At 45.3% G+C, this 68,391-nt stretch overlaps 4 protein-coding genes and 1 long non-coding RNA gene across 7 annotated transcripts in view; 1 reads left to right on the top strand and 4 right to left on the bottom strand.

Moving 5' to 3' along the window:
- Positions 1 to 7,651: 7,651 nt before the first annotated feature.
- On the bottom strand, positions 7,652 to 8,712 carry RPRML (reprimo like). The gene has a single exon (XM_041726312.1). It carries the CDS (start codon positions 8,458 to 8,460, stop codon positions 8,095 to 8,097), a length of 366 nt encoding a protein of 121 aa, XP_041582246.1. The 5' UTR covers positions 8,461 to 8,712; the 3' UTR covers positions 7,652 to 8,094.
- A 21,905-nt stretch (positions 8,713 to 30,617) lies between these two features.
- Positions 30,618 to 34,847, top strand: LYZL6 (lysozyme like 6). Of its 2 annotated transcripts, XM_041726226.1 has the most exons (4): positions 30,618 to 30,756; positions 31,733 to 31,891; positions 32,801 to 32,879; positions 34,500 to 34,847. In XM_041726226.1, the coding sequence occupies exons 1-4, from the start codon at positions 30,618 to 30,620 to the stop codon at positions 34,567 to 34,569; spliced, it is 447 nt and encodes a 148-aa protein (XP_041582160.1). In that variant the 3' UTR covers positions 34,570 to 34,847. The 2 variants fall into 2 exon arrangements, 1 of the variants encoding a protein (XP_041582160.1); XR_005983189.1 differs by lacking the exon at positions 30,618 to 30,756 and having other exon boundaries at positions 31,833 to 32,866.
- Positions 34,848 to 50,621: 15,774 nt separating this feature from the next.
- LOC121473665 lies at positions 50,622 to 54,991 on the bottom strand. Of its 2 annotated transcripts, XR_005983193.1 has the most exons (3): positions 54,253 to 54,986; positions 52,226 to 52,384; positions 50,622 to 50,785 (listed from the first exon to the last, which is right to left on the bottom strand). It is a non-coding gene; the product is annotated as an uncharacterized LOC121473665 (long non-coding RNA). The 2 variants fall into 2 exon arrangements; XR_005983192.1 differs by lacking the exon at positions 50,622 to 50,785 and having other exon boundaries at positions 52,225 to 52,384; positions 54,253 to 54,991.
- Positions 54,992 to 57,520: 2,529 nt separating this feature from the next.
- Positions 57,521 to 65,758, bottom strand: LOC121473661 (leucine-rich repeat-containing protein 37A2-like). Its single transcript, XM_041726225.1, has 5 exons — positions 65,233 to 65,758; positions 62,441 to 62,512; positions 58,079 to 58,133; positions 57,857 to 57,998; positions 57,521 to 57,751 (listed from the first exon to the last, which is right to left on the bottom strand). The coding sequence occupies exons 1-5, from the start codon at positions 65,682 to 65,684 to the stop codon at positions 57,552 to 57,554; spliced, it is 921 nt and encodes a 306-aa protein (XP_041582159.1). The 5' UTR covers positions 65,685 to 65,758; the 3' UTR covers positions 57,521 to 57,551.
- Positions 65,759 to 68,295: 2,537 nt separating this feature from the next.
- LOC121474004 (leucine-rich repeat-containing protein 37A-like) overlaps positions 68,296 to 68,391 on the bottom strand; it is a gene marked incomplete at its 5' end in the record, with an annotated part of 2,177 nt that continues 2,081 nt past the window's right edge. The window contains one exon of the mRNA XM_041726836.1: positions 68,296 to 68,315. Within this exon, the coding sequence (XP_041582770.1) occupies positions 68,296 to 68,315 (20 nt within the window). The remainder of the gene's footprint in view (positions 68,316 to 68,391) is intronic.

The following is a 68,391-nucleotide window of genomic DNA, read 5'->3' as shown; positions in this document are numbered from 1 at the left end:
CATCTTCATCACCAGTAGTAGTACACTTCATGATGGAGGAGTCACTGTCACATCTGCAACAGAGAAAAGTGAGAAATGCTCACAAAAATATTCCTCCCACATCCCAAACAATGAAACAGAAAAAAAATCAAGGCATGGTTTCATTTCAAAATTTCAATTAAAATTATGAACTGTACCAGGTATTTACCCTCCAAATATCTTTTGAATTCAGATAGACTTGAATTTGAACTCTGATTCTACCAATGATTTGCTGTGATCTTAGATGAGTGACCTAAGCAATTTGAGCCTTGCCTTCTTGAGCAAAGACGACAACAATATTTGCCTTGCAGGGATGATTAGAGATGAGTTATAGAAAAATCAGAAAGGATTATGAGATAAAATAGGAAAAATGCTTCACACCATTCCTGGCTTGTGAAAGATCTTCTCTAAATGGCAAGTATGCTTATTAGCACCTAAAGAGGGACTCATTCCCACGAAATCTTATTTGCATCTTACTGAAGTGAATACCCTCCTCCTCATGTTTGATTTGATTACATATTTTTGGTCCCTATGATGAGTAGGGCCCCTTGCAAAAAGGGGTTGTGTCCTTAACAAAGGTTTGTGATATTTCTAAGCTGAATAAAGCATCGGGCTGGGTGCTGTAGAAAGTACACACACAGGGAAGATAGTTCTGGTCCTCAGGGACAAACACAATGAAGGAGAGAGACACCAACGACAGGAACCATAACTGAGGCAGAGCAAGGCACATGCCATGCACCTTGGCAGTGTGCCTGATAGTTCAGAGTGTGAGCTCAGGAAACCAGTCCACCTAGGTTTGGATCCCAGCTCTACTTACTTGCTGTACAACCTCAGATGAGTTTCTTAACCTGGCTGGACCTCAGTGTCCCCAAGAGTAAAATAAGGATGTTAATAGAAGCCACCTCTTAGGAGAGTTAATATATGAATAGAACCTAACACATATGAGGGCTTAATAAACATTAGCTGTTGTGTAGAAGTACAAAGCTATGGGATAGAAGTGATTGCAATTCTGTTTCATGGATGAGATTGCACTTGAGCTTGACCTTGGAGAATGAGTAGTTATCAAGAGACAAAGGAGGAGGAGAAAAAGCATTTGAGGGAAGCAGAGCAGCAGAAGCCAAGGCATGGAGTGTGAACTCTGCAGTATTTTCAGAGTGGAGCTTGGGGGCTGTGGGGGTAATCAGCTGCCGAGCTTATCTGAGAACTGAATCTCGTTACCCCCAGCACACTGGGGATACGTGAGGTCCTGAGCCGGCACACTGACTCTCGACCACATTGTTCTCCAGATATAGCTCCTCCGCTCCCCCTCCTTGAGTTAATAGCCTCCTTACACGTCATGTGGCGTGATTGCAAAGTATTGTGCAGGACAATTCTTTTACCCTTTGAAGTTAACATGTTTTTCTCTGTTTCCCAAAGTTAATCATTCCTATAGCTAATCTGCTAGCTCTCTTAATAAAAGCTGGATGAGATAAAGCCCCGGGGTCTGAGTCTGGGTGTTCTCAGTCCCCCTGCCCCGCAGATTGAAATTCAATGAGACTCTGAGTCTTTGTATAGTTGCCTTGAACTATCCTGGCTCCGTGGCAGGGCTGGATCATCAGAGCAGAGAGAGAAGTGCCGGGAAAGGGGCTGGTGCAGAGGCTTAAAGCAGACTCTACAAGGTCAACCGGCATCATCATGACACCACAACCAGTTATCCAACACCTACTGTGGGCAGAGCCCTGTGCCAAGCTCAGCCATCATTATCACATGGAGTCTTCTCAACTAACACAGGAATCGGGCTTTATGATCCCCATTTGTCAGATGAGTAGACTGTGGCTCAGAGCACTTAATTGACTTGCTGCTGCACACGCAGCTGCTTCTGTAAAGTCTGAACTCATTCTATTCCCTTCTCCTCTTCCCAGACACCGGTGCCCCTACACAGATGGTCACAAGGGTCTTGAGGACACAGGTGGCAAGCCGGCACTACATAAGCCTGAAATGCCAGAGGCATCTCTCTAGTGATCAGCACCACCTGACAGTACTGAACAGGGAAGGGTCTTCTAATTCTGAAGCCTGCTTCCACCCACAGAGATTCTGCTGTAATTGGTCTGGGGTGCAACGTGGGTGGCAGGACTTTTAAAGCTCAGCCAGGTAATTCTCATGAGCCGTCAAGTTTGGAAATCATGGGTCCAAGGGGAGGCCTTGCGCTGAAATCATTACCACTGATGCCTGGCCCTTGTGTGGCTACCCCAGACCTGCTCCGGTACCTCAGGACTGCGCCTTTCTTGCAGCAGGGAGCTGGGCCATGGTGGAAGCCTCCGTGGCTGGGCCTCCCTCCAGGCCTCCACTGCTCTGGGTCCCTCTTCCTGCCCTAAGTCTTTCCTCTTCCTCTCCCTTCCCAGGTCTCCAGAGGCTTCTTATGGCCCAAATTTCCCCATCCCCATGAGGGGCCAGTCCGGCTGCCCTCCTGGAAAGGACTCAAGACCCCAAGTTGATTCCATTTGCCTCCTTGATCCCAGCCAGAGCACCACTCTCATGTTCCCCTCTGTGAGGCCCGCACACAGCAAAGCAGGGAGATTGGCTGGATTTGGCAGGATGGGGTGATGGTACAGCCCTCCTTCCCTCTCCCTCCCCACACTGAGGATGAAGCTTTGGGAAGTAGAGAGAGGGGCAGAGCCCAGGGCCTGGCTTTGAGGAAAGATCACCCTTCTGGGGAGGCCTGGGCCTAGAGTGGTGGGCAGGGGGCAGAGTTCACATGGGGAGGAGGGAAGCCCCCTCAAGGCAGGTAACTGCTTTTTATTTGAAGCCTAGCCATAATCACCCTCAGTGTTGCTATGGGGACAGGACCCGAAATAGGAAAGAAACCCCAGGAAGAAGGTAAGGGTCATAGGTAGGGTCCCTGGAGCCCTTGCTGACCTTCACCTTTGGAGCAGAGACCTGTCAGCCAGGCCCAGCTCAGCAGGCAACCAGCAGTTTGTGTGGCATGACCAACGGTGATGGAGGCTGGCCTCTGCCCGGCTGGCTGTGTCATCATCAGCGTCCTGGTCCCCTGTCCTGGGCTTTCTGTCCAAGCATTCTGCTGCAGACAGGCCCCACGAGAAACCCACGTTCACAGCTAGCCTGCAGGCACCCACCAGAACCCCACACCCTACTGGCTGGTACTGGCTACCTGCCCCCCAATAGTGGAGGCACAGAGGAGGACCCCACTGAGTCCCCGTGTGATTGGTTGTTCCATAATCGAGTTACCGGCATCTTGAAGGCAGAGTTGCCCTCAGCTTAGTAACGTCCTCAGCAGCAGCATCAGGAGAGCTATCTAGGACACACTTGGGCCCTACTGGAACCAGCTGGCATGCTCCTGAGACCCAGGTTTACATGTCACCTGTGCCACGGTTTAGGTACGGGTGTGACCCTGAACCCACTACCTAAACTCTTTGGGCCTCAGATTCATCATCAGTAAAAGGTAAAGTGGGGATAATGCTGATATTTGCCTAAAAGGATTGTTATGGGGATGAATTTAGATAATGTCCTTAAAGTGAGTAGCAGAGCAACCATATAAAAAAAGATAGTCTAGCACTGTTGTAATCTGGTTTGTGGAATACAGCACAAGGAAGCGTGCAAATAACGATTCAAGTCCTCTTGTGTCCGAAGGTGTGTCTGTGTCAGGAGATGTCCACTGGCCTGCCCACCTGGGTCAGCCTACGTGTGGATGGCTCCATGTTACGTGTGGGTACCTCCCAGGGCTGCCAGTACCCACTGATGGCTCCTCTAAGACGGTGGGACACACAGAAAGCCAGATGACAATCTTAAAAGAGCTAGTTTTCTGACTTGGTTGGCCTCTTTTTTTTTTTCTCCTGAAAATTCTAGAGTGTTCCCCATGGATTAAACTCTCCTTATCTATGGACTGGAGTTATAGATGCCTGAGTGGAAAGGCATATGGCTGCAAGAGGAAGCAGGTGCTGCTTCTGGATACTCCCTCAACTGCCATCTCAGAGGCCTAGATGCTTACCTGGCCTCGGGGGCTTAGGGATCTGGACATCCCACACACCCCTTGTGACCTGGACTACCAAGAGAAAATCATGACTTGCCCTCAACAGATGCTATTCAGAAATCCTACTAAAGTCCTTTGTATAAAGCGTGTGTGTATGCGTGATTGTGCTCATGCACACATACACCTTTTCCCTGGACTGGAATGCTCTGTGTGGGCCATTTTTGTTTGTACCCACAACCATCACCCTTCACTGTTTGCCTCTAAAACCTCCCTAATGCTCAAGGCTGCTCTTGGTCTACTGCTGAATTGGGGTCTGGGGAGGGTTGAGGGCGAGGGGACTTCTAGTAGCCTGCTGAGCATGGCCGTGTGAAGTGGACTCCAACGGACAAGTGGGAAATTGGGTGGATGTTGTGTTGGAAGCCCTCCCTATGTCCTCCATTCCAGGGGCTGTCTTCCTAGTGAGGGCACCTGACCCCAGAGACTGCATCCCTGACTCAGAGGGAGGGAAGCAGAGGGAAGACTATCCCTAGTCCTTGATATCAGGGCAACCAGCCCTCCAGCCCCTGAGAAGTGATGTGAGTATCTGGGGCTTCAAGGGCTGCAGGTTGAGCCGGACTCTAGCTCCACCATCCCCTTGCTCACACCAGTCCTGGCACGATACCCGGTCCACAGCGGATTCGCAATAGACACTGCGTGAATGAATGAACCTGGGCAAGTCTCCTCCAAGCATGCACACGGGAGAATGCCTATCCTTGCTCACTAACCTGGTGTGGAGAGCAAGCGGGCCCACATAGAGTTGAGTCTGAGGTCACAGGGTTGAATCCTAGCTCTGCCCATTCTTAGCTCTGTGACATCAGGCCACCTCTTTGAGCCTTAGTTTCTTCATCTGTAAAATGGGAGTAATAACAAAACCCTCCTTACAAGGGTGGGAGCTCAGTCTTTGGCACATTGTCTAATACATTATTAACATGATACATGATGTTTGTCCTGCCTATGAAAGTGCTTTGGAGACTACAAAATGCAAATATGAATGACTATTTTTCTGTCCAGGGATCCCATTTCAGAGAACCAAACACATCCGGCTGAGGCAAAAGTTCACGCAATAAACCAAAATAGCAATAATCACAACAATCATCTTTATTATCTATTACATGTCCGGCACTGTGTTGGCTACTTTACACACATCATTTCCTGGGAGCTCTCGGGTCAGTTGCTTCCCATTTTATAAATGAGGAAACCTAGGCACAGAGAGGTTGAATTACTTCTCCAGTCACAGAGCTAGGAAGCTTGGCAGCTAAGATTTCAAAGACCAGGATCCCAGGTCATCTTTTGTGGTTTGGGGAAGATTTGGGCCCAGCATCCTGGGCAGGGCTTGTAGGAGCTCTCCTTGTTCAAGAGTTGGGGGGGGGGGGAGGGCTTTGGAGAAGGAGGGCCCTCCTCCATCCTCCAAGATCCAGGCTCAGGATTCTGATCTAGCCTCACCTTTCCCCGCTGCGCCCCACCCCAACAGCACCGGACCTCCAGCGCTCTTATGTAACTGGGCGTTTCTCCCCCCCCACACACACACACACTTTTTTTTTTTTTTTTTTTTAAGATTTTACTTATTTATTCATTAGAGACACAGAGAGAGGCAGAGACACAAGCAGAGGGAGAAGCAGGCTCCTCTTGAATACCGGGAGCCCGATGCGGGACTGGATCACGCCCTGGGCTGAAGGCGGTGCTAAACCGCTGAGTCCGGGGGCTGCCCCACCCCCACACTTTAAATGAGACAGCTCAGCAAACACTGGGGGACATCAGGGCCTGGAAAGAATGAAGCCTGACTGATCTAGCCTTCCACCCCTTCCCAGGACCACGCTCAAGCTCGCTGTTGTCCTCAAGGCTTGAGCCTGTCTTGGAGTGGGCCTGCATGTGAGAGCATACACTCATGCACATGCACCGTGTGTATTTGCACATGCAAGGGTACTAGTCATGGAATGGAGAGCACCGATATGCATGTTGGCACACAGATATGTCTTCACTAGCCTTTTTTCCCCCCCTTACAGAGAGAATAAGGCTTCCCCACTACGACTTTCCTTTTTCAGCAAATTCAGGAAACTTAACTCTTGAATGCCCTCCTCTTGCCTCGGTCACCGCACCAGATCCGTGTCATTAGAGGAAAGTTCTCACAGTGTTGAGTCTCTGTCAGCCAGAAAGTGTCTGAACCTCCAAAAACTTCCACTTGCCAGTCATTTTGGTTTTAGGGGAACCCCTGTGGCTGTCAGAGCTCTGTGCTCCAGGCAGTGGGTCAGCCTAGGCCCCAGACACTTGTACTACATGAGGCCGGATACCCAGGCTGCCCAAATCATTAAAGGCTGCTCTCCCCAGATGGCGCCGGGCTACCTGCCTGTCCAAACCATCAACAGAATGTTCTTCACATTGTAGAGAACATTTTGCCCCATGGACACTTCACTAATAGTTTACTGGCCTGACCGTCAAACTGGATGAATTCTCCTGGGTTTGAGATTGAGATGGGGAGGTGGGTGGGAAGGTAACATGTCCCAGGGATGAGGATTCTGACCACCCAGGAGGACTCAGGACCCAGGAAGATTCCAGATTCTTCATTGTCAGAGATCATCTATGGTTTTGTTGAGAAACTGTCCTCTCTCCTGGTGTGGAACTAGTGCTGAAGACAGGGGATAGTCTTCTCTTCGCTTCCTTTCCCAAAGCCAAGAAAGGCTTCAGCCATCTTCCTTATCGTTCACCTTCAGTTCCACTCATGGCCAAAGAGAGGATAGGGAGAAATCCATTAAAGCCCCCTCCCCATCCCCTAATCTTCCAAGTACCAAGGTGCCTAGAGGGGGCAGGGTAGGACTATGGGGTCTATATATAGACTACAAAGCCCAGCTTTCTTTCCTCCTGTCTGCCCTCCTCCCGGTTTCCAGCCCCCCTCCCCCCGCCCCCCAACCAGACAGCAGAGCCAACCCACTCCCCTGGGCCAGTAGTGCCTAGGTTCTTAGGCATTAACGCTGCTTTAAGTTAATTCTGCATCTGCAATAGATGGCGGGGTTCTGGGCAGCGGGAGGCATCTCATAATGGGAGGCTCCAAATTCCCTGAACTCAGCTGCATTTGGAGGCCATTTTCTGCATTTTAAACATTCCCAGGGGCTTTGCACCACAAAGCCCCCTCCCAAACTTGCATCCCCCACTTCCTGTGCCCCGAAGGCATATCTTCAGCGCCCTACTGCTACTAGTCCACACTCTATATGAAGGTGAGGTCCAGACAAGCCCTTCGATGAGACTTTTGGCCCTGTAATTTAACTAGAATTAGCTCCCCCCACCATTAAATTTTGTTCACGGTCCCGATAGATTCATTTTACTGTTTTCCCCTTTTGCACTTAAATCACTGGGACTTTTTTTTTTTTAATCTCACGTAATAGATTAAAATTTCCCAAAGATTTAAATAATCTCACCAGCGGTTTGGCCGCCCTGCAAGGCCAGCCCCGTCCCCTCCGAAGCTGCCGCCTCCTTGGCCTCCTCGGAGTGGGGTCTCAGGAGCCCCGGACCGGCCCCCACGGCTCTGCAGCCAGGCGGGCCCGCGGCCCAGGGGGTACACACGGGCCGCCCACACCTGTCCACACCTGCCCCAGCCGACGCACACCCCAACACAGACACACACCCCGCAGAGGCGCCGGGGGAAGCCGCCGGGAGCCCGACGGCTGCAGGTTTATTACGAGGTTTCTTTTCAAAAGCAAAATCAGGCCGACAAGCTCAGCGCCTCGGGGTCCTCAACCTCCTCCAGCCCGCAGCTCGTCCCGCGTCGCGCCCTCTGCAGACACGCAGAACCCCCCGCGCGCGACCTCGGCCCCGGCGGCCCCGCACGACCTCGCCCCCGCCCCCGCCCCCGCCCCCGCCGAGGCGCACACAGGACGAGCCGGGTGTGGAAGTCCCTTCCCGCGCCGCCGCCTCGAGTCCCGCGCTGTCCCGGTCCTGGGCGCCCCGAGGCCCGTCGCAGTCCCTGGCGCAGCCGGCCCGGCCCGGCGGCGGCGGCGGCGGCGGCGGCGGCACAGCCCGTGCCGGGCACGAGGGTCCGGGTCTCCCTCGTCGTCTGCCGGCGGCCGGGGGCGGGGGCCTCAGTACAGCCCCAGGATGGCGGCGCCAACGTCCTTGGAGGGCCGGCGCTCCTGCACCAGAAAGTTGATCATGCTCTCCGACTTGATGAGCAGGTTGCAGCCCAGAAAGAACACGCCGAAGACCACGGTGAGCGACAGCACGCAGAGCACGGCGATCTGCGCCACGCGCGACACCCACAGGCTGCGCTCGTCGGGCGCCAGCCCCGCGGGGACCCCGTCGCTGGCGGCCAGCGGCGCGCCCCCCGGGCAGCAGCCCAGCCACGTGCCCAGCCCGTGGCTGCGGTTCCCCAGGGCGGCCCCGCCGCCGCCGCCGCCCAGGCCGCCGGCCGCCTCCAGGCCGCTGTGGTTCAGGAAGGTCGCGTTCATCGCCGCTCGGCGCCCGCGGTCCCTCGGCGCGCGCGGCCCGGGGCGCACGGGGAGGCCGGCCGGCACCCGCGCTCACGGAGACGCCGGGGCCCGGCGGCGCGCGGGGACAGGGGCCGGCGGGAGGCCGCCCGCGCGCCGGCGCCCCTCGGGCCGCCTGCCCCTGGGCACCGCGCGGGAAGCGGCGGCCCGGAGGAACGAGCAACAGGCGGCGCGGGAGCTGGAGCGCGAGAGCCGAGCGCTCTCCTGCGCCGCCCGCCGCCCGCCGCCCGCCGCTGTGCGCGCCCGCACGCGCCCCTCCCCTAGCAACGGCCCCGCCCCCCGCGCCCCACGCCGCCTCCCCGCCCCCACCCAGGCCGCGCGGCACCGCGCCCCCACCGGCAGGCTCAGCGCCCCCCGGGCTGCCGGGGCTGGAAGCCGTGGGGGGTGCGGGCGGCCCCGCCCCGGGCTGGCGGAGGTCTCGCCCCCGGGGGCGGCGGGAGGTTCCGGGGCGGAAGACCTCCCCGAGGCGCCCGTTCTGGGATGAAGTTCTTCCTGAAGTCTGCCCTAAGTCTCTTCTCCGCTCCTCTGCTCCTAGTAAATCTTCCTCGACTTCCGAGGCGTAGCTGCGACCCCGGCCTCGGCCTCCCTGGCCTCTCCCCTCGTCCCCAGCGGTCCCGCGCGCCCCTGCCCGCGCCTCGCCGCTGTCCCGGGGCTGCAGGCTGCGGCGGCCCGGCGCGCTCTCTGCCTCCTTCCCACCTCGCCCCCACCCCACCCCACTTGATTTTTTTTTTTTTAATTTTAAAAGAAGTTATTGCGGTCCCCCCCCCCCCATTCCTTTTTACAAAAACGCATCATTGTAAACTGCTTAGAAAATATGGATTAGCAAAATGAACAAAATCTAAAACCTCATAATCCTGTAACACCCAGAGTGTAGACTTTACCACCTTGGTACAAAGTCTTCTGGGCTGGGGCGCCTGGGTGGCTCAGTGGTTGAGCATCTGCCTTTGGCTCAGGTGGTGATTCTGGGATTTGAGTCTCTGTGTCTCTCATGAATAAGTAAATGAAACCTTAAAAAAAAAATCTAGGCTTTTTTCTTTGTGTGTCTCAAAACATACGTATATTCAAATAGAGATGCACTGTTCATACCTACTGCTTTGTACCTGTTGTTTTGCAACCCTTTGTCGCCTATGTATCTTTTCTTAGTGATAAATATTCATCTACAACAATGGTTCTGAGTATCCTGGAGGACTTGTTAAAACCCAGATGGCTGAGTTTTAGAGTTTCTCTTTCTTTTCTTTTTTTAAAGATTTTATCTTTTCATGAGAGACACACAGAGAGAGGCAGACATAGGCAGAGGCTTGCTGCGAGAAGCCGGATGTGGGACTCGATCCCAGGACCCCAGAGTCAGGACCTGAGCCAAAGGCAGACTCTCAACAACCCAGGTGGACCCAGATCAGAGATTCTGAAGCGGCAGATTGGGGGTGGGGGCCCCAGGACGTGCATTTCTAACAAATTCCCAGGTGATACTCTTGCTGCAGCTTCTCTGGGTCATGCTTTGAGAACTACTCATCTGTAATACCAGTTTAAGTGAAGGAATGGTGTTTCAAGATAGAGACTACTACAATTTATTTAAGGAAGGTGTTTATTCTTGGATATTTTCGTTGTCCCCTCACTTTTTTGCATGGGAAGCAATATTATCATAAAGAGCTTGTAACGAAGTCTGTGCAGATTTTTCCATAGTCGAATTTTTTTCTTTACATTTTGAAAAAATGGACCTGCAGAATCAAAAGGTTACATCCTACCAAATTGCTCTGCAGAAATATGCCAGTTTAGAGGGCACCTGGATGGCTCAGTCCGTTGAGCATGGGACTCTTGATTTCGGCTCAGGTCATGATCTCAAGGTCCTGGGATCCAGCTCTGCTTTGGGCTTCCTACTCAGCAGAGTCTGCTTGAGGATTTTCTTCCCCCTCCCTCTGCCCCTTCTGCCCCCACCCCCATGCACGTGCGTGCTCTCTCTCTCTCAAAAAAAAAAAAATATATGTAAATCTTTTTAAAAATGTATTAGAAATATACCAGTTTATGTTCCAGCCCTGTGGGGAAGGAAGGCATTGCCCTTGATTCTGTTTATTGTCATTATTTTAAAAATCTTTGCCTGAGTTTATGGGATGTGAGATGGTTTCTCATCCTTGTGTAATTTGCATTCTTTGAGCTCTGGCGAAAGAGCGAAAGCGTTTAGGAGTCTTTTCCATAATCCAGGCAGAAAATGCTGCTGGAAGCTTGGATTCTGCTGGTGCTGATGGACGGAGAGACCCAGGGATGGAAAGGGCTTGGCAAGTGGGAGTGAGGAGACTCTGGATGCCCCCAGCATAGAGCATTTCAAAGCCACCGCTCCACCATTAGAACTGATTCACGTGTGTGCATGTGCTTGTGCATGTGTCTCCTGGGAAGCTATTACATTTCTCATTTTAGAGACAAAGAAACTAGACACACACAGACACACAGGAGAGATTGCGGGAAGAAGACCTGGCTCACCCTCCTCAGTTCGGGGCAAGCTGTCTGGCACAAGGGCACTTAGAGCCAGGATGAAACAGGGAGACAACAGGTTTCTGGCCAGATATTTTGTCCTCTGCTTTTGACCAGTTGGATTTCTTTAGAGAAATGCTTGGTTATGTCCTTTCTCCATCGTTCTCCCAAGACCAAACCCTGAGCTTTGACATACCCTGGACGTGGAGACTATGCTCTTGATTGACTCCATGCACCTGAGGTTAGGCTGCCTGCTGCACAGAAAGCAGGAGTGAGAGGAGGAACCATGGGGAACAGAGGCCTGCCTGTCCAGCAGGAGGCTGGGAGGAGAAGGATGGCTGGCCTTCCATTTATGAAGTACCTACTATATGCTCAGGGCATTAAATATGTTACCACCTCACTGAATTCTTACCCCAGCCCTTGGGTTCCATTGGATTGTCCTTTTGACATGAAAAAACAGAGGCTCAGAGTGGTTAATTGGCTCACTCAAGATCACACAGCTAGTTAGGCATCAGAGCCAGAATTTGAGCCGGGATCTGTCCTGTTCCAAAGCTACATTCTTCGTTATTCCTGCCCCACCCGCATCGGTCACCCCTGAGCTGGTTTCTGTGGCTGCCTGGGGGAAGACGAAGATGTCTTTGACCCCGGGGGTAGGGAAGGCAGAGAAAGAACATAGGCTTGTGGAAATAAAGACCACCCAAATGAGAAGATGCAAAGGCTGTGTTTCCCGAGGCTGCTACTCCAAGGGAGTCAGCCACCACCACTTGAGTTCGGCAGAGAATTGAAGGCCGGCAGGAGAATGGGAAAGCTTTATAGTGGGACAAAGGGAAGGCTTCAGGCTTAGATCAGAGGCTCGCAGCATGGGGAAGCTGTAGGTGGGCTAACTAGAAGGAGGGTCCCTATGTGATTGGTTAGGGGAGCCTATCGGACTTTTTCCAGTTTGTCGTACATCAGATGTGGGGGCAAAATTAGGGAGGCTGTCAGCTAGCGGTCCAGCTTTGGCTGTGTTTGGGCTGACTGCCTGGGCTACCTGCAGCAGAGAGGGCTTCGCCCCCCTGGCTGTTGTGGCAGGGAGTGGATCAGAGTTCTATTTTGATAGACGGCGAGGCCATTGTCTGTTGGCATATTGGGTCTCTCAGACTCCTCGCCAGACTTCTGGACGGGGGGGCCTGCCTGGCATGGACCTGGACAGAGGCTTCCTAACTCATGCTCCTTCCCTGGCTACTCCCTTCTGCCCTTTCTGGAGCCACTGGTCTCAGTAAGTCTGGTTGCTCTTTGATGTGCATCAACTCTTAATTCGTGTAACAACCCTGAAAGGTAAGCGTCTTAGTTATTACTGCTGCGTCACAGCTTATCCCCAAATGTAGCAAACATTTATGACTTCCCACGGCTTTCGGAAGGTCAGGAAGCTGGAAGCAGCTTAGCTGGGAGCTTCCAGCTCAGAGTATGTCATGAGGTTGCAGCCAGGGTGGTGGCCAGGGAGCCTGCCTGGGGGTAGAGGACTGGCTACCGAGCTGCCAAGATGACTGACGTGGCTGTTGTCTCGAGGCCTCGGTTCCAGTATATGTAGACCTTTCTATGGGGCTGACATGGCAGCTGGCTTGCCTCAGAGCCACTCTTAAAGAATGTGCTGCATAGTGAGCAACTGGTAGGAGGGAGAGGGGCATATAAGAGAGGTGGCAGTGTAAAATGTGCTCGCCGTCTTTGTTATTTAAGCTTCACAGCCACCTTACATCATTAGCCCCATTTGACAGATGAGAAAATGAGGCCCAGGAAGGAGAGAGATTTTGCCGGAGGACACAGAGCTGGACACAGCCGGGATATAAGCCCTTTGCTACCTTAAAACCCGACCCCAGCTCTTTCCAGCACCTGGCGTGTGGATAGGGGTTTGTGGATGAGCTTCATTGTTAAGGAAGGACACCTCGTCCCCAGCCCCCAGAGCTGAGGGAAAGCCTGAGGAGCCTAAGAAGTTATCTGTCAACTGGGCTGCCTCTACTCTAGAGACAAGGAAGCGGGTGCCTCTGGGCCCAGCTGCCACCCACACAGGACTATTTTTACCCTCCACCTCAGTGACAAGTCTGCATCTCCCAGCTCTGGAAAGGCCATCTGGGCAGTCTGGCTGTCCCAGGAAGAACCTCCACCCTGAGGCCACCGTTTATGCCCTGCTGTCTCCAGCAGCTGTTTCTAGATGAACCTCTAGCTTTCTGGCATGCTGTGGCCACCCAGGGTCAGTTAGATGCCTCCCTCCCCTAGATTCAGGGATTAATAAAACCTCCTTAATTAGTACCACTTAGTAGATGGACCTTTCTGAACTAAAATATTTAAATCTACAGATATTTTAAATCATTCACATTTCAAACAAGAGTAAGAAGTGCCCTATGCATGAGCCATTTTAATGATAAGAATGATTTTATTTGCATCTTCAAACTACTCTCTCTCTCTCTCTCTCCCTCTCTCACTCACTCACACACATACACACACACACACACACACACACAGGTGAAAAATGTAAATAGATGACCATTGCATAACATACTTCGGGGAAGTCGAAGAACCTTTGGACATAATTTATTTTCTGAAGTGGTCTCAAACAACGCTCTAGGATCCTGTTTACGCTCTTCATTTATTTGGCAAACTCTCCCTGGAGCGGGCAAAGGTTGCCTTCTGCCAGGTTCCTGTCCAAATGATCTCATGTTTCACACCGGCAGAGGGGAAGTTAATACTGTTTTACTGCATCTCTCACAGAATTAAAATAAATGCTGTTACCCAGTTCAGCCTTTGCCACCCCCCCACACGAAGTAGAGAGCAGGTGGTCGTGGCAGAGCGGGGTGCAGGCGGTTCAGGCCACGGGAGCTTTACCCAAAGCAGCAGGAGGGAGAGACCCCTAGGAGAGATCTGTGTAGTGTAGAAAGGAGCCGTGCCTGTGTATGTACCTTGCAGCAGATAAGAGAGACAGGTATCACAGGGATCGTGGAGCTTCACACCCCGCCTCCTGCCCCTCACCTCCCACCACCTGTCTGTTTTGTATTTTGGAGAATACCTGGATTCTGGAGATCTTGGGTCTATTTCTGCCTCTGCTCCTAATTGTGTGACCATGAGCAAGTCAGCCATCCTCCCGGTCCTCAAATCAAGGGACCTGGATCAAATCATCTTCAATAGAACTATACTTACAAAAACAGGTGTGGGTCAGATGGGCCATAGTCTGCCTTCCTCTGCTCTACATTTCCTGTGGGGTTCAGAGAACATGGAGCCCAAGATCTGTGCCTGGTCTGCACTGAAAGCCCTGCCTGGGCCTCCATGACCCCATCCATAAAATAAGAAGCATGTTAATACTTGCATTCTGCAAACTACTCAACAGAGGTGACACCGACCTAAAGAGGTCTGATCAATACAGGACTTCTCAGGGCCATTAATATGTTGATGTGCATTATGAATTTCCCAGGGAGGATGCAGGATGCAGCATTTAACTAAAACAAAGTAATATTTTTTTGCACTATGTACCACTCAGCACAGCTTGGGAAATGCCCTGTGATCTCCCTAATGTCTGTTTCCTTCCCTGTAAAACAGGGATGATGACAGCACCTGCCGCTGAAATTGTCGGGAAGGCTGAATGGGGTAATGCCTGGAAACGGGCCTGGCACTGAGTAAATGTTCAATAAATGCTGGTAGCTATTATTTATAATAAGGTTCTTCCTTTCCAGCTCTGACATTCTGAGCTTCCAACTGCAGCATGTAATTAAACTCCAAAGCATCTGGCTTCCCGAGTTGAAAGAACAAGCCCAGAGGAAGGAAAAAGGAAGAGAAAGATCCTTCTGGATTGTCCATTTGTGCACCAGCCTCACTGCCAGTTGTCACAACAGGGGAACGAAGCAAGATGCCAACCCCTAAAGACAAGGCTTGGGGGAGTCTGAGGTTCCCTGCTAGGCTCAGATGCTGTGGGGCATATTTCAGAGGCAGATTGGGGAGAAGTAAGGATCAGTGTCACTTTAGAGTCAAGCAGAAGAACCCAACAGCATCCCACATGGATCAGCCTCCCTTTCTCATGGTTCTGGGCACACTGTTCTCGGCTCCTTTCAAGTAAGTATGACATGCTGGGGGAGCAGTGACAGGGAGATCTGAGTCGGAGAATTTAGGCAGGGAAAGGCAACCCATAGAGAAACAGCATCTGCTATGGCTCAGAAGCCCACAGGAACACCGGGCCATGGTGGCAGAGCCCCAGGGATGGGTGGTAGTACAGACGATGGTCAGGAGAGGAGGCGAAAGACTGGGTGGGCACCAGAATGCTAGAGACTTTATTAAATTCATAGATATCAGTTATAATCCCCTGTATTACATGCGCACACACACGCACACACCCTCATACTCACTCTTTTCTGTATTTTTCAAAATTTTGACTATGAACATGTATAGCTTTAAAAGAAGCAAGTTCATTTATTGGAAGGAAAATAGTGCTTTTGAAAAGGAAAAGGATGACCCTCACAACCATGTGGAGGCCAGTTTGGAGGACTGCAACTGACCAGGCAAATGGTAATGATGAGCAACTCCGCTCACAGGCATATTCCCAGAAGGATGGAAAACTGGTACAAATGCATGTTCACACATGTTCATAGCAGCACCGTTCACAATAGCCACAAGGTGGAAACAGCCCAAATATCCATCAACAGATGAATGGGCAAGCCAAGTGTGATCTCTCCATACAGTGGGATCTTGCTCAAACAAAGGAATGAAGTACTGGTACCTGTTACAACATGGATGAACCTTGAAAATGTTACGTCCAAGTGCAAGAAGCCAGACACAAAAGATCACGTATTGTGCAATTCCATTTACACGAAATATCCAGAATAGGCAAGTCCATAGAGTCAGAATGTAGATTGATGGTTGCCCGGGGCTGGCAGAGGGGAAGAGGGAACCACTGCTTAACAGGTTTAAGAGAAAGTCCCAGTAAGTAGGACCCTGAGCTCTCCCACAGTTTGGTAATATAGGCCATTAAATCCCTCTTTATGACTTAAGCTTCCTCCAGCTGACTTTTGGTCACTTACACCAGGAATTTATCTTATTGCAGTGGTTTTCAAATTGTGTCCGTTGTGGAACACTAGGGTTCCGTAGAGATGTTATGCTGGTTCTGCAAAACTTTGATTTGAATGCCACAGGTGCTGAGGCTGATCAGAAAAAAAAAAAAAAAATCATTACCATCATCTACAACCCCGAACTGACTTTCTAAATATGCAACGTACATTTGCATTTGTAAAATATATTTAGCTAACAAAAATCCTTCTCTGACCTGTTGTTAACATGAGTTCTACTTAAAGTTTCATTTGAAAAAGGGTCCAACTTCTAAAAATAAACAGTATAAAAAAAATTAAAAAAAATAAAAATAAAAATAAACAGTATAAAACCACTGTCCTGAGAAAATGATCATTTCAATACTGGAAGGTTTAGCTTTAAGGAGACTCACTGCAGCTTTATGTATAAAGGAGTCAGCCAACTATGGCCCTTGGGCTACATTTAGCCACCACCTGTTTTTGTAATAAAGTTTTATTTAAAACAAACAAACAAATAAATTCCTTTATGCATGATGGCTACTTTTGCACTCCAATGGCAGAATTAAATCATTGCAACACACACCTCAGGCCCCCCCAAAATCAGAACATGTATTATCTGGCTCTTTACAGGAAACACTTGCTAACTCTGGTTCTTAATGATGAAAAATTGGAACCAATCTAAATGTTTAAGCAAAGGGGATTGGTCAAATTATAGTGCATCCCTTCAGCAAATAGAACGCAGAGCCTCTGTTGAAAAATGACGCTGCAGCTCTCAAACTTGGCTACACATTGGAACCACCTAGGGAGTCTAGAAGTCCCTCCCTAGTCCAACCCCATCCCTGACCAAATGAATCCATGTCTGGGTGGAGCACAGACATTATTTGTTAAGCTTTCCCAGGGGGTTCTAATACGGAGCTGCTGCTGTAGAGGGATATTCTCTGACGTAGAAATATGGCCACTATATATTGTTAAGGGAAAAAGAGCACATTACCTAACAGTGTACCATATGACCCCTTTTTGGTCCTTTCTACCGGAACTCACACACAGACTCACATATATGAACAATGGATGCCGAAACACTGACCGGGCTCATCTCTGTACCATGTGGCTATGAAGCACTTTAATTTATTTTCTTTTTGGTTACCTGTATTTTCTGTATGTTTTACAATGAACATTATACCTTGTAACAAGTATGAAAATAGATAGCTTAAAAATATCCTTCTTGTTTTGGAAAAAAAAAAACAACAGAGATGAGCACCTGATGAAGGGAGGTGTTCCTGGGTCACATGTGTATACAGCACACCCTCAGGGTACTGTCATTTCAGCCCGGCAGAGAGGCAGGTCCCAGGCTCATGGAGACACCAGGGCTCTGTGAGTTAGGCAGCAGGGGTTAAGCCCCTCAAATGTTAAATGGGGCGAGTGTGCCCACATCACAGAATCAAAGGAATGAATGTACAATTTCTGGCACAAGGTGTGTGCTCAACCAAGTCGGCTTCTTTCTCAGGTGCCTGGGTGGGTGGCTCAGTTGGTTAAGCATCTGCTTTTGGCTCAGGTCATGATCCTAGATTCCTGGGATTGAGCCCTGTGTCAGGCTCCCTGTTCTGTGGGGAGCCTGTTTTTCCCTCTCCCACTCCCCCTGCTTGTACTCTCTTTCTCTGTTGAATAAATAAATAAAATCTTTTTTTTTTTTAAAGTTTGCTTCTTTCTGCATAGGCAGCTCACAGAGTCAGAGCCTGCAGCAGTCAGCTTCCTTGTTCTTGCTGAAGGAAAAGGATCAGCTTTGCCCAAACTGAGCCTGTCCAGGGTCATCCACAACTGCTGCTCCCTGGTGCTGTTGCAGCTGTGCCGGCTGGCAGCCACCACTTCCCAGGTCTGGCTTGGAACCTCTGCTGCCCCTAGAATTTTCCTGTGCTCCCCAGAAAGGCCCTGGCTTCTCATCAACACTACCTGCTGCCTCTCTTCTCAATATAACCTGTGTCCACTATCCCCAGATTGGGTCCCATCTGCATAAAGAAGGGCTTTTGGTCTTCCTGGGGTTGCTCACCTTTAAAAATGACAGTCGTGGCTGCCATATATTGACCCTACCTGGGCCTGTGCTTACATCCTCTCTCTCCCTCTCTCTCTCTCTCTCAGTCTCAACTCCGCAGGGCCTGTGATAGGATTCCCATTTCATAGGTGAGGCTCAGAGAGGTGAAGGAACTCATTCAAGGTCACACAGTTGGTAAGTGGCCGCCCCCTCTGGCTCCCAAGTTTCTCCCCTGCACCATACTGTCTGCTTAACTATCTCTTTCCACCTTCTACTTCAAAAGGCAGACATTCTCCTATGTGATTCTAATATGCAGCCAAGTTTGATAACCATTACTTTTTTTAAAAGATTTTATTTATTTGAGAGAGAGGGAGAGAACACAAGCAATAAAATCTTTTTTTTTTTTAAAGATTTATTCATGAGAGACAGAGAGAGGCGGGGGGGGGGGGGGGGCAGAGACACAGGCAGAGAGAGAAGCAGGCTCCACGCAGGGAGCCCCATGTGGGACTCGATCCTGGGTCTCCAGGATCACGCCCTGGGCTGAAGGCGGCGCTAAACTGCTGAGCCACCCAGGCTGCCCTTAATAAAATCTTAAAAAAAGAAAAAAGAAAAAGAAAAAAAAAAGCACTGATTCTCAGCATTAACTATGGAATCGCCTGGAAAGTTTTTCTAAATGCTAGCAGTGTGGGGGGAAGGGTGGAGTTGGGAGCAGCGGGGAGAAGGTAGTGACTGGAAGGGGATACTTAGGGCCTTCTGGGGTTGTGGTAATGTTCTACTTTTTGATCTGGGTGCTGGATACTTGGGTGTGTTCACTTCTGTGAAAATTGTCGCATTGTACATTTATGATTTGTGTGCTTTTCTATGTGTTACTCTATAGTAAAAAAAATTTAATTAAGGAAATAAAAAAAGCAGTTGTCATCAGCTACTTCACTGTCCCCTGGGAAAAGGCCGTCTGTGGCCCTGGACTCATCAATCTTGAGGATGCTTTTCATGGCATCAGGTAGTTGTTGGCCTTTGAGGGTGCTCCTGTCCTTGGCAATGAGCACACCTGCTTTCTTACTGCTGATGCTTCTTCGTGGGCCAGTGCCATGCTTAGCTACAGAATGCCCACTGTTGCTGCAGCGGCAGTACTCATCAACAGTCAGGCCCTATGGCTAGGCTCTAAAGCTCCCTACTTGCCATGGCTGGACTCATACGACTTCATGCTGCCCCAGTCCCAGGACCTAGGACAACAGGAATGTGAGCAGCTAGGGTCCAGCGTCTGGGCCTAAGCTCTGCATCCTCTGCTCACTTCGGCCTTGTATCATAATCCAAGTCACTGGACACGTCTTCTCTGGTCTTCACTCACAGACTCTCCAGTTTTTTGCTGGAGAGTGTGAGATGACAACTATATTTCCCATTGTCATTTGCAGCTAGGTGTCATCAGGTGCCTCAGTTTTGGCCTATAGAATGTAAGTGAAGTAGTCTGCACAATTCTGGGAATTGCCCTAAAAAGGAAAGTGCTCTTCTTTTCCCACTGTTCTTTCCTGCTGCTTGGGATAAGGCATGAAAAGAATGAGTTCCAGAAGCCAGACTGTGCTATGGAACAAAAGTCATGCTTTAGGGTAAAAGAGCAACATGATGGGTGAGCCCTTTGTCATCTTTGCCCTATGGAACATCCTGTTGGCTGTGAACTGACTCCCTCAGGGCATTTAACATGAGGGAGAAATGAGCTTCTACTCTACTTGAGCCAACGACATTTGGGGTTCTCCATTCCTATCAACCCAACTGAATCCTAACTGACACCATTCAGGACTTCTGACTTGACCTTTGGCCCGAGTTCCCGCCCAGTGTGAGGATGAGGGTCCTGGCTTGCTCCTCCTACAGACTGGAGTTCTGCCCCCTACCTCATCTCCGTGGTTGCACCCAGCTACCTGCTGGTGCACCCCATCCATGCTGCCCACAGGATTTTGCATTGCTGGACTTCCCTCTTGCCAAGGTGGAAGACAGCCAGTTGCTTTCCTGGAGTGAGCCCTGCTTCCCTCTCATCCCCTTACCCTTGGCTCCTGCCCTGTGCCTGACTGGCTGCTCTCTGGGCATCTATAGCAGGGCCAGTGCCTATAATACCTTCCCCAGTGGACAGGTCCAGGAGCAACCAGTTCCTGAGATATAAAGACAAGGGTACTTTCATTTATCCATTCAACAGATGCTTACTGGGGACACAACAGTAAGATGAAGTTGAGAGGCAGGCCTGGTGCTGTGGGTACAAGTGGTCTGTAGAATGAGAGGATCAGACACAGCCATCAAAGACACTAGAACTCATCACAAGAATTTTCAGGGGTTTCCTTTAACAATATGCCCATGACCTTGGCTACCTGTGCAAGCCTGCGTGAGTCATTACCATCTCCAGCCCTCAGCTCCCCCATCTGAGCATGAAAAGGCTGAATTGGGTGATGTTTATGACTCTGCAAGTCTGTCTCCTTATGGAGGGGGTAAAGGGCCCTGGAGCTCTTCAACCTTGCTAGCTACTCATGGGCTCTGCCTGACTTGGGGCCATAAAACAACTCCTGTTTATTTATTATGATTTCGTGAGTTGCACGGGGCTCAGCTGGACAGTTCTGGTGACAGTTCTCTTAACTCCACTGACCTCAGTTTGCTCACACGGAAGTGGAGATAATCACATGTACCCAGAATTCTCACAGAATTTACGAGATAATCCCTTAGGGAACTGAGAGTAAATGAGGGAAGTTTCTCTTTATAGAAATAATCCAGCTAATAAATGAAGAAATGATGGGATGCCACCATGTTTAACCCCCAGGGAATTACTGGGTGTAGGCATTGAGCATCAAGAGCTGCTAATGTCATAAGAAGGAAGCTAACTAGACATTAGGTCCTTTCTGTGGGAGAACACAACACCTAGTATGAAGTAGTCTTACCCCCCACCCCAATCTTAATCTGATCAAACTTCTAGGCTCAAATACAGGAAATACAGAAAACAGAGCAATATGTTTAACTATATCATGGATTTGCAATAATCAAAGCCTGGACTCTGGACAATCTATGGTATACATGACATGCCTTCTTCAATGATACATCACAAGGAAAGAGAGAAGGATGAAAGAGAACCTATGGATTAAGGGAGATTGAAGAGACATCAACCAACCACACCTGAGTGCATTCTTATTTCCATCTTGATAAATCAAACTGTTGAAAATGCTTTTTGACATGACATCTTTGGAAATTTGGATACTGAATATGTTACAATATTAAAGGATGATTGTTTTAAGAAATAGAGAGATAATGTGTGAATAATAATTGACAAAGTGCAGAGAAGCACCCAGCATCAGGGACCTATTATAAAATATGGCTGGGGAGTGGGGATGAAAGACTGCTGGATGTCTTACCCCCAGTTTGACCATTAGCTCACACAAGTCCTTTCACCTCCCCAGACCTCAGTTTCCCCATCTATGAAATGAAGCAAATGGACCCAATGTTTAGCTTTGGCCTCCTTTTGCTTTGTCTTCACATGTGCAGCCTTTACTTGGTACCTGTAACCACCCCACTGTGTGGCCATAGAAGCATAGAAGCAGCAGAATGGGCAGAAGCCCAGAGCTGTTGACCCCTGCAGAACCTAGAACAGAAGAGACCACCTCCTTGAGGCACCTTGCTTGGAGAATCAAGCTGCATGATCCAAGGTGGGGTGTTTTCTCCAGGAGAGAAACCTCTGGAAGACTTCAATTACCCAAAAACCATGGGCATGAGTATCTGCTCACCAGGCTGCTTTGGCCTTGTTCTCATAACTGGGCATCCTGGGGAGTTCTCTTGACCTGTATCTTGATCTGGTTATCTGCTCAGGACTCCAGTTGAGGTGGGGGACTGCTGCCTCTGATGTACTCCTGTGGGCACAAATGAACACTGCATGGCTACAGGTCACCTGCCCCTCGATTCCTTGTTGCTGGCCTCTGCCCACCTGCCCTTCAAGTACCATCACTGAGAAAGTACCAGTTTTAACATGGAATCTTACACAGTGTAAATGCTCAGCAAATAAGGAGGGAAGATTTCCCTCCTGGACCCTCAGAGAGGCTTAAAATTCTCTTGAAGCATCAAGAGCTTTATCTTCAGGAGGTACAACTAAAATAACAACCACCTGCTACCAACACCAACCAGTTTATTTTATTTTATTTTTTTTTAAATTCTTTTTTTTTTTTTTTATTTATGATAGTCACAGAGAGAGAGAGAGAGAGGCAGAAACACAGGCAGAGGGAGAAGCAGGCTCCATGCACCGGGAGCCTGATGTGGGATTCGATCCCGGGTCTCCAGGATCGCGCCCCGGGCCAAAGGCAGGCGCCAAACCGCTGCGCCACCCAGGGATCCCCAACACCAACCAGTTTAACACAGGAACTAAATAACACCCTGGCCCAAAAGAGAAAGAAAGACCATGCTGTTAAAATGAGCATGGATAGAGTAACAACTAAACCCATTATGTTGGTATCAAACCTGGATTCAGGGATCCCTGGGTGGCGCAGCGGTTTGGCGCCTGCCTTTGGCCCGGGGCGTGATCCTGGAGACCCGGGATCGAATCCCATGTCGGGCTCCCGGTGCATGGAGCCTGCTTCTCCCTCTGCCTATGTCTCTGCTTCTCTCTCTCTCACTGTGTGCCTATCATAAATAAATAAAATTAAAAAAAAAAAAAAACCTGGATTCAAATCCTTACTCTACCTCCCACTAGTTCTGTGATCTTGGGCCAGTTACTTAACATCTCAGCAACTAATTTCACAAGAGTGGTGTGAGGACAACATGGCTCGCTGCATACAATGCATACAATGGTTGACGTCATGCCTCACACACTGGGAGGGCTCGGCATGTGTTAGCAATAGTTCTTACAGGGAAGCCTCCATTGTAGCATCCCCTGGGTGTTCCACCATCTCCTCCCCACCCCCATTACACCTTCTTCTTTTTTTTTTTAAAGATTTATTTATTTATTCATTCAGAGAGAGCGAGAGAGAGGCAGAGACACAGGCAGAGGGAGAGGCAGGCTCCATGAAGAAAGCCCGATGTGGGACTCGATCCCGGATCTCCAGGATCACACCCCTGACCGCAGGCAGCGCTAAACCACTGTGCCACCGGGGCTGCCCCCATTACACCTTCTTTACACAATTACACTTTCCCTTGTAAAAATCTTTCCAGTGCTTTGTTCTTTAGCTTGGTTGGCTAATGGCATCTTGTCTTGTTTTACAATGGTGGGGTTCCAGGGAAAGTGGAAAGCCAATACAGAGGCTACTCCAGGCCCGGGAGGTCTTCCAAAGGCATCTTGAGAATTACAAGACATTGGTGCCATCTCCAGCTACTCAGTGTCAGCCCTGCAGCTAACTGGCCTGGAGCTATGGCTAGCTTAGCTGCCCCACTGGAGACAGGACACACTTTCACAAGATGTGGTAGCACAGTTGTCCTGGCTTGAGGGACCAACAAGGTGGAATCAGGACCCAAGGAGACGACAGCCCAAATATCAGCTCTACTACTGTGTAAGGTGGAGATGATAAGGTCCACCTCTTCACCTGCAGAACACAGAGGAGGGAATTAAAAATATTGGTGACCAGCAACCCACACATCCTGTATGTGGGTCGCTGCTGGCCTCTAGTGGCCACTGGATAGATTGCACCGGGAGTTGGCCTGAGGACAACGATGGGAGCCCCCCTCCGCTCCCCCCGCCCCCCCACCAATCGGCCTGTCGCTGGAGTTCTCAACCATGGCAGACTCACAACTCCCTTTTCATAAAATTATATTGCGTGTAACTATAATATACCTTATCCAGGTAAATGACATGTTTATAGTGTACGATTTGTTAATTATTGACATATGTATGTACCCATGAATCCACCATCCTGATCAAGATAGTGAACATCTCCTCACTACCAAAAGTTTCCTTATGCCACTCAATAACTCATTCCTCTGTCCCGTCCTGCTTCCCCCAATCCCAAGCAACTAGAAACTGCTTTCTGTCATTCTAGATTAGTTTACATTTTCTGGAGTTTCTTATAAATGGAATCATGCAGTATATACTTCTTTCTTTTTGCTCTGACTTCTTTCAGCATTATTTTGCAAATGTATCCATGTTGGTGGGTGTACTGATGGTTCATTCCTTTTTATTGCTGAGTAGCATTCCATTATATGAGTGTACTACCCTTTGTTTATCCATTCAGAATGATGGTAATTTTTAAAAATCAACATAATGCCCTAAATATAAGAGAAGCTGAAGGAAAGTAATAAAATAGCAGGTAAATTCCATGTAAGTGCTCAGGCATGATCACAATAGAACATACAATGATGTAGTCAGACACTTCATCTATACGTACAGTTTCGTAAACCCACTTGGCCAGAAGCTTCAGTTTGGCTCCAAAGCCCAGCAGTCTGCCACTCCAAGGGTTACAGTGCTGTGTGGCCTGATGCTTGGGGACTGAGAGAGAGCAGAGAAGGTGGGCACAGCTAGATTTCAGCTCACTGAGATTTCTTTCTCACAGGGCTGACTATCAGGGAGGCATATTTCCTTTATTTATTTATTTTTTAAGATTTTATTTATTTACTCATGAGAGACACAGAGAGAGAGGCGGAGACATAGGCAAAAGGAGAAGCAGGCTTCCCTCGGGGATCCTGATGGGGGACTCAATCCCAGGACCCCAGGATCACGACCTGAGCCAAAGGAAGATGTTCACCCACTGAGCCACCCAGGGGACCTGCATGTTTCCTTTTAGATCATCAGCATTGGCACAGCAAGATCTAACCCTAAAGCTCTATGCTCATGACTAACAACATTCAGGCCCCAGGTGGATGTTTCACATCTTACTCTATGTGGATGGGAGAAAACATGCACCTGCATAGAAAGGTTTAACAAAAGCTTAACAGGACCCTTGCCAGGTGCTATCTCAGAGAGCAGAGACCTTGAGCAGAGAACTTAGGTAAGAGAAAAGACAAATTAATTAACTTGTCAGGTCTTTCCTCTCAGCCTGAATGCAGTAGATTTGAGCACAAAGAAGTGTCATTTTCTAGTAGGCTCTGAGTGTACAATTTCTTCATATTTCATGTTCCTATTTGTGATTCTGGTGCTACACGTGAATTTGTATTAGTATCTGCTTCGGTTGTAAATGGAAGCTGAGGAAATGTTTGCGATATCACATAAACCACATTACACATTATTCAAATTTGTATCTGTATCTAGACCTTTTTTTTTCATTTTTTTAAAAAAGATTTTATTTATTGATGAAATACCCAGAGACAGGCTGAGGGAGAAGCAGGCTCCGCGCGGGGAGCCCAATGCGGGACTGGATCCCAGGACCCCGGGGTCATGACTTAAGCCCAAGGCAGACGCCCAACCGCTGAGCCACCCAGGTGCCCCCTAAAGGGGCATTTTTAGACGATGAAAAGGCCCAACATTGATTCAAAACAAAGAAAATCCGAATAGTGTACTAACCATGGGTATAGAGGGTTCATCATACTGCCCACTCTTGCATATTTTGACTTTGAAAATAAAATCTTTGCAAATACGCTTTTGAGAAGTAATGCTTTCCGCCTCTGCGGCAAGGACTGCCTTTGCTCCGCACGCGCCTAACCCGGGCCCGCAGCGCGCCCCGCCAGCCGGGAGGAGCCCAGCGCCCCAGGACGAGCAGCGCAGGGATGTGCAGTAGGCGCTCGCAGAGCCCACGCGCCTGCGCAGCGCAGGCACCCCTCCCCCGGCTCCTGTATCTAGACTTTAAACATAATGCTACTAATTCTAGTAGGTATACTAGGTATATGTTTGTTATTCACCCCAACATTGTTAGCCCAAGCTGCAATGTCCTGCTGCCCTGCTGGGAAGGGAAGTCTCAAGGTGGAAGGAACAGGGCAGCACCGCCCACCCACAAGCTCTTCCTACTTTCTGTCGGCCCCTGCCACCCTGCTTCAGAGGGTAGAGTGCCCATCAGTCACAAAACTTTCCTTTGCTTCCTTTCTGCTACAGTTGGAAGTATCTCTGATTTCTTTGGTGACTCATGACACTCAGATGTGCAACTTTCATGGGGAGGTGACAGGTCGTTGGGTCCCCAGTTCCCCGATAGTTAACCCTGTTCTCTCTACTAGGCAGGTCTCCCTTGGCTGCAAGTGACAGAAACCCAATTTAAACTCCTTTCTGCAGGAAAGGATATTTCATGAATCACAGGATTGTGATAAGGTTAAGTGTGTGTTTAGGTCTCAGGAAGGGTGAACTCTAGGATTGGCATCCTGTGTGGACTCTGCTCTCTCTCCAAGAAGGTTTATCCTCTCAAATGGGCTATAGCCATATATTCCAAACTGTCAGCTTCTGGCCTCCTACCTGAAGGCTTCCCGTGAGAAGCTGAGTTGCTCAATTTAGTTTCAATTCAAAATATAGCAGTGGGGCCATAGGCACCCCCTGTCACCTGGATCTCAGGGCTCTGTGATTGGCAGCTTCCACTACTTTACCCCATGGGAGAAGGAGCTACCCCCAAAGGTTCACCTTCACCAAAGGGAAGGGTAGTGGGCAGATAGAACAACCAGAGCACTCTGCCCTGCCCCACCCAGTGGTCTTCATCACAGTTATCACCAGTCCTAGACCCATGTGTAATTTCTGCTGGAAGCTTGAGTGGGCCTCAATTTGCATGGTTAAGACCAGAGTATTTCCAGGAGAATGATGATGTCACAGAACTGGGGTTCCAGAAGGCAGGCTGGCCCAGCACTCGCACCTTCCCTAGAACATGGGGAGCTGTGAACTGGGTGGGGCTAGAGTATAGGTCCTGTGGACCAGGCTTTGTTCTAATGACTCTCTAGGAAAACACTGGGCTGTCTGGGACCTGGGGTCAGAGAAGGCTAGGAGAGAGGTAAGCTTTGGAAGGGAGTGTGGGAATGCACCTGCCACAAGTACTGTATTCCCCTAAGGAAACCCTAAGAGGGGAGGGGACTTCATGGGCAGAGACAGAGCTCCCTTCTTGCCAAGGCTCAGTGACACCTGTCTCTCAAGGAATCTACTAAGTCAGAGTAGAGTAGGGTTGCATGAGACATACTAAAAACTTATTTGTGGTTTGTCTGAAATGCTAATGTAATTGGTCATCCTCTAATTTTATTTGCTAAATCTAGCAACTCTAGAGTGAGAGAGAGAGAAGCAAGAGAATGTTCACAAGCTCAGGCTGGTATGAAGTGAGTCCTAGAAGACATCTGTGAGGAAACAGGACCATCAGGGGAGTCATCTTGGCCAAGCAGAAGTTGCCTGACTCTGAAGCCTGGGGATGGAGGAACACAGGCCTTTGCCCTTGGGAACATATACTTAGTTTAAGGGGAAACACACACACACACACACACACACACACAGTGACAGAAATAGCCCCATCCTTTGCTTTCATCAGGTTGACAGTTTTGAAGAATATAGGCCAGTTATTTTATAGATTTTCCCTCAGTTTGACTTTGTCCAATTTTTCCTTAGGATTAGATACAAGTTATGTATCCCTGGCCAGAATACCATATAAGATATATGTGTCCTTCTTGGGGTATCACTTCTGGAGGCACAGAATCTTTCTCTTTCATTGGAGGTGTTCATTTTGATTGCAAGGTCCACATACTGTCTGGTTTCTTTGCTACATAGTTTCTGTTTTTCCCATGCAACTAATACATGATCTGTGGGGAGATACTCTAAGAGCATGTGTATGTCCAGTTCTTCATCAAGCTTCCCACCACCTCAGATTTAGCCCCCATTGATGATTCTTGCTCAGACCAATCTTTGATGGTTGCAGAATGGTGGCTTTCCAACTTCATGACTACCTCCACATTTATCATATATTATTGTCAGTAAGAGTCCTACCCCATCCCCATTATGTGTCTATTACTATTAAGGACTCATGGATTCCTATATCATTCAGTAGATAATAATCCATCACTATCGTTATTTATTTTGATGGTCAAATTGTCCTAGATTCCCTTAGAAACCACTGTGCATTAGTTCTGCAGATATGACACTAAAGGCACAGCAACAAAAGAAAAAATAGACAAACTGGTCTTCATCAAAATGTAATTCCTTCGTTTCAAAGAACACCATCAAAGGGCACCTGAGTGGCCCAGGAGTTGAGCGTCTGCCTTTGACTCAGGGCGTGATCCCGGAGTCCTGGGGTTGAGTCCTGCATTGGGCTTCCTGCATGGAGCCTGCTTCTCCCTCTGCCTGTGTCTCTGCCTCTCTCTCTCTCTCTCTGTGTCTCTTGTGAATAAATAAATAAAATCTTAGAAAAAAATCAAGAAAGTGAAAGGTAACCCAGAGACTATGAGAAAATATTTGCAAATCATGTATCTAGTAAAAAACTTTCACAACTCCATAAGAAGACAAATAACTAAAAAAATGGGAAAAGGATCTGAATACTAGATATTTTCCCAAAGATCCACAAATGGTTAAGGAGCACATGAAAATTTCATTAGCCTCCAGGGAAATGCAAATCAAAACCACCAGGTGATACCACTTCACACCAATTAGGATAGCTGTGATGGGAAAGTGTCGGCGAAAATTGTGGAAAATTTTGAAACTTCATACACTGACACTGCTGATATCAGTGGAAAATGGTACAGTCACTTTGGAGTTCCTCCAAAGTTTAAGATTTATTGATTTATTTGAGAGAGAGAAAGAGAAAGAATGAGGGAAGCAGACAGAGGGAGAGGGGGGAAAGAGAAAATCTCAAGCAGATTCCCTGGTGAGCATGGAGCCCAACCCTGGGCTCAATTCCATGACCCTGAGATCATGACCCAAGCCAAAATCAAGAGTTGGATGCTCAACTGACTGAGCCATCCAGGCACCCCAGTTCTTCCAAAGTTTAAACTTTAAGTTACCATATGACTCACCAATCCCGCTCCTCAGTTTATGACCAAAGAAATGAAAACTTTTGTCCACACAAAAATTTGTTCGTAGCACCATCATTCATAACAGCCCCAAAGTAGAAACAACCCAAATGTCTATAAAATGATAGAGAACAAATTGAGGTCTATCCATACAATGGAATATTATTCAGCCATAGTGAGATCCTGATACATGCTATGCCATGAATAAATCTTGAAAGCATTGTTAAGTGAAAGAAACCAGGGACAAAGGCCACATAGTGTATGACTCTATTTATGTGAGTTGTCCTGAAGAGGCAAATCTGTAGAGACAGAAAGTAGATTTGTGATTGCCAGAGGCAGGAGGGAGATGGAACAGGGAATGACTGCTAATGGGCATAGGGTTTCTTCTTGGGTTGATGAAAATGTTTTAAAATTGATGTGGTGATAGCTGTACAGCTCTGCAAACACAGTAAAGAACTATTGAATTGTGTACTTTTTAAAAAAAGACTTTATTCATAGAGACACAGAGAGAGGGAGGCAGAGACACAGACAGAGAGAGAAGCAGGCACCATGCAGAGAGCCTGACATGGGACTCGATCCAGGGTTTCCAGGATCACACCCTGGGCTGCAGGCAGCGCTAAACCGCTGCGCCACCAGGGCTGCCCTGAATTATATACTTTAAATGAAGTGATTGTATGGCTTGGTGAAATATATATTGTGAATTTTATCTCAATAAAGCTGTTACCAAAAATAGTGTTCCAGATTTAGCCTGTGGGTACCCCTTGGAGCTCTCATGTCCATTTGACATGCTCCAATCCATATTTTTAGCCCTTCTTTACTTCCCAGCACAAAATAATCCAGACTTAGCTCATATCCTTTCCTACTCCAGCCTAGGAATCAACTTTTTCCCTAAAAGTCCTGCTTCCTTTTGGGGGAATGCAAAACCAAGATCAAATTTCCTTTAATTATCATGACAACCTTTTAAGTAGGTATTAGTGTATCTTCATTTTACAAATGAGGCCCAGAGAGGTAAAGTGTATTGCCCAAGGTCACAGAGCAGCCCTGTCTTTGAAAGTAGGCAGTGTGAATCTAGAGCTCTTGCTCTTCCCTCCTTCCCCTAAACACAGAGTGTGAAGGTGAAGGTTATTTCTACATCGAGGTCACTTTTATTTGCTTTATGATTTGTACCTTTGAGTGGAAATGAAAGTGTTAGACCCATAAACAGCTTCCTAGGAATTACACAAGGCAGTGTATGCCCTTGGGAAAAGTCATGTGTCTTGTATCTGGGGGTGTGGGGTGTGGAGAGTTCAGTGTCTAGTGTCCTAGCCCTTCCACAGCACATGTTCAAACGCACACACAAATACCAATGAAGTACAGTTCTCATTAATCTCCTTTGCCACCCTCACTCCCCACCCTATGCTCAAATACAGCCCATAGCAGGGTGCCCATTACAAGAGTGAGGATAGCTAAAAGGGCTGAAGACCTATAGATGAAAGGAGATCAGCCTCAGTTTTTCACTGTTGACATTGGGCAATGGGTACATGGAGATTCATGATACTATTCTTATTTTGTAAATATTTAAAAGTTTCTATAATAAACAACTATATAATGATAAATGAGAGGGAAGAGAAATAGCCATGTGGGGAGCTGTGAGTGAGCTGGGACATGTGGCTGCTCTCTCCAGATTCCTCAGGTGTTGGGAGAAGACCAGAGGCACGTCTGTGAGATCCTCAGAAACACAGGCCCTTGACTGTACCTCCTCTCCTCCAAAGATGACAAGGGTGCTGTTCATGTCCTTGGTCAGCTTCCTCATTGCCATAAATCAGGCCAGCCTCATCAATCGCTGTGACTTGGCCAGGGTGCTGCGCAAGGAGGACTTGGATGGGTTTGAGGGCTACTCCTTGAATGACTGTGAGTGCTGCTTCTCACACCCCTCTCATTTCTCCTCCTCTCCTGGTCATGCCCTGGGTGGCCATCTTTCTGTCATTCGTCTTTCAAAGCCAAGTTCAAAAGGCAGCCCTCCCCAAGAGGCCCTTCCCAACATTCCATATTCATTCCACAATTATTAAATGAGCACTTATGTGCCAGGAACCATTTTCAGTGCTGGGGATATAGACATGAGCAAAGCCCCTTCCTTTACAGCGTTCACATTCTAGAGGGAAAGGCAAGCAAGAAATAAACATACACATATAGATAAAGTACTTCCGGTGGTGATAAATGTCATGCAGAAGAATAAAGCAGGGGGAGTGATTGGTAACATTGTCCTAGAAGGGGAAGTCGAGGAATGCCTCTCTGAGAAGGCAACATCAAGCAGCACTCAATAAGCAAAGGACCTGGCCACCCAAATTTCTAGGGTAATAGCATTCCAGGCAGAGGGAACAGAGGGTTCTAAGGCTTCATCCTACTCCATGATAGGGATAGCTGCCTTTTGCCCAGACTTTGTACACACTGGTCTTGTGCTGTCTTTCTCCTTTTATCTTGTTTTCGGGCTTTGTAAGGTATGTATCTTCATTCTTGTACTATAGGCCCCTTGAAGGCAGCATCTACATTTGACCTAGCTACATGTCCCTAAACTGGGCTTTGTACAGTTCCTGGGATGCAGTAGGTGGTCATTAAGTGCAGGAAGCATCGATGGACAGATGGGTGATGACTGGTTGTACTGAGGGGCGGGTGGGTGGCACGAATGGTGAGAGGAGAAGCTAATGGATGTTTCTAGCCCACTTGCCCCATCCAGCCTCTTAGGCCTTGTTTCTTTCATCTGCTTCCTGATCTCCCTCTTTCCTCCATCTCCCTCCTCCTTCAGCTCAAAAACCCTAAAAGAAACCCTCTTCTAAAAACCTAAAAACCTAAAACCCTCTTCTAAAAACCCTCTTCTCCCTGTTCAAAGGGCTATGTCTGGCTTTTGTGGAAAGCAGATTCAACATATCGATGGTAAATGAAAACGCAGACGGCAGCTTCGACTACGGCATCTTCCAGATCAACAGCCATTACTGGTGCAACGATTACCGGAGTCACTCAGAAAACATTTGCCACGAGGACTGTCAAGGTCTGGCCAGGGCCCCAGGGTGGGAAAGCTCTACTCACAGGACTTCTCTTCCTATTCAAAGTCTGGGAGTGTCCCCAGAGGGACTGCCCATGGAGTCCAGAAATGTTTTTGCTGAGCAGAGGACTTGACAAGTGGCTGTAGTGCCCATCCACTTAGCAGATTCTTTGGTGTACAGGATCTAGAAAAGCTCTGCATAGTTAATAGCAGAGCAGGAGCAACAGCAGCAGCCAACATTTCTTGAGAGTGTGTCATATACTAAGCACTTTACCTGCAGAGCCCATCTCACCCAGCGTTTCATGTGATGGAAACTATTATGATGCCCACTTTACAGATGAGCAAACTGAGGCTCATAGAACCAGTGCCGAATACCAGGCTGGTGGCCCTGAAGGCTCCACTCTAACCATCAAGTAATAACTTTGGCCAATGTCTGATTAAAGGCCAAGTGCAAACTGCCCACCTCAGAGCCGCTCCAGGAGGCTCCATAGGTCCATGACTTGGACCTTCTCTCCTCTTTCATACTCTGATTCATATCCCTAGACTCTTCATCTGAAGAGCCTCCCTGATCAGGCAAGATTTACCTTGGTCTCTATGCTGCCTGTTTTGACATCTCCTTTCCCTGGAAACCCTCAAACGTGGCATGAACTACCATCTACCCTGACTAGGAAGTATGGGGGTAAACAGTTGTCCTGTCCCTCCTGGCCCCACCCCCAGCCACTCCCTGTCGCCATTGTGGGGATGTCTAAATAGGCCTCTGGGAGGGAGGCTTTGCCTAATCTGGAAATACTCAGCCCCTGGGGGGTACATGCCAGGGCAGGGGCAAGCCCAGCGAGCTGGAGCAAGCCTTGTCTGCCTCAGTCTTAGTCCTCTGTTCTCACAGGTGCTCTCTCTCTCTCTCTCTCTCCCTTCCAGACATACTGAGCCCCAATCTTCTCTCAGCCATCAGCTGTGCAAAAAAGATTGTGTCTGGAGCAGGGGGTATGAAGAACTGGTGGGGAGGACACTGTGGGGCTAAGGTAGCAGCCAGAGCCCTGGGAAGGTTGTAGTGACAGAGAAAGGCACAGTAGGCAAGGACTAGACCCTTTTATAGCCTAGAAAAATGTGGGAGAGTGGCAGGGCTTGGAACTCTGACTTACAATACCCAGGACCTGGGTCTTTTTCTGATGTACTAAAATTATTTTAGAAGGGGGCGTCTGGGTGGCTCCGTCAGTTGAGCGTCCAACTCTTGATTTCCACTCAGGTCATGATCTGACAGTCGTGATCCAAGCACGGAGTCAGGCTCCACACTCAGCACAGAGTGTGCTTGGGATTTCCCCTCTCCCTCTGACCCTCACCCGTTAGGGCTGTGTCATTCTCTCTCTCTCTCTCTCAAAATAAATAAATAAATAAATAAATATTTGGGCACCTGGGTGGCTCAGTGGTTGATCATCTGCCTTCAGCTCAGGTGGTGATCCCCAGGGCCTGGGATCGAATCCCACATCAGGGAGCCTGCTTCTCCCTCTGACCATGTCTCTGTCTCTCTCTGTGTGTCTCACATGAATAAATAAAATCTTAAAAAAAATAGATCTTTAAAAAATAAAACAATAAATAAAACTCTTCTGGATGCAGTAACAAAGTAACTCAAGTGAGTTGAGGGAGCTGTTTCCTGAGGGCACAAGGTGTCTCACTGAGCTTACACAGGTGCAGCTAGACCTCAGAAGGTAGTGGAAGCAGAGCTGGAAAGTGTCAGCCAGCTTTTCCTGGCAAGTTTCTGCCTCCTGGTGCATTTGCTTCACTACTTTCTTGGTAGAGAGCAGCATTCTCTGCTCCACATTCCACAGCACACACTCTGGCTGCCCAAGTGGATGGGCTAATGTCCTGAGCAGCAACAGAGACTGCCTAGGCTTAGTCCCTGTCCAAGTGCCTGGGATAAAGAACCTGATTGGTTCAGTTTGGATGCAGATCCCTGCTTGGTTCCATCAGCTGGAGGCCTGGGAGCAATTGAGCTATACCGTCACGGTTGCCACAGGGTCCCCTCTCGCTAATTGGCAGCAACATTTTCTGTAAATGTAAATGCTCCTGTCAGCATTTGTCCACGATGGTGGACATTAGGATGTTTACTTTACTTTTCTGAGCTTCAAACCGGATATACACAGAATACAACTGGCTGTATATACAACTGGCCAGTTGACTACAACTGGCCTCCAGGCGTCTGTGAGGATGGAGGGAGTTAAGTGCCTTGCCTACTCTAGAAACACCACGCAGAAGGGACACTGATGGATATTAGGGCTGACCTGTTCTGGAAGGAGAGTCAATGGTTGCACCTGAGATTGATTATTTATTTATTTACCTTTTAATTTATTTAGTAACTCTCAGCCTTCTACAATGGTGCTCTCCTACTTCAGAGGAAGAGAAGGATTTGAAAATGTGGAAGCATATCGGGTGGGGGAAGTAGAGGACAAAGACCACAGATAGGGGAAATTTAAGGGACGAAGCAGAGGGCCAGGGGGGACAAAGCAGAGAGCTAGGAATGAAGGGGATTCTGAGCACTGCTCTAAGATCTGGGTCATGTAGGTGCAGAAGGAGCTTACTGAGTAGTAAAAACAAGAACCAATCTGTTTTCTCTCCACAGGGTAGCATGGAGGTTGCACTGTGCAGGCCGGCCACTCTCCTACTGGATGACAGGATGTTTCTTGGGATGAGACAGGACACAGGGCTGTGGTAGAGTCATTCCAGAGCTCCTCTTCTCACTCAGGAATTCATTTCTCCTTCCTCTTGCCTCTGCTTCACGTTATTTTCTTTCCTTCCCATTTACAAATAAACCTGACCAGAGCCCCCAGGAATAAATGGTTTTCTAGGGCTTCCTCCTTGTACCTATCTGAGCCCAGGCCTCTGGTTCTGACTCTCATTTGCAAACCAAGAGGACCACAATGAAGAAGTTGTTATATTTGGATAATTATTAAAGCATTCCTTGTGCAAAGGATGTGTTGATTTATTCATTTTTAATTCTAGATATATTCCAGTACCTAATCTAAGAGTGTGGCAGGCACTCGAAGAAGGAAAATAAACCACAACTATTGTTCTTGAGGTGTTTATAAGCTACCCAGAGAAGCGGAGACATACTCAACTAATGGGTATAATAATTGAGTGGATACATACAATGAATACAATGGATAATGAGATGGGTAATAAAATCTACAATTTTTGGTTTAAAACAGTATCAGGATCCCGGTTATTCCTCCAAAGCCAACTATTTTCAAAGTAAAAGAAGATTCCGAAGAAGATAATGGGTGGGGCTAAGGGTCTTGTATATTGAGGTGGAGAAAGTAGTGCTGGCTGGGGTCAAGAGATGGTGCCAGGTGCCAATGATTTGGGTGTGCTTTCAGAGAATGGGCTAAAATCTAGATGTTTAAGAAAATAAAGGCATCTTTATTTGGGATCTGAATGTGCTAATGCAGAGTAAAACGTGCATAAGGACAATGCAAAGACAGAAAAGGGGCAGCTGGAGGAATGTCCTGCACATAGCTAACAACACTGTTTGACTAAACTGTCCCACTTGGGCCACTGATATCCCTACTTCTGGGCCTTCACTTGGATTTCACAGACCAGTAAAACATCAACAAAGTTAAGGCTGCATTAAGATTTCCAACTTTTTATTTTAAAGCTCAAGTAAAAGCACTCATTAAAACTATCCTCTATCAGCAACTCCTCATAAAACAATTTTTTAGCATGAAAAACTAAGGTCATATTTTTAGGATAACAAAATGGGATAGATTTTGTTTTATGAAAAAGAAAACAAAAGTAAACCCTGATTATATGGTCCTTTTCTTGTTTTGCCAAGGACTGGTGAAAACTTCATCAAAGACCAGCTCCAGTCTGAAAACCACTGTTTAGAAACCTCAGGACTTTTTTTTTTTTAAGATTTTAATAATTTATTTGTTCACGAGAGACACATAGAGGCAGAGAGATAGGCAGAGGGAGAAACAGGTTCCCTGCAAGGAGCCTGATATGTGACTCAATCCTGCACCCTAGGATCACACCATGAGCGGAAGACAGATGCTCAACCATTGAGCCACCCAGGCGTCCCTCATGAAAGCATTAAGCCAAAGTATTCTATCTTTAGTGATCGTTTCCCACACGGAGTTGACAAATCTAAAATTTTTAAAAGAGATTTTATTTATTTATTCATGAGAAACCCACAGAGAGAGGCAGAGACATAGGCATAGGGAACAGGCAAAACTAAATTATGTTGTTTACGGCTGACATATGATAGGTAAAACTACATTTAAAAAAGCAAGGAAATTAGAGGTCCCTGGGTGGTTCAGTCAGTTAAGTGTCCAACTCTTGACTGGGCTCAGCTCATGATCTCAGGGTCATGGGATAGGGCTCCACACTCAGCCAGGAGTCTGCTGGAGATTCTTTCTCTCCCTCTGCCCCTCTCCCATCAATTAATCTTTTTTAAAAATTAAAAAAGGCAAAGAAATTATTAAAGTCAGGATAATGGTTACTTCTGGGGAATCAGAGAGAGGGTTGTGATTGGAAGGGGCACACTGAAGCCTTCTGGGATGCTGGCAGGGCTTTTTCTTGATACAAGTGGTGTTTCATGGGTATTTGCTTTATAATTATTAAACTGAATATTTATGTTATGTACACTTGATGTGCATTTTTTTAGTTCTCAAAAACTTTTTTTTTTGGTTGGGGAAAAAAAATCAAATGGCTTTACCTATAGTGCTGCTCTATTTGTGTATGGGGCTTCCAACATAGAATTTAGAAAAAGAGAGGAGGAAATGTCAGTTCTGCCAGTATTGTTGTCATCTAAACCAGGGTTCTAGCAGAGACTTTGTGATCCAGAGAGTAGACATTAAATATGCATTTTGGTTCAGATAGTGGATGGCTGCGTGTGTGTGTGTGTGTGTGTGTGTGAGAGAGAGAGAGAGAGAGAGAGAGAGAGAGAGAATAAAGAAAAAAAAGGATTTGAGTGGAAACAGCGCAGAGCTCAGTACTCCTAAATTAAAGAAGAATTAGTATATTTAGGTGGCACCATTACACAGGTTTCCCTCCCAGATGGGAGTTAGTCCTGTGTAGTAAATAGTTGTAGTTGTTTTGCATTTTGATGCAGAAATAACCTTTTCATTTTTCAGAATTCTCAGTGAAAATTATTTGACTGAATTACATAAGGACTCATTTGAAGGCCTGCTATCCCTACAGTATTTGTAAGTTAATTAATCACTTATTATGAGTTTTTAGTTATATTATCTGTAAAATAAATATGGGGTTCAAATTAGATAATCACTACAATTTCTTCTAACAATAAAATTCCATCTCTAGCATTAAATATCTCATATGCATTTTCAGTTTTTTAATTCTATAGACAAGATAAAGATAGAAAAAGACCCTTCAGTTATAGAGCAAAAGGGGTAATTAGGTCTGAGCAATTATGGATGCACATATGAACCTGTCTTGTAAGTGTTCATATACCGTGTGCTTACATTTATACTTAGTTTATGGCTCATGGATCAAATCATGCTCAGGTCTGTCTTTACACAGCCTATGAGTTAAGAATGATTTTTACATTCTTAAAGGGCTGTAAAAGAGAAAAGAAGAGAAAGAGAAGAATATATGACAGAGACCATATATGGCCTGCAAAGCCCAAAATGTTTACTATCTGGCCTTTACAGAAAAGGTTTGAAAAAGTTGGTTTAGTAAAATGAGAGGAATTAAAATTAACCTCAAATTGTCACCTACAGGACAAGAAAATATAGAACACTTACATTATTTTGAATGCCATTAACCCAGAATGTTTTTAGTAATTTAATCTAAATTAAACATTTAAATATTAAATATTTAAGCAGGTGAATTATGTAAGCAGTATTATCAAGTACCTATTAAGTTACCAAGAGAGCAGATTAAGGATTTCAGTGGGAATTCTAGCACCAGTATTAAAAATAGATGTTTAAAATGATGGTTAAGGGGTACCTGGCTGGCTCAGTTGATAGAGCAAGTGACTTTGGATCTTGAGGTTGTGGGTTTGAAACCCACATTGGGTATAGAGATTACTTAAGGAAATAAAATCTTTAAAGTAAAATAAAATGATGGTTAAGTGGTATGGTTAGAAATGTTTACATTAAGCAAACATATCAGAAATGCCCCTAATTTCACTAATTCCCCAGCCTCATTGTCAAGGAGGAAATGCTTCTTTAGTATTTCTAGGTATACATGCAGAGATACCATGTTCTTTGCTATAAAGGTTCAATTTTTATCTTTGTCTGTGGCATCCAGAGCTGTGTAAGTCATTAATCCCTATTAATGATGCTCTTGAGCAAATAGAGTCTTCTTGCAAATGTAGAAGGTTTAAGGATAGTGGGTAAAAAAGAGCATGATATGACACTAAGAATAGTCCTTTAAGTTATCAAACCTTCCAAGTCTTAGGGGACAGCCACTCTTGTATTGGTTTTCTTGGCTACTTCTGCCATCTGGACTCTAAACTTTACAAACACCGGTTGGAGAAAATCAAATGAGATAAACTGCTCAAAGGATTAGGCACTTCGTTACTACTACTATGAAATACTTTGTAAGCCAATAATTTTATGTTAGCTGAAGTGTTCCAATTCATTAAAAAAAAAGGTCAATAAAAAGCTAATATGACAGGCACTATGCCCAATATCATATGCACTCAGATGATTAAGACAGGCTTCCGGGATCCCTGGGTGGCGCAGCAGTTTGGCGCCTGCCTTTGGCCCGGGGCACGATCCTGGAGACCCGGGATCGAATCCCACATCGGGCTCCCGGTGCATGGGGCCTGCTTCTCCCTCTGCCTGTGTCTCTGCTTCTCTCTCTCTCACTGTGTGCCTATCATAAATAAATAAAATTTAAAAAAAAAAAAAAAAGAAAAAAGACAGGCTTCCTACCCCTGTAGGAACTCATGATCCCACAAGGAAGATAAACAGAAGCTCAAACCATAATGCATAAAGCACTAAGTGGATGACAAAGTGCTGAAGAGGTGCAGAAGAGGGAGCCATAAAGTCATAAAACCACATTTCTTTTTACACAGTCATTTTGTTTCTGCTATTCACTACCCAGCTCCTTATATTTATTTTATAAATATTTGAGTTTTATGTCCATGTGTCAATTTTAAACATGGTAGACAATGCAGATGAACACAACTAGTCCATACTTTCAAGCATTTTATGCTCAGAGGAAAAAGGATGCAAAAATAACTATATTAAAAATAAATTGGAATGCCTGGCTGGCTGAGTTGGTAGAGCATGTGGCTCTTGATCTCAGGGTCATGAGTTCAAGCCCCAGGTTGGGCGTGAAGCCTACTTTAAATTTTTTTTCAAAAGAAGAAGAAATGGATATGGGCAATGAGAGGTATAAATTGGTTTTGGAATACAGATGAGGGAGAAAAGACTTCGCATTGGATCAAGGAAACTATTAGAGCAATGCTGTTTCAACATGACCTTTAAGAGCTATTGGGTATCATCAGAAAGACATTTTAGGGAGAATAAGCTTACAAAGGAGACCGGGAGAAAGGCAAAAAACAGGAAAAATATCTTGAGTACCTGTAGAGTAGGAGATTAGAGCTAGTCTTCTAGGATTTTGAAGGCCGTGGATTAACATGCCACGCTACTGGATTATCACAGGCAGTGCTCCAGGACAAGCTTTAAACTGCAACGGAAAAATAAAGAAAGAAAGAAACTGCAACAGAGTCATTTGGAGGGCGTGTCAGAAAACAAGCTCCACCTCCACAGTTACTGATTCCATCAGTCTAGAGTAAGGCTGAGAATTTGCATCTTGAGTAAGTGCCCAAGTGATGCTGGCATTTGAGAACCACTTGTGGAGAATTAGTCTGGTGACTGTGTGCAGCATGGATTAGAAAGGGAGAGACTAGAGATGGCAATGCCAGTCTGAAGAGTAGGTGGAAAATGAGGGACTAAGGCTGGAATCAATGGAAGCATGAGGGTCAACTATTATCAAGAATGGGTGTTTTCAAATAAAAATCCAGTACTATGTGGTGTTTTTTGTTGTCTCACCACTTGCAACTGAAACAATTAATAAATTCATGGAATATTAAGGCAAATGTACAACCAAAAATGAATTTCTATTAACATGATGATATGATTCTGAGTTAGTTCAAATTTATGTATTGATTAGAGGAGTAACTTCCTTTCAATTTAAATGAAAGGATATCTTTTATTTTTTCTGGTATTGAATTGGCCTAGAAAAATAGAACTAAACCAAGGAGGTGTTCCAAAATGAGAATATCCCTTTTAATATTAGAAATTATAATTATAGGGGCACCCGGTTGGTGCAGTTGGCTGAGCATCTGACTCTTGGTTTTGGCTCAGGTCACAATCTCTGGATCCTGAAATGGAGCCCCCTGTTGGGCTCTGCACTCAGTGAGGAGTCTGCTTGGGATTCTCTCTCCCTCTCCCTCTGCTCCTCCCACTTGTGCATGTGCACAAACACACACTCTCTAATAAATAAATATTTTTAAAAAAGAAATTATAGGGGCAGCCTGAGTGGCTCACCGGTTTAGCGCCACCTTCAGCCCAGGGTGTGATCCTGGGGACCCTGGATCCAGTGCCACGTAGGGCTCCCTGCATGGAGCCTGCTTCTCCCTCTGCCTGTGTCTCTGCCCATCATTCTGTGTGTCTATATGAATAAATAAATAAAATCTTTTAAAAAATAAAGAAAGAAATTCTATGTGGAGGTCAAAACTTTGAGCTCATAATCTAGAAATTGATGAGGCCTCAAATGTCCTCTAATCAATTCTTCTGCTCTCAGGAAAGATTACTTCCAGAATCTATCAAGAGCTGTAGTTACTTGTTTCATTTATGAAAGTGAGACTCTTTTAAGAGAGATGAGGAGAGTTAGGGGCTCTGGAAGGTTCAAATAACAATTCCTAAGGTTCAGAGTTTAGGCAAAAGCTACTTATTCAATACTATCAGCCTACTAATTAGGTATCTAATGGCTAATTGAGGCAATATTTTCCTTTTACTTTTCCTAGAGATTTATCCTGCAATAAGATACAATCTATTGAAAGATGTACATTTGAACCACTACCTTTTTTTCAGTTTATGTAAGTTACAAATATAATTTCATTATATTTGGAATTTTTGTTAAACTTAATTGTAAACCTCTTTGTTACAATCATTTTGAAATATGATTGTAATTTTATTAGTAGAAAGCTACTAAAATTATGTAGCGAACCTTTTTTGTCTGTAGCAAAGATTAGTGGCTTTAATAAGGTACCACTTTTGAATGGTAGTAATAATCATATCTCTTTCAGATAAAATCAGGAATGAAATAGATTATGGAAAACCAGCAGTGGTTGATAAGACTGTAGATGTGCTACTGGCATCTAGTGGGCAGAGGCCAGAGATGCTGCTAAACACCCTATAATGCACAGGACAGCCCCTCCTAACAAAGAGGATCCAACCATAAATGTCAATAGTGCTGATGTGAAATATTTTTCTAGAGAAATAAAGATTACCTAACACAAATATTTATGGAGCACTTACTGATTTCTATCTAATGAAACACATGTAGAAACATGAAAATATAAATCTTTCATGCACATTTTTTTAATTTAAATTTTAAAAAAATTTTAAAAAGCATATCTTCCATAGTGAGATAGTTTCAGGATATGGAGAGGGTATTGAGATTATGTTTCATCCTATATAAATTGGAATCACTGCAAAAGGATAAATGTTCTGAAAGAATATCTTTTTTTCTTCTTCTTTTGCTTGTGTCTTTTTTTGTAGAAATCTTCGTTGCAATTTACTCACAGAAGTGAGCTTTGGAACGTTTCAGGCCTGGCATGGAATGCAGTTTTTACATAAGCTGTAAGTGAAATAGAAAATGAATACATGTAAAAAATAAACAGACAAACAATATGTAAAAACATCATACATTTATTGGCTCAGTGGATGTAATAAGCCCAGTATGAACTCTGAAAAGTATGTCTTAAAATCCATTCTTTTTTTTTTCAAATGAGGAAACGGAGGTACAAAGAGGCCAAGAGGCTTGTCTATCTCATAAATGGCACTCTCAGCTTTCCCTGTACTCGGCTTTGGTATGGGCAATAAAAGGCCCCAAGCAAATAACACCCAAATCAACATTATCCTGGGAATCCATGACAATGAAGCTTCACCAATCGGGGCATGGTCCTTGAAGTTCCAACTTTGAATTTAACTTTGATTCCTGCTAATGTGCAAAGTTCCTAACTGCTTCAATGCGTGCAAAATAAAGCTTCAAAGAACTAAGTGTAGGGGAATGCTCCAGGGAGCAAAAGTGTGGGTGCTTCCTCAGCCATCAGCTTCTTTTAAATGGTAAAGCAGAAAGAACTGCTGAGAACCTGCCACAGGGCACTTCTCTCACCAGTTACCCAGAACATTATTTTTCAAAAAATGTATACCTCTGAGTAAATCATCTGGGGGCCATAAGAACCTTTGAGGTATGGTAAAAGATATTGTTTGTGTTAAGTTGTGTGAAAAATGTTCATGAAATACATTGCTGTAGCATAATTCCATGTGGCTATTTCCTGACTCTTCTTCAATAAGAAGTGTGTTATTCCCTTTCGGCTGGAAAATTCTGTGATTTCCTGGTGATATAAACAAATCATAGTGGGGGATGTTCAAAGGCCTGAGGGGGATTTTAGACTCAAGGTGAAGATCTTCCTCTAAACCTGACTTTGGAAATGATTATCTTACCTGTCCTGTAGTTCAGAAATATTATTTCACACAGTTTATTTTAGGATAGATGAAGGTGTTGAGGGTGTGTCTGGAGCTAGAGGGACAGTTCCTGCAGATGCCTATCTGTTGAAGGCTCCTCTCTCCTCCCATTAATTTGCTGATGCCTAACTTGGAAAAAGAATACAGAGGGTCAGTTTTTTGCTTGCGAACACCCCGGAGAAAAGGCTCATTGGGTTTCTGCACCAAGAGGTTTTGGTGCATCAATATAGTGCCTTAAACTCACCATCTATATTTCTAAGCATGCTCTCACACCAAGAGCCTCTTGGAAGAATCTGAATTTCCAAAAAATAAATAAATAAATAAGTAAATAAGTAAGTAAGTAAATAAATAAATAAATAATCTGACTTTCATTAAAGTTATATGGGCAACACAGGAAAGAATATGGGGGAATCAGTTGATAAAAATCAATGAATTCATTGAAAAACATTCAGTGAGTGCCATGTCCAGTACATGTCAACACTGTACTAAGTACTGGGGGTACAAAGAATAAGACAGGGACTGTCCCCAAGAAACTTTCATACTGGAAGGAGAAAGATGTTGACGGGAAAACACACGGGAGCCGTGCTGGCATCCATGCAGCAGGGTAACAATGTAGGGGGTTGACAAAGTAGTGAACAGGTTGTGGGATAGAAAAGACTCTTAATGGATGAGGCAACAGCTTGTTTGTGTTGAGTTTCTGTGTGCATCTTAAATAACAGAAAAAGGTAATTAAAGAACCAGAGCTAGCCAGTGTTGATAATATATTAATACTCATGTCATTGGACTTGAATAGAGCTTCGAAAACTAATCACAGTTCCTTCTGAAAGATTATCACAATACCGTAAGTGTGTACTGGGGGGTTAGGCTCCTTTTTTGTTTGGGGCCAAATTTTTCTAATAGACAAAGCTAGTCTGCTTTAGGAAATCTCTGCCATAGTGAAATATAAACTTCATTGCATTTCTTTCCAAAGGCAAGTTGCCAAGGGAAGATGCTACTCTTTGAATTAGTCATGTTACCTGTGTGACATGTTACCAAGGTGATTATAAGTTGAAACAATATTTTCTCTGGCATTAAAGAAGTCTGTAAAATTTATAGGCCCTTGCTGAGGTGTATTTATTTTGAACTGACCAAAGCATGAACTTCAGGGCACTTCACTTCTATAGGCCCCTTCCAAGGTCTTGAGAGGAGTCCTAGCAATTTTTATACTCATGGTTTTCCAGGTTTTTATTAGACAGGATTTCCCAAAGTAGATGAGGTTCAGGCCCCACAAGACCTTGATTCACCCTGGGTTTCAGGTAATTATAAGTCAGTAAGCTTCTTGAATGAAGCCTCTAAATTTTTGATAAATACTGAGTGAACAAGTTAGCAGTGTGGTAGAGTCCATTTTGAATCTGAAATCCACCTCAAAGACATGCCAAGAGCTTATTAATAAGGTACCACCTTTGGGGGTTTTTGTTTTATTTGGCTTTACTAAGGTACCACTTTTTGAATGGTAGTAATAATCATATCTCTTTCAGATAAAATCAGGAAAGAAATAGATTATGGAAAACCAGCAGTGGTTGATAATCCAAAATGTTAAGTATACTTTCTTCTTTTCTGACTTTAAAGTGCTTCTTCTTCATTTACCTACACAGGTCCAGACTGATGGATTGTTTTTAAAAATTCTTTTAGTCACTTCATTGGTTCTAACAATACAAGCTCCATGATTTTAGAAACTGAAGGACTCTACCGTGTAGAAGGGCTATATCTTATGCAAGTAGAGTCCATTCACATGCTGGCTTGTCTGTGGTACATCAGTGTTATGCTAAGAACATAAGCACTAAGAGAGAATAAGGTGATTCTAAGCTTTATCCAAATTGAATTATTTACCTCACTGTTGAGAATACCAATGAGGCAGGTGTGGCCATACTATGAAGGCAAATTGAGCTGCAGTCACAGAGACACCCTAATGCTTCCCCAGTCATGCAGCATTGGTTTCCTTTAGATAGCTGTGTGCACACACAAGTTTATACACTTCAGGGTATTGTCATCACTTTTTGGTATGTACTGGAAATCCTGGAAGCTTCTTCTTCAGATTCAGAAAGGCATAAACATTAAGGGTGAAAATAATAACTCGGTCTGTCCTTTGGGAGGACTCAGGGTGGCTGTTTTATTATTTTCTATTAGTAATAGTTCAAAAGGTTTCAGACAGTCATACCCAGCAACCACTATATTTCCTTCTCCCAACTGCATCTTATTCTTCCCATGCATGTTATTGACGTATCTTCTTTCTCTCGGAACCATAGCAGTTCCTCCTCTGCCCCATAATATTTCTTTAATACCTACCTCTATTAGGTGCTTACTGTGTTCCAGGCACTATACTAAGGACTTTTATGTATTGTACAAGCAAGATAGTGTGACCAAAACTCTTAGATAGTGCCTGGCACGTGGAAAATACTCAATACATGCTCCCTGACACTGTATCTCATTTTCGTTTTTCCAACAGCTCTTGTGATGTAGATATTGTTATCCCCACTTTGGGGACAAGGAAATCGAAACTCAGAGACATTGGGTAACTTGCCTAGGTTCACATTGTTAATAAGTGGCAAAACCACTTACAAGATTTGCAAGTAATACAGCTCCGCTTTCCCTTGTACTAGGAGCTGAATGATGACTATTTGGCTTTTGGTGCATTGTCTCTTGGAGTTGGTTTCTAACTGGAATAAGAGCTTTAGAGCAGAGAACTCCTTTTCCCTATGACAATCCCATGCTTCTGGAGCTCCTGGCCATGCCACCTATGGGTATCCCCAGGCTTTCTGCTCACTGCCCCAGGGCAAATGTAACACCATTACTACTAGGCACCTACTCTATGCTCAGCCTTATGCAAGATGCTTTGCATATGGTCTTTCATTTAATCCTCAAATCGCCTTATGAGGTAAATGGTACTAAGTAAGACTCAGAGATGTTTGTTATTCAAGTCACTTCACCAGGAAGTGACAGCCAGAATTCAAGCCTAGGTCTGCCTGGTTCCAAGGGCCCTTGCTTCTTCTGCTGTTCCTCACTGCCAGGAACTCTTCTTTAAAACTATTCTCAGAACTTTGATTAAGATATAGGCTTACCATTTCAGATTCTTTAGACTTGGCCCCTCCCCTACCCCTGAGAAAGGATTTATGTGATAAAGTTAGTTAGAAGTCTTGTATTGAGGAGCTTCACGTGGGGAGTCACGTTCTCGTGGCTCTCAGACATATAGAGATGAATAAAGGAAAGGGGTTTCTCCATCCCCAAGTACTTCAAACATACTGGAACAGGGTCTAGGTCACTCTACTTATTTCTTCGACTGGTTTCCTTCCAGGAGCCAGTTTTCCCTGCCTGTCTTGGGATTCTAGGATAGATAGTTTGGAGTTTGTCCTATTTTAAATGTATTTTCACTGCCTACTTTGGATAGTTTTTCAGCTAAAGCTGTTAGGATTTCAGTACATTCGGGACAGTGAAGACATGCTTCAGTCCTAAATTCTTCTGTCTCCTTAGTTAATAGAAAGGAAACATAGTCCATCTGTCTGGACCCGTATAGAAGATCTGGAGAAAAAAAAACAAACAGGTAAGACATGTTCCCTTATTTTGTGAGCTACCTTTAATCTGTCACATTGTTCTACAGCAAAAGGCTTTTACCAAAATGCTTGAGTTTTCCTCTTCAAGTAAGGTATAGTTTTCAAAAAAAAATCATTTAGCATAATATCTCTTCAACTTTGATGACAAGACAGCCTTTAAAGCTAATAAAAACTGTTGTTTTATTTTACTTCCATAAAGATAACCCTGTGAATGTCAAAAAGCCAATGGACTAGGGGTCAGCACATCTTTTATCTGCAAAATGAAGGAATTGAACCGAAAGGAAAATGGTCTCTAGTGTGATGTCCTCAGTGAATCTAAACCACTCGTATTGTGGTTTGTAGAAAAGCAGTTGCTCTGGAGTACTCCACCTGTAAACTTTTGGGTCAGTTCTCATTCTGTCCTTCCTCCAGGCACAGCCTTCATGAGGAAAAGACAGCACTAAAGACAGGAGGAGGAACAAGGATAATTTAGAGTGGCCCCATATTTTGGTTTCACTAGTGATAAATGCAGGATGTTAATCTCAGTAGGACAAGGGCTGTCTGGTTAAGAGGAAACACTGAGCTGATGGGTACAAGACCATGGGTGAACACCTAGGAAAGAGTGGACAGTTAGAGAACTGAGATAATTTGGGGGAAGGATAACAAACTGTTAAATTGTTTTGGCTACATAATGGTTTTAAAACAAGGAGGATGGGAGGATCCAGAGGTGGAGGAGCTCACCTGCACACAGCCCATCAATGAACTTACATATTTTAATGCCAATTGTTTTTTAAAAGCAAAGGATAGGGCAGACCCGGTGGCTCAGGGGTTGAGTACCGCCTTCAGCCCAGGGCGTGATTCTGGAGTCCCGGGATTGAGTCCCATCCGGCTCCCTCCATGGAGCCTGCTTCTCCTTCTGCCTGTGTGTGTGTGTGTGTGTGTGTGTGTGTGTGTCTCATGAATAAATAAATAAAATCTTTAAAAAATAAAATAAAAATAAAAGCAAAGGACATTCAACGTCTCAAAGTTGAGGAACTGTGCTTAACCAGACATGTGACACTCACATTCTTCCTCTTCATTATCTTGCTGAATAATAACTAGCATTACAAATCCAATACATTAATGGTACTGAAAAAAATCTAGAAGAATGGGAATAGGAAGAATAGGGGAGTTTCCAAGGCAAGAACAAAAATGTATGACCCCCCCCCACCAAAAAGTTTGTCTCCCAACCTCACTACCACTGGCTCCCTCTGACCTCGGCTGTGGAAGAGTCCAAGTTTTTACTCTTCTTTTCTTCACCTACCAACATATGTGGTCTTCTACCACCCAGTGTTCTATTTATCACATCACGGTTCTTTATTTTTAATTGAGATATAATCCACATAATAGACTATGCAACATTGTAAAGTATACAGTCCAGTGGTATACTTCGATAGAGAGCAGTCACCCTAATTCCAGGACAGTTTCATCACCACCCAAAATAAATACCATACCCATCAGTTGTGACCACCCCCTTCTTCCCTCCTCCCAGGCAACAACCAATTCCCCTTCTGTATCCTAGATTTGCCTCTTCTGGACATTTCATACAAATGTGTGTCTAGCTTCTTTCACATAACATGTTAGCTTCAAAGTTCTTCCATGTCGAAGCATAGATACCAGTACTTCATTCTTTTGTAAGGCTGTATAATATTCCCTTACATAGACACATCACCTTTTGTTCATCTGTTCCTCAGTTATTGGACATTTCAGTTGTTTCCACTTTTGACTATTATTAATAATGCTGCTATGAGTATTCACATACATGGTTTTGTGTGGACATATGTTTTTAATTCTCTTGGATACATACCTAGGAGTGGAATTGCTGGGTCGTGTAGTAACTCTATGTCTAACCCTTTTGAGGAACTGCCAAACTGTGTTCCACACGTAACTATGCCATTTTATGTTCTCACCAATGTATGAAGATTCCAGTTTCTCCATAATCTTGCTACCACTTATCATTCTCCATCTGATTATAGCCATCTTAGTGAGTATAAAGTAGTATCTTATTATAGCTTTGATTCGTATTTCCCTAATGACTTAAGACATTGAACATCTTTTCATGTGCTTATTGGCCATTTGTGTATTTTCTTTGGAGAAATGTCTCTTTAAATCCTTTGCCCAAGCCCCAGTGGCATAGCGGTTTAGCGCCACCTGCAGCCTGGGGTGTGATCCTGGATACTCGGGATTGAGTCCATGTAGGGCTTCCTGCATGGAGCCTGCTTCTCCCTCTGTGTGTCTGCCTCTCTCTCTCTCTCTCATGAATAAATAAATAAAATCTATTGAAGAACACATACAGATATGGAACATGCAGGTGTATATGGAAATATTTATCACATATGTAGAAATATCCTTTATCTCAAAAAGCAAAGTGGAATAAGGTATACATTATTTAAAACAAAAGACAAATCAAGAAAGGTGGATGCAACTGAGAATGAGTAGAAAAAGGGTAAAAAGAGATTGCACTGTTTAGCACCAAGGTGATTATGTTCGTGATGCACATAAATTTTAATTTCTTCAATAAGAATGCTCTGAAATTATCTTCCATAGCAAGTAAACTCTTGAGCTAGCTTGACAGAGAAGCCAGAATTTAAATAATCACATACTATTAAGTACCTTTTTGTACTTGGTGTGGAATTTTAGTCTTTGGTATCATGCATGTTTGGGCTTTCTCTTTCAGAGACATGGGAACAACACAGGTGTCACTTTCAACAATTGAGAGCATTCTCATGATGACCCTTGAATTGGAAAAACTGTAAGTTGATTTTTCTTATGTTTATTATCACTTCGTTGTGTATTTAGGTTTGTTTTATTTTTAAGTCAGATTTATTGAGGCATAATTTTCAGTTAATATGTACTGTTTTTAAGTATGCAGTTTTTAATGAGCTTTGGCAAATCTATAGTTGTGTAACCACCACCACGTTTGAGATACAGAACATTTCTGTTTGTAGTTAATCCCCTGTTCCCACTATCAGTCCCTGACAGCCATCAACCTCATTTTTGTCCCTATAGTGTTTTTTTTTTTTAAGATTTATTTATTCATGAGAGACAAAGAAAGAGTGAGAGGTCAGAGGGAGAAACAGGCTCCATACAAGGATTCTGAGGTGGGACTTGATCGCGGGACTCCAGGATCACTCCCTGAGCCAAAGGTAGACGCTCAATTGCTGAGCCACCCAGGTGCCCCTCCACCATGTCTTATAAATGAAATCATACAGTATGCAGTCTTGTGTGATTGGCTCCTTTGATTCAGCATAATCCTTTTGAGATTCATCCATGTGATTGCATCAACCTGTAATTCACTCCTTTTTATTACTGAGTAGTGTTACAGTTGTGTAGATATATCAGTTTGTTTATGCAGAGAGAGAAGCAGAGATAGAGGGATAAGCAGGCTCCTCTCATGGAGCCTAATGTGGGAGTTGACCCCCAGACCCGGATCAAGCACACCCTGAGCCAAAGGCATTACTCAACTGCAGAGCCACCTGGGCATCCCAACATAAGCAGTTTCTAAGACAAACTTACTATACACTCTGATTTTTTTCTATATTGTTTGTATTCAAAAATAATATTTTGTGTTCTACTGCTAGCTGTGACCTTCCTCACTCACTCAGTAGCCACAGCCTGCAGTGAGAAAGTCAGTGAGTTAGGTAACTTTGTTGGTTGGACTCATGCATTTATTTGGTGTGAATGAACTTGTAGGATAAAGCAGCTAGGAAAATAGAAACACCTCTCTCTCCTCCTCCCCAGCAAATGATGCCTATGAGACAAAGTCCAAAGGGGACCAAAGTAAAATGCTTCTGGAGAGAGTAAGGTGCTTCTGTGTTATACTTGCACAGTTTGTTTACTGCACGAGGGCACTTGGCCAAGGGTCCAGGTGAGCAGGATGAAAATCTTGCTTCTACTCAATGCCAACCCACATACAAAGGCCTCCCCAGAGAAATTGTGGGGCCATTTTGGACAGACATGGGAAAATTCTGGAAGTCTAGCATGCATGGGATTATTTTCAGGATCCCAGGTCTGTAGTGATTTTGCTTCCTGTGATTATGGACTGAGATGTCCTAATAGGACCAGAGATACACATTGTGAGAGGCATGGGAAATGGCATGAATCACTAATTGTCTGCATATGTGTTTCCTCTAAGACTCTTCTTTCATTCTCTGCTGCATAAGAGATGCTCAATCGAACGTGAGAGTCAGGTAAATCTGAGGAAGATAAAGTCCCGTGGCTGGAGAGAGCAGGGGAAATGCAGAATTAACAATGTCCTTTCTGTTTTCTAGGAGGGCTTTTTCTGGAGAAGGCGGCCACTTTGGCTTCGACACATGTACAGACCTCTCAATGCCACACGGAAGAAAAACATGGCACAGAAGCTACACGACAGGGATTCTTCTGATGAGGATGAGATTTTCAACAAGGAACCAGGGTACCTGATTGGGGACAATTTATAATTATTTTCTAACATGAGTTAATTATGTAAAGTTTAATTGTTCCTTTACAGAGTTAAAGGCATTCTTCTTCTTTTTTGCAGAGAGAAAGGTGATGCCCCAGCAGAGAAGCCTCAGGCTGCAGATTCAGCTGCAGAAGACCTGGGTGAGGAGAGGGACACTGAACTCCACGCCTTCATCGTCACCAAGTGACCTTGTCCTGCCTCAGGCTGTCTATAAAGATTATTTTCTGATACTGGCTACTCAGCATTGCTTGCAAGATATTTATTTTTCTCATATTAAAAATGTATAATTAATAACCAATTCTAGCCATGTGGTAAGGAATTAAAATGGAAATAAACATGTATATACAGGTAACAGGGGCCACTGGTGAGAGGAACAGGCCTGAAGCTAGAATCCCTCGTGGGAGACTGTACTTCCACAAGAGGCAGTGCACGCAGGGAAGGATGAATAGGGGTATCTTCCCCTCATTTCTCCCATAAAATCAGTGTCTGAAAACTGGAAAATGTATCTTCAGGTGTACAGACTATTAAATCAACTGGCAGTTTATTCTGGTGCTCTCTCCCCTGGTTCATCAAATACCAGTTATTCACAACATGTTTGACCTCCCATAGAAGATCATCTATTTCTGGCCCCTCTTGTAAGATTTTTAGCGTTACCAGAATATTTGCATCACTGAGCCTAGCTCCACAGTAGGGCTAAGGCCTCTTTTTCTTCCCAAGAGCTCAAACTCATGCACAAAATATGTGCCCCGTCTTGGCATAGGGGGTTCTTCAACCTTACAAGCTATAGATAATTCACATTGGGGTATTGTTACATTTCTTTAAAAAAAATACCCCCGCCCAAAAAAATCCGAACCCTTCTATAGCTAGCAGGGAGGGGCTGGAGGGCCCCTCTGTGTGTCTGTGTGTAAGGGTGGTTAATACCCAAGACTGCCCTCCTCAGCCCTTTATTTCAAAAAATATATTGGTGGTGCCACTTACCCATTCTCATGGACCACCCTACTAGCCTCTCCTGACTCCAGTGAGGGTAAGATGTGTGCTGCTAGGCTCTGAAGAGTCTCAGGATATGAATCAGAGTATGAAAGAGGAGGGAAGGTCCAAGTCATGGACCTATGGAGCCTCCTGGAGTGGCTCTGAGGTGGGCAGTTTGCACTTGGCCTTTAATCAGACACTGGCCAAAGTTATTACTTGATGGTTAGAGTGGAGCCTTCAGGGCCACCAGCCTGGTATTCGGCACTGGTTCTATGAGCCTCAGTTTGCTCATCTGTAAAGCGGGCATCATAATAGTTTCCATCACATGACACGCTGGGTGAAATGGGCTCTGCAGGTAAAGTGCTTAGTATATGACACACTCTCAAAAATATTGGCTGCTGCTGTTGCTCCTGTTCTGCTATTGACTATGCAGAGCTTTTCTAGATCCTGTACACCAAAGAATCTGCTAAGTGGATGGGCACTACAGCCACTTGTCCTCTGCTCAGCAAAAACTCCATGGGAAGTCCCTCTGGGGACACTCCCAGGCTTTGAATAGGAGGAGAAGTTCTGTGAGTAGAGCTTTTCCACCCTGGGGCCCTGGCCAGACCTTGACAGTCCTCGTGGCAAATGTTTTCTGAGTGACTCCGGTAATCCTTGCAGCAGAAATGCCTGTAGATCTGGAAGATGCTGTAGTCGAAGCTGCCGTCTGCGTTTTCATTTCCCTTCGATATGTTGAATCTGCTTTCCACAAAAGCCAGACATAGCCCTTCAAACAGGGAGAAGGGGGTTTTAGGTTTTTAGGTTTTTAGAAGAGGGTTTTTTTTTAGGGGGGGGGGGTTTTGAGCTGAAGGAGGAGGGAGATGGAGGAGAGAGGGAGATCAGGAAGCAGAAGAAAGGCAAGAGGATAGACACCTTTACGGAGGGATACTGAAGGTAGACAGGCATTCAATTTTCAAAGAAGTGAGACTATAAATGGCAAGCAAAGACAATGGGTCCTCTTTGGGGCCCTTTACAATTACTGTCAAACAGCCAATCCCTTGGGGCCTGGTCACCAGAACTTAGAGGGGATGTGTATCCAAAAAGCCCAGGAAATTATAAATTATAAATGTTAACAAATGGGCCTGGGTGCCTCAAGAATGTCTAGCTACTCTGGGGGAACTTGGTCTCTCAGTTCAAGGGCAATCAAAATGGTCAAAACTCAACGATGCAGCACCTACAAAAAGAGGAAGCAGTTCAAAAGCCTCCAAAGCCACCTAGCCATCAGCTTCCCCAGGATCCACTCACCTACACTCTTCACAACATGTAACATCACGTCTAGTACTGTGTTCCCTGTGTTCAGTACTGGGACTAACTTGCAATCAGCTCTGGCTGGGAGGAGCCCCGGGTGAGGGTCGTCTCTAAATGACAGGAAAACCTTCATGGGCATGGGTCTGTGACCACAGCCAACCCCACGTAGTGCAACCCCCTGAGGTTCTACAGATTACAGTCCAAAAGGAAGTGATAAGCTTCCACTGTCCCAGGCTGAATGAGTAGCCATCCCTCACCTTCCAGGTATTTGGATGATAAGGTACCATTGCAGCAGCCAACACAAGTAACATAATATGAATGCTAGAAACACAATCCTTGAGGACAGGTGCAGGAGACCAGACATTCAGGAAAACCTCTTGACCCACGGGACATAGATCTCTACTCCTCCACACTTACTTACCATCTGAGGCCCTGTACCAATCGAGCTACTCAGTAACTACCCGGCTCTGAAAAAGCACCTGGATTGGCTGTTGGGGGGCAGCAGGTGAGGCTGAGAAGAGACTGCACTAAGTTTTCAATCAGATGGGGACCGCATTAAGGGAAGAATGGGCACAGAGCTGAGAGGAAGAGATGGGGGCATGGAGACCTCATTTTAAGAAGATGGGGTTGGGGTGGTTGGAACTGGGGCTGCAAGAGTCAGGGACAGTTTAGCAAAGATGAAGGATGGTTGGAGATGGAAAGAAAGTATGTGGTGGGCTGGGAAGTGAGGGGTTGAGTCCGTGTGGACAAGAAGATGCATCGAAGACTTGGGATAGGGCTGAGATCAGAGCTATCAAGAAGGGGTGAGCTCAGCAGGGCATCCGCTTGGATGGCAGGCATTGAATAAGGGGGGGTGGAGGTGGGGTGTTAGGGCTGAGCAGACCTTGGGGGACTGGGATAAGAAAGCTGAGTCAGAAAAGGGGAAAGCCATAGCGGTGGGGCTCAGAGGAGGTTGGCGTGGGGCACCGGGATTGCCACAGGGGCTGAGGGGTGAGGACGTGATGCTTCAGAGGGCAGAGGAGGATGTGTCTGCGCTCGGGGTTGGAACTGGACTACCAGGGCTCAAGGGTGTGGCTGCAGCAGCAACACCAGAGGTGAGGGGTGGGGGTACGTGCTGGGCGCGGGTCCCCGTCGGGAGAAGATGGAGGGGGCGGTCCGCAGGGGCTGTGCGGGCTGAAGGCTCGGCTCCGAGGGGGCAGGGTGCGGGGCTGGAACGGGGAAGGCAAAGGGTCCTGAAGCAGGACGGCGCAAAGGAACCAGGGGGCTGGGACCACGGACCGCGCCCGCCGCCCGTTCGCATCTCGACCCCGCCGCCCCTCCCCCCCTCCCCCCTGACCCCGGGGTCACCAGAGGGAGCGGGGAGGGGGCGGGGGTCGCTCCTGGCCGCTGCAGCCTCTGCGCCTCCGACCCGACGCGCCGGCCTCTCCGCCACCGACACCCGGAAACTGCGCTCGCGGCGCCTGAAGCCCTCCCGGCGGTTGGGCGCTCGGCCCCGCCCCCGGCCCGCGGAGCCAATGGCGGGGCGGGAGGAGCCGCGGGGCGGGGCCCACGTTCCTGAAGCCCGGGAAGCCTGGAGCAAAGGCTAACAGAGTTTTGAGCAGCTCCTGAGCCCTGCCCTAGTAAGACCCCAGCGTCCCCTAAAGTGCCTGCCCGTGGAACTCAAGGCTGTCTAAAGAATTTGCTGCTTATTCCAGCCACCACCTGAAGATAGGGCCCCTGTGTCCCAGCTTCTGTGAGAGAGAAGGAGTCTAGCCTTGGTGAGTGCCAGTTAGCAAATCCAGATGGTTCCATCTGGGCTAACCCCCTTCCTGCCCCTTCCTGCCTGTTGTAATCTTTCACTTCTATGGAGCCCCTACTCATTCCCTTCCCTAGTCCCTCAATCTCCCTGTGCAATACTCAGTCACCTCTGCACTTGCCCCAGTTGAGTTCCGTTCACGATGGACCCTTTCCCCTGTGCCACTGCAATATTCTATTACTATGGAAATCTGTCTGGACCACTTTAAGTAGTGCCTTTTGGTTTGTTTTTGACAGGGGAGATGTTCAGGATCAGCTTTTAAAATTAATTTGCTTATTTTTCAGGATCAGCCTTTTAAATAAGCATCCCAAGGATGTTTGAGTTTAGAGGTCCAAAGGCCAAATTTTTTAAAAAGATTTTATTTTTTATTCATGTGTGTGAGAGAGAGAGGCAGAGCACAGGCAGAGGGAGAAGCAGGCTCCATGCAGGGAGCCCGATGCGGGACTCCATCCCAGGACTCCAGGATCATGCCCTGGGCCCAAGGCAGGCGCTCAACCACTGAGCCACCCAGGGATCCCCACAAGGCCACATTTTTAGAAACTCTGTTTCCCTATGGGCACCGTTTCCTCTGGCAGCCCTTTTGAATGGGGGCTATGTTTTCTCAGATACCTCACTGCCATTAGTCCATGCAGCTTTCATTCCAGTGAGAACATTCTGGAGGCCAAGCTAAGAATCAACTCCAAGTGCTTCTCCAGTCACCTCTGGGGATGACTGCACGTGATTGGCATCCAGTATCTGGTACCTTAACCTGCTGCCCAGCTAGAAGGACACCTTTTGTGTTTCTGACTTAGCTAGCTCTCCACCATGTTACTACTCCATGGAGACAACACCTTCCTTTTAGAAAGACTTGAACACCCACCCATTTGTTAGATAGTATTGGTTGGCTCTTGCTACCCACTTCTATCCCTTTCTTTGCAGGTGCTAGAAGCCCACAAACCACATTTCACAGATTCCCTTGACAGCAGAGTTCTGCCAATAAAATGTACCTGTGTGAAATCTAGGAGGTGAAAAGGAGGTGGAAACCATTCTTTCCTCCTCTGCAGTAGCAGATGTGCAGGCTACATGTTGGGGCTCCATGTTGCCAGTCACAGGCTTGGGACCATGGAGGGCTGCAGTGACTTCAGCAGTGGGTTCCCGAAGTGTACTGACTTTTGAGTGGCAGCAGCAGCTTTGAATGTATGGAAAGCAGCTGTGGTAGAGTAACCTGACATTCACCACTGCTAGCCCCACAGTGGTGAGCAGCCATTCCTTGTAAGACATTATGACCGGAGCTGATACCAAGGGCTGGATGCTTAACCATCTGAGCCACCCTGGCATCCCAGAAGTGGAGGGAGTTGTGCTTCTTCCACAGATTGCGCTTCATTATCCCTGTGCTTCATTATCTGTGTTGGTTGAGGAAGGCAGTAGTAGGTTTGGTGGTGGGTGGCAGTTGGGAGAGAGCCTGATAGCACACATCTGACCCTCAGTGGAGTCAGGAGAGGCTAGTAGGGTGGTCCATGAGAATGGGTAAGTGGCACCACCAATATATTTTCTGAAATAAAGGACTGAGGAGGGCAGTCTTGGGTAATTACCACCCTCACACATTTTTCTTTACCCTAGCCCTCCAGCCCCTCCCTGCTAGCTATCCAAGGGTTGGGATTTTTTTTTAACGAAAAGAAACAAAATACCCCAATGTGAATTATCTATAGCTTGTATGAATGAAGAACCCCCTATGCCAAGACGGGGCACATATTTTGTGCATGAGTTTGAGCACTTGGGAAGAAAAAGAGGCCTTAGCCCTACTGTGGAGCTAGGCTCAGTGATCCAAATATTCTGGTAACGCTAAGAATCTTACAAGAGGGGCCAGAAACAGATGATCTTCTATGGGCAGGTCAAGCATGTTGTGAATAACTTGTATTTGGTGAACCAGGGGAGAGAGCACCAGAATAAACTGCCAATTGATTTAATAGTCTGTACACCTGGAGATACGTTTTCCAGTTTTCAGACACTGATTTTATTGGGGAAATGAGGGGAAGATACCCCTATTCATCCTTCCTGCGTGCACTGCCTCTTGTGGAAGTACAGTCTCCCACGAGGGATTCTAGCTTCAGGCCTGTTCCTCTCACCAATGGCCCCTGTTACCTGTATATACATGTTTATTTCCATTTTAATTCCTTACCACATGGCTAGAATTGGTTATTAATTTATACATTTTTAATATGAGAAAAATAAGTATTTTACAAGCAATGCTGAGAAGCCAATATCAGAAAATAAACTTTATGGTGGGAATGTGAACTAGTGCAGCCACTCTGGAAAACTGTGTGGAGGATCCTCAAAGAGTTAAAAATAGACCTGCCCTACGACCCAGCAATTGCACTGCTGGGGATTTACCCCAAAGATACAGATGCAATGAAACGTCAGGACGCCTGCACCCCGATGTTTATAGCAGCAATGTCCACAATAGCCAAAGTGTGGAAGGAGCCTCGGTGTCCATCGAAAGATGAATGGATAAAGAAGATGTGGTCTATGTATACAATGGAATATTACTCAGCCATTAGAAACGACAAATACCCACCATTTGCTTCGACGTGGATGGAACTGGAGGGTATTATGCTGAGTGAAGTAAGTCAATCGGAAAGCACAAACATTATATGATCTCATTCATTTGGGGAATACAAAAAATAGTGAAAGGGAATAAAGGGGAAAGGAGAAAAAAATGAGTGGGAAATATCAGAAAGGGAGACAGAACATAGACTCCTAACTCTGGGAAACAAACTAGGAGTAGTGGAAGGGAAGGAGAGCAGGGGGTGGGGGTGTAAGGGGTGAGGGGCACTGATGGGGGCACTTGATGGGATGAGCACTGGGTGTTATTCTATATGTAAGCAAATTGAACACCAATAAAAATGTTTTTAAGAAAAAGAAGAAGAAAACAAATTTTATAGACAGCCTGAGGCAGGACAAGGTCACTTGAGGACGATGACAGAGCGGAGTTCACTGTCGCTCTCCTCACCCAGGTCTTCAGCAGCTGAATCTGCAGCCTGAGGCTTCTCTGCTGGGGCATCACCTTTCTCTCTGCAAAAATGAAGAAGAATGCCTTTAACTATGTAAAGGAACAATTAAACTTTTCATAATTAACGCATTTTAGAAAAGAATTATAAATTGTCCCCAATCAAGTACCTGGTTCCTTGTTGAAAATCTCATCCTCATCAGAAGAATCCCTGTCGGGTAGCTTCTGTGCCATGTTTTTCTTCCGTGTGGCATTAAGAGGTCTGTACATGTGTCGAAGCCAAAGTGGCCGCCTTCTCCAGAAAAAACCCTCCTAGAAAACAGAAAGGACAGTGTTAGTTCTGCATTTCCCTGCTTTCTCCATCCATGAGAATTTATTTTCCTCAGACTTACCTGACTCTCACGTTCGACTGAACATCTCTTATGCAGCAGAGAATTAAAGAAGAGCCTTGGAGGAAACACATATGCAGACAATTAGTGATTCACGCCATTTCTCATGCCTCTCACAATGTGTATCTCTGGTCCTATTAGGACATCTCAGTCCATAATCACAGGAAGCAAAATCACTACAGACCTGGGATCCTGAAAATAATCCCATGCATGCTAGACTTCCAGAATTTTCCCATGTCTGTCCAAAATGGCCCCACAATTTCTCTGGGGAGGCCTTTGTATGTGGGTTGGCATTGAGTAGAAGCAAGATTTTCATCCTGCTCACCTGGGCCCTTGGCCAAGTGCCCTCGTGCAGTGAACAAACTGTGCAAGTATAACACAGAAGCACTTTACTCTCTCCAGAAGCATTTTACTTTGGTCCCCTTTGGACTTTGTCTCATAGGCATCATTTGCTGGGGAGGAGGAGAGAGAGGTGTTTCTATTTTCCTAGCTGCTTTATCCTACAAGTTCATTCACACCAAATAAATGCATGAGTCCAACCAACAAAGTTACCTAACTCACTGACTTTCTCACTGCAGGCTGTGGCTAATGAGTGAGTGAGTCGTGAAATCAGCTTAAAGGTCACAGCCAGCAGTAAAACACAAAATATTATTTTTGAATACAAACAACATAGAAAAAATCAGAGTGTATAGTAAGTTTGTCTTAGAAACTGCTTATGTTGGGACGCCCAGGTGGCTCTGCAGTTGAGTAATCCCTTTGGCTCAGGGTGTGGGTGATCCAGGTTGGGGATTGACTCCCACATTAGGCTCCATGAGAGGAGCCTGCTTATCCCTCTATCTCTCTGCTTCTCTCTCTGCGTCTCACATGAATAAATTAAAAAATATTTTTAAAAACCTGCTTATGTCTTTACAGTATGTATGTACTGAGTTGTGACATAAAATGTAGCTCGCAGCCCAAGAACAGTATAATCAGAGGAGAAGTGCCCCTCTGGAAAGGAACCATCTTCTGACACTCAGTAGCAGTATGCCCATGGGGCAATTTACCTTCCCTTTCTTCTCCATTTCCTTATTATAAAAGGAAGAGACAAACTATTACCTAAGGCCTCTCCCAGTTAACAGTCTCTGGAGTCTGGACAAAGGGAATGGAGAGTGGTGGATCAAAAACCAGGAGGAGGAGGGAAGTTTTCCTGCCACTTTACAGGAAGGAGTCCTATTTTTCTGCCTTCCATCAGCCTTGAAGACTAGCCCTCTTAGCCCAAGACTCTGTAGCCAGGCCTGATGGTCAGTACCAGCAGGAACAGGTGCACCCAACCCCTCTCCACCCTTTTTCTTTTTTTTTTTTTTTTTAAAGGCACAGCAGACTGTGATCATTTTATTTTATTTATTTATTTTTATTTTTTTATTTTTTTTTTATTATTTATTTATGATAGTCATACAGAGAGAGAGAGAGAGAGGCAGAGACATAGGCAGAGGGAGAAGCAGGCTCCATGCACCGGGAGCCCGACGTGGGATTCGATCCCGGGTCTCCAGGATCGCGCCCTGGGCCAAAGGCAGGCGCCAAACCGCTGCGCCACCCAGGGATCCCCATCCACCCTTTTTCTTTAAAGGAGTAGTGACAGTAGATGCTCTGTGTCAGTTCCATTCTAACTCAGATTTGTCTGGGAAGCTAATTTGGCTGGATCCAGGCAAAGCATTAGACCAAATCAATATTCTTTCTGCCTTTGGTAGTTTCCTGGGTGTAAAACAAGGGGAGTGAAATAGGAGTTCTAAAGTCTAGTTCTGAAATTCTGCTTTAATAATTGCCAATTTACCTTGAGCCTCCTTCTTCGTCTTCCACTGGTTTTACCTATCATATGTCAGCCATAAACAACATAATTTAGTTTTGCCTCTTCTTGAACTTTATATAAATGGAATCATATTATATGTATTATTTTCTAAGTTGCTTCTTTAACTCAATATTATCATATAAATTCATTATATTGTTGCATGTAGCTGAGGTTGGTTCATTTCAATACCTAGTATTGCATGTCTAGCTACATGTGGCTACTGAATACTTGGGAGTGGCTAGTGTGACTGAGGAGCTGAATTTTTAATTTAATTAATTTTAATTACTTTAACATACAAAGGAAAAAATTGATACTCAACATTTATTAGAAAATGTTTAAATATGTTTGCAACAATATAGGTATTTGATATTACTTTTTCAACTGTAATTTTTATGAAATCTAAATACAGATCAAGTATTCTTGATAAAAGATTAGAAATCAAATTGGGATTTCAAAGAGTTACTATGGAAAAAAGAACATAAACTCTCAATAATTTTTGTACTGATTACATGTAGAAATGATATTGGATATTTTGAAGACAGTATAAAACATAGACTATCTTACTAATAATGGGTATAATAATTATATGTCAAAATAATATTTTGGATATAAGAGCTAAACAAAATATATTAACATTTATGTCATCTCTCTCTTTTTACTTTTAATTTTTAAGTGGCTATCAGAAAATTTGAGATTACTTATGTGGCTTTATGGTTCAAACAAATAGTGTTCCATTTTATAACTATACCACACTTTATTCATTCTACTGTTGGCAGATATCATCCAATAGATATATATATAGAAACACAGGTTAAAATCCTGCCCCAGGAGAGCAGTGATCCATAGTTAGGAACCTCTGCTTACAAGGTATAACCCTCAAGCTGAACCAGACATCTGCAGGACTTACCACATTCGTGTTCTAGTATATAAATTCCCAAGCACATGATCTTTAGAAATTAATTTTTTAATTTCAATTCATTTTTTAAAAATATGTAATATATATTCACATGGCCCAAAATTCCAAAGGTATATAGTACACAACGCAAAGTTTTTCTCCTACCCTTGTCCTCAGCCCACCCATCCCCCTCCATTCCCTAAAGAAAACTAACGTTATTTATTTCTTGTGACAATTATTTTCAGTTTTCTTATAAGTTTGGGAAATAAAATCTCCCAGTCAGACACTATCATGGAGAAATGTAAACTACACATAGTATTTAAGAAATTCACAAAATAAAAAACAAATGCCTAGTTCTAGCATTTCTCCCTTACCAATAAGATATCAAACTGAGGGGCAAAATCTACTTTAGAGGGATCATAATCCCTATTTTTAGATTGCTATGATTACTGTGTCTTTTATTGTTAATTCAGGAGTCATTTGTGACTTCTCTGCTCAAGTTGCACTAATGATATGACACAAAACTCTCATAAAAACACCAGTTAATTGCTTTGACTTAATATTTTATTTCTAAAAACACTTGTGTCTACATTGACTTTTTCTACAGATCAGTTGTTTAAAAAGATAACAGAAAATTGGCAAAGGACAGAAAATTCACTCAAGAAATACAAATGTTCAGTAAACATAGGTATTTAAATTTACAAGTAATCAGAAAACTTCAAATTCACATGGGACCCCTTTTATTCACCCATCAGATCAGCCAAGAAATGGAGAATATCCAGTAGTGGGTGGTATGAGGATGTGAATGCTGTCATGGTCTATGGGTTGGAGTTTAAGTTGGCACAACTTTTTTGAGGGCAATTAAAATTTTACATCTACATAGTCTTTAGTCAAACAATTCCATTTCTAGATATCTATTCTACAGAAATACCTGCCCACATACACAAAGATGCATGGTTGAGGCAGTTCACTACAGCAGCGCATGTGACAAGAAAATGGGACACAGTCTAAACATTCATCAATAGGAGAATTACTATATACATTCATACTTTGGAATATATTACACAGGCATATACATGAATGGGGTAACCCCCTATCTATGTACTAAAAGAAAAGAAATCTAAGACATAAGATAAAAGAATCAAAAGATTATTTCATAAGCATAAGCATAAGCAAAAGAATCAAGTTGTAGGAAGTTATCATTTATGTAAAAACAAAAAACAAAAACAAGGTAAGAAAATCCCACAACAAACCTATTTTGTTGTCTATAAATATGTATGTAGACAAATGCATGGAAAAAGATCTGGAAGGATATATACTAAATCCAGAGTAGTGGCTATCTCAGTGGTAGGGGATCAGAACACAAAGAAGATGTTCACTTTATCTATTCTTTCATTTTTATATATTGAGGATATCATCATGTATTCCTATATAATGGAAAATAAGTTTAGATTGACTCTAAATTTTAAAGAGAGCCCGTGAAATTCAATTTTCAAGATAAACATAGAATTGCCATCAATAGAGGTTGATTTGGGATATGGAGGGGGAAATACCTTTCCTCCAAGATACTGACTTCAAAATTCTTGACTAAGAAGGATCTTAGGATGCAGTTTTTTGTATTCATATTTGGAGAAAATATACTCACAATTTCTCAGTCCAACGGTATGGCTTCCATGTATTTTCCTCAATGTAAGAAATAGAGTTTCCTTGGAAATTTCTGTGAAGAAACACAGTTCAGATCCTTGACTAGTTAGGAAAAGAAGGAACAGAATAAGTAAAAGAATCATTGGCAACCTTGGGGGAATATGCAAAATGCAGAAAATACCAGCTTCTTAATATCCATAGCTATCAGCATCCCAGTTTGCACAATTAATAAGGAAATGTGGGGCCATTGGTGTAAACAAGCCATCTCCTTAGAACCGGAACTTCCTATCTGTCTAATTTCTTGGATAGATAATGCCAGTTAATTACTTTATGAATATAGGTATTTTTCTCCAAATCACCTCTATGTGTCTAAAATGGTTCTTTCTGTAAATCAATGAGAAAATAATTCAACAGAAAAATGGCAAAAAAAGAAAGTATAAAACAAAGGTAAAGAAATCCTATGCCAGCAAACAAAGGTAAAGAAATCCTATGCCAGGAACACCAAAGGTTTGGCCCAGTGACTTCTTTTGAAATCTCTCCAGCTGTTAGGAGAAGTTAGAAATGAGAGGAACTAATATGGAGAGATTTCTTAGACATGTTACACAGGGAAAAGCAACAAATCACTGAGCAAGGAATAAAAAGTATTACCTGATTAGGGGAAAAATTGCAAAGGAAAGTGATGGGAAGGACAGACACCAAAATGGTAACAGGAGTTATCTTATGGGTGGTAGGGGGGGTTGGGTGGGATTTTCACATTTTATCCTATATGCTTGTGACATTAAAAAAAATGAGAATGTATCCATGAATTGCAAGTATTTCAAAGAAGCTATGAAATGCCTGAGTTCAGTTTTAATCACTAATTCCGTATATGACTGAATCTTACCTTTAACTTATCTTCTTCCCTCAGCAACAACTTACCTATTCATTTTTTAAGGTGTTATTTATTCATGAGAGAGAGAGAGAGAGAGAGAGAGAGAGAGCGGCAGAGACACAGGCAGAGGGAGAAGCAGGCTCCAGGCAGGGAGCCCGACGCGGGACTCAATCCCTGGACTCCAGGATCACGCCCGGGGCCGAAGGCAGGCACCAAACCACTGAGCCACCCAGGAATCCTCCCCCCTATTCAGTTTATATACACATTTTTTTCAGGGGAGTCAGAAATAAGGCCAAACAGATAGCCATCTGCCCATCTGCCTAGTGGCCATTTCCAGTCAACCAAAAAGCCTTCTGGTTGCTTTATGTTCCCTGATAAAAGATGCCTAAACCTGAATTTATCTCCCTCCACCTGGCTGTCCTTCCCAACTGCTGTATTTCCACCTGCTCATCCGGGACAGAAATTTCTGAGAGTTATAGTTGATTTTTCTCTTGTCTGGATGCACCCTACCCACTACTCCCCTCAGCAGTTACGCAGTCTTGTTGCTTCTTCCTCTGGGGTGCTCTCAGGATTTTCTTTCTACTCCTATCACAGCCATTCTGATCTGGCCCCTTGTCACTTTACTCCCAGCTTTTGCTAGACCATTCTTTCTGGTTTCCCTGGATCAAGCTTTCCTCTTTAGATCTCTGTACATAGGGAATAGAAAACAATCCTCTTGTTCTGGTGATACATATGTCTTTCTGGAAAACTTTCAATGACTCTCTATATCTCAGCATAACTTTCAAACCCTTCTAGCTGATAGTCAAGGGTTTTCATAATCGTATCTTTCACTGTTTCCTAAGCTAATGCTTTTTTTCAGATTTTATTTATTTATTCATGACAGACACACAGAGAGAAAGGCAGAGACACAGGCAGAGGGAGAAGCAGGCTCCATGGAGGGAGCCGATGTGGGACTCAATCCCGGGTCTCCAGGATTACGCCTCGGGCTGAACGTGGCGTTAAATCGCTGAGCCACTGGGGCTGCCCTCCTAAGCTAATTCTTAATTCCTGATCATTCTTTCAGCTGTGCCTTTGCTTAGACTATACTCCCTATTCTTGCTGTATTTAACAAATCATAGCCACTCTAAATCTCAGCTGAAGTTTTAGCTTATCCATGCAGCTTTCTCTGACCCCTACACTCCATTGATTACAGATTCTGGTGACTTACAGCACCTATAGTCTGTACTTAATCATAGGTCACCTGTCTTTCTATGCCTATTTCCTTTCTTCCCACCTATTATTTCATATTCTAAAGACAATGCCATACTTGCATGGCTGCCACAGTACTGAGTCCTGGGCTGGGCACAAAATGGGGGCTGTATATAGAAAACCAAGGGACAAAGATGAGTTCTAAACATAGCTGAGGAATCAAATAATAGCTAACACTCACATATATGCGAGGCACTGAAAACGTGCTTTATATGTATTAACTCACCAAATCTCACAATAATCCCACAAGGTAGTAACTATTACCCCATTTTATAGATAAGGAAATTGAATCAAAAGCTAATAAGTGACAGAACTCAATTCAAACCCAGGCAGTCTAATTCCAGAATCTCTACTCTTAACCACTTTTTTGTATATCACCAAGGAGATGGAAAGAGGGACATGTTGCTATAAAGATGGGAGAGTAGAGGTTAAGGGATGAAATCATGGGGCTAAAAAAACTGGATAAAGAATAAGGACAATTACAAGTAAACGAGTGCAGACGAGAGAACCACAGCAAACAGGAAAATGAAGATAAGGACAGTTGACAAAGAAAAGGTAAAAAGAGAGAGTCAGTCAACATGGTTGGGGAGATGACAAAGGCCCAGGAAGACCTCAAAGAAAGGCTGCTGTGTCAAGCAGGAGGCAGGGAGCAAATGAGAAAAGGCAATTCTTACAAGATGGTGAAGGTGTTGTTGTCCATGTTGGGCTCTGGCACAGGCACTCTGCGGAGCCTCTGCTTTGGGCTGAAACCACTACACGACAGCGTCTCATCTTTGCAGGTACAGAGCTCACATATGTTGACGTTTGTGGTAACATTCTGTTCTGGCTGCTCAGTTAAAGTTGTATATGCCGTTTCTGGGAAGTATTTTGCAAAATGCACCACTGAGTGCTGAGTCGTTGGGGGGAGAACCGACTCAGATGACTCTGGTTGGTGACTTACAGTAATTTCCAAGTCCATAGGTGGAACAGTGACTTCAGTCAGGTTTGGCTGTTGACTCTGAACACGCTCTGGATGTGCAAGTGTCACCTCAAGGTCCGCTGGAGAAGGAGCTGTAGTCTTTCGTGGTTGCAGCATGTTTAGCCTCTGTAATAGGTTCTGGAGTAATGGTAAGCCCCAAGCCCACATGATGAAATGTGATGCTGGGTGATTCTGGATGCTGGCCTTCACCCTTACTTGGAGTTGGAATCATCACTTCCTGCTGAAATGGATATTGAACTACAACCTCCTTAGGTGGCTCTGGAGGCTGACTTGGGGTCTCTTGCATGGCTGGAGAAGGTTCAACTTCCATATTGGGTCCTGCAGCTACAGTAATTTCCAGGTCCATAGGTGGAAGAGTGACTTCAGTCAGGTTTGGATGTTGATTCTGCATCTGCTCTAGATGTGCAAGCGTCATCTCAAGGTCCTTTGGAGGGGGAGTTGTAGTCTTGGTGGTTGTAGAACGTTCAACCTGGGTAGTAGGTTCTGGAGTTATGGTACGTCCCATGTCTACAGGATGAGCTGTGACACTGGGTAAAGTTGGATACAGAGCCTGATCCTGACCTAGGGTTGGAACTGTCCCCTTCTGATGGAATGGATATTGAACTACAACCTCCTTAGGTGGCTCTGGAGGCTGAGCTGGGGTCTCTTGCATGGCTGGAGAAGGTTCAACTTCCATATTGGATCCTGCAGTTACAGTAATTTCCAGGTCCATAGGTGGAACAGTGACTTCAGTCAGGTTTGGATGTTGATTCTGAATCTGCTCTAGATGTGCAAGCATCATCTCAAGGTCCCTTGGAGTGGGAGTTGTAGTCTTGGTGGTTGTAGAACGTTCAACCTGGGTAGTAGGTTCTGGAGTTATGGTACGTCCCATGTCTACAGTATGAACTGTGACACTGGGTAAAGTTGGATACAGAGCCTGATCCTGACCTAGGGTTGGAACTGTCCCCTTCTGATGGAATGGATATTGAACTACAACCTCCTTAGGTGGCTCTGGAGGTTGAGTTGGGGTCTCTTGCATGGTTGGAGAAGGTTTGGTCTCTGTAGTAGGTTCTGGAGTTATGGTAAGCTCCAAGTCCAAAGGTTTAACTGTGACTTTATTTAAGGTTGAGTGCTGAACCTGAACCTGCTCTGGGGGTGGAAATGTCACCTCAAGGTCCTTTGGAGGAGCTGTAGTCTGATGCAGAGTTGTAGACTGTTCAACCTCTGTAGTGGGTTTTGGAGTTATGGTAAGCTCCAGGGCCAAAGGTTGTGTTGTCACATTTGGTGACCACAGGTACTGAGCTTGATCCTGAGCTGACGTTGGAACTGCTGCCTCTTGATATATGGAAGGTTGAGCTACAAGTTCCTTAGGCAGCTCTAGACGCATGGCTGGAGAAGGTTCAATCTCTGTAGTGGATTCTGGAGTTATGGTAAGTTCCAGGTCCAAAGGTTGACCTGTGACGTTAGTCAAGTTTGGACGGTAAGACAGAACCTGCTCGAGATGTGCAAATGTCACCTCCAGGTCTTTTGGAGGAGCTGTAGTCCTTTTCAGGGCTGTAGAATGTTCAACTTCTGTAGTGGGTTCTGGACTTACAGTAAGCTCCAGGTCCAAAGGTTGAACTGTTACATTGGGTGTTGATGGATACTGAGTTTGATTCCGACCTGGTGTTGGAATGGTCTCCTCCTGATATACTGGAGATTGAGCTACAGTAACCTCCTTAGGTGGCCCTGGAAGCTGGATTGGAGTCTCCTGCATAGGTTGAGGATGCTCAATCTCCTTAGTGAATTCTGGAGTCCTAGGAAGCCCCGGGTCCAAAGGCTGAACTGTGACCTCAGTCAAGATTGGATGCTGAGCTTGAACCTGCTCTTGATGTGCAAATGTCACTTCCAGGTCCTTTGGAGGAGCAGTAGTATTTCTCACGGTTGTAGAATGTTCCACTTTCGTGGGGGGTTCTGGAGTCATGGTAAGCACCAAGTCCAAAGGCTGAACCGTTACATTGGGTAACAAGAGATGCCGAGCTTGATCCTGACCTGGAGTTGGAACTGTCACCTCCCGATACATGAGAGGCTGAACTACAAACTCCTCAGGTGGCTCTAAAGGAGGACCTGGAGTCTCTTGCATGGTTGAAGTTTCAACCTCTGTAATGGGTTCTGGTGTTATGGTAAGCTCCAGATTAAAGGTTGAACTGTGACTTCAGACAAACTTGGACTCTGAGCCTCAACATGTTCTAGATGTGGAAGTGTCACCTCTGGATCCTCTGGAGGAGCTGGAGTCTGCTACAGGGTTGTAGAAGGCTCTGGAGGTACAGTAAGCTCCAGGTCAACAGGTTTAGCAGTGACACTGGGCAAGCTTGAATGCTGAGCTTGATCTTGTCCTTGAGGTGGAACTGTCATCTCGTTATGGACTGGAAGTTGTGGTTCAACCTCCTTAGATGGCTCTGGAGGCTGAGCTGGAGAAGGTTCTGCCTCTTGATGGGGCTCTGGGGACTGAGTTGAAGCCTGCTGCAGAATTGGAAATGACTCTAGCTTCTCAGGGAGCTCTGAAGGCTGAGTCTGTGCCACCTGTTGGGCTGGAGAAAGTTCTACCTCCTTAAGGGGCTCTAGAGGTAGAGATGGAGCTTCTTGCAGGAATGGAGAGGATTCCACCTTCTCAGGAAACTGCAGAAGCTGAGAAGGGGTCTCTTGAGAGACCGGAAGAGGTTCCACTTTGTCAGCAAGTTCTAAAGACTGGGCTGGGGATTCCTGTTGTGTGGGAGAAGGCTCTGCCTCCTGAGGGGGCTCAGGAGATATCGCTGGGACCTGCTGGGGAACAGGAGGCTGAGCTGGAACCTCTGGTTGGGTTGGAGGTTTGCCGTCTTCAGTGGGCCCTGGAGAA

The sequence above is a fragment of the Vulpes lagopus genome, chromosome 12 (genome assembly GCF_018345385.1).
Source record: "Vulpes lagopus strain Blue_001 chromosome 12, ASM1834538v1, whole genome shotgun sequence".
Classification (NCBI taxonomy): Eukaryota; Metazoa; Chordata; class Mammalia; order Carnivora; family Canidae; genus Vulpes; species Vulpes lagopus.
The sequence above is the reverse complement of the archived record's forward strand: the minus strand, read 5'-3'. Positions and strand labels throughout refer to the sequence as shown.

Coding starts and splice junctions, on each gene's coding strand:
- RPRML (XM_041726312.1), bottom strand. CDS start 8,460: ATGAACGCGACCTTCCTGAACCACAGCGGCCTGGAGGCGGCCGGCGGC.
- LYZL6 (XM_041726226.1), top strand. CDS start 30,618: ATGACAAGGGTGCTGTTCATGTCCTTGGTCAGCTTCCTCATTGCCATA. Junction 30,757..31,732: donor GGGCTACTCCTTGAATGACT/GTGAGTGCTGCT, acceptor CCCTGTTCAAAG/GGCTATGTCTGGCTTTTGTG. Junction 32,880..34,499: donor GCAGGGGGTATGAAGAACTG/GTGGGGAGGACA, acceptor TTCTCTCCACAG/GGTAGCATGGAGGTTGCACT.
- LOC121473661 (XM_041726225.1), bottom strand. CDS start 65,684: ATGTGGGCTTGGGGCTTACCATTACTCCAGAACCTATTACAGAGGCTA. Junction 62,513..65,232: donor AACAACACCTTCACCATCTT/GTAAGAATTGCC, acceptor GTTTCTTCACAG/AAATTTCCAAGGAAACTCTA. Junction 57,752..57,856: donor GATTTTCAACAAGGAACCAG/GTACTTGATTGG, acceptor TCATTTTTGCAG/AGAGAAAGGTGATGCCCCAG.